The 70,160-nt window shown below is 50.0% G+C and overlaps 3 protein-coding genes and 1 pseudogene across 9 annotated transcripts in view; 2 read left to right on the forward strand and 2 right to left on the reverse strand.

Annotated features, from left to right (window-relative positions):
- Positions 1-8,826: 8,826 nt before the first annotated feature.
- LOC120582651 (uncharacterized) lies at positions 8,827-8,933 on the reverse strand (annotated as a pseudogene).
- Positions 8,934-9,530: 597 nt separating this feature from the next.
- CRBN (cereblon) lies at positions 9,531-28,084 on the forward strand. 3 transcript variants are annotated; one of them, XM_039837964.1, is made up of 11 exons: positions 9,531-9,663; positions 12,912-13,024; positions 13,538-13,740; positions 14,367-14,516; positions 18,346-18,505; positions 23,421-23,483; positions 24,505-24,589; positions 25,187-25,302; positions 25,704-25,768; positions 26,397-26,528; positions 27,337-28,084. In XM_039837964.1, the coding sequence occupies exons 1-11, from the start codon at positions 9,597-9,599 to the stop codon at positions 27,515-27,517; spliced, it is 1,335 nt and encodes a 444-aa protein (XP_039693898.1). In that variant the 5' UTR covers positions 9,531-9,596; the 3' UTR covers positions 27,518-28,084. The 3 variants fall into 3 exon arrangements, with proteins under 3 accessions (XP_039693898.1, XP_039693899.1, XP_039693897.1); XM_039837965.1 differs by having other exon boundaries at positions 9,565-9,663; positions 12,915-13,024; XM_039837963.1 differs by lacking the exon at positions 9,531-9,663 and adding an exon at positions 11,064-11,984.
- Positions 26,369-45,450, reverse strand: TRNT1 (tRNA nucleotidyl transferase 1). Of its 5 annotated transcripts, none has more exons than XR_005647572.1 (9): positions 45,375-45,450; positions 44,104-44,277; positions 39,342-39,535; positions 36,692-36,830; positions 33,421-33,547; positions 31,555-31,748; positions 30,502-30,755; positions 29,894-30,286; positions 26,369-27,141 (listed from the first exon to the last, which is right to left on the reverse strand). XR_005647572.1 is itself a non-coding variant. In XM_039837968.1 (8 exons), the coding sequence occupies exons 2-8, from the start codon at positions 44,249-44,251 to the stop codon at positions 30,038-30,040; spliced, it is 1,296 nt and encodes a 431-aa protein (XP_039693902.1). In that variant the 5' UTR covers positions 44,252-44,277; positions 45,375-45,450; the 3' UTR covers positions 29,592-30,037. The 5 variants fall into 5 exon arrangements, 3 of the variants coding, with proteins under 3 accessions (XP_039693902.1, XP_039693900.1, XP_039693901.1); XR_005647571.1 differs by lacking the exon at positions 26,369-27,141 and adding an exon at positions 29,592-29,750; XM_039837968.1 differs by lacking the exon at positions 26,369-27,141 and having other exon boundaries at positions 29,592-30,286; positions 33,430-33,547.
- Positions 45,451-56,351: 10,901 nt separating this feature from the next.
- IL5RA (interleukin 5 receptor subunit alpha) overlaps positions 56,352-70,160 on the forward strand; it is a 37,002-nt gene continuing 23,193 nt past the window's right edge. The window contains exons 1-2 of the mRNA XM_039836822.1: positions 56,352-56,462; positions 68,576-68,660. Of these exons, the coding sequence (XP_039692756.1) occupies positions 56,352-56,462; positions 68,576-68,660 (196 nt within the window). The remainder of the gene's footprint in view (positions 56,463-68,575; positions 68,661-70,160) is intronic.

Here is a 70,160-nt window from a genome sequence, read left to right on the forward strand (position 1 = left end):
ACCGCCAGCTGGTCTGTGGTCGAGCTTGACTGGTCACTACTATTTCTACCATGACGTGCTAGCTCTGCAATATCAACTCGCAACTTCTAGAAAATAGGAACTCAAATAACGTCGTCTTTGATGGAAAAAAAACAACAACAAAGCAGAAAATAGACTTGGATGGTGATGTCACTTACCCGGGAAATTCCTGACAATCCACTGAACGGTTCAGGTGAATTTGAAGGTAATTTTCCCATGAGGCACCATGTGGTTTAGACTGTAATTTGCTTTCAGAATTTATATTTATCCACTCGATAAATGAGTTCCAACGCCCTCTCTCCGCAAGGTAGCGTGTTAGAATTGTGAGGACAGTAACGAGACATTTTGTGCAAACCCCTAGAATTCACTCCACGTTTGCTTGAGTCAGACAGCGACTCAGTCCCAGAGACTGAACAGCGAGCCACACCTGCCTCACAGGGGATGGTTTCCCGCAGGCAGTGTCTGGCATCGCGGCCGCAGGTGGAGCAGCTCTGCGTTGTGTTTAGATCTGCAGGGGACTCCAGGAAAACAACGACGGAGCCAGCGCTCCAAGCACAGGTGACACACGGTAGAGGAGCTGGCAGTGTTTCAAACTAAATGCCCAGTATTTCAAATCTTTTTATTGACGGACAGCACATGTACACAGATCGAAACCCACAACTCAGTGCGTTAACACACAGCGAACGGGGTGATCTCACCCATGAAACCGTCACCCAGACCCAGAAACAGGGCGGACACCCCCATCGCCCTCCCAGGCGTCACCCCTTACACCAGCGCCAAGGGGGACGGAACTGAGCTTTCCACTGATTTCTGAACGTTCGTACAGACAGAATCACACAGTGTCTCTCGCCCCACGCCTGGTTCCTCTCGCTCAGCTGTGCTTCGCCAGAGTCCGCGTTCGGAGCAGCCGCGTTTGGTCCGCTCTGGTCTGTGGCCCGTCACACTGACAAACGCACTGCGGGTTCTTTACCCACAGTCTCTGGAGGAGATTCGTGTCCCTCCCGCAGCGTTCTGGACGTGCGTGACCTGGTGGGGGGCATGTAACTACTTCCTAATGGTGTCCACAGTGGTGGTGACCGGTTTGTGCCCGAGCCGGTGGCAGCAGGGAGCTCCGCGGCCCCACGTCACCCACACTGGGTGTTCTCGGCGTATTTAACATTGATCAGTCTAGGAGGTCTCTGGCTGGGGTTTTGATTTGCGGGTCCCTGAGTTGCCACGGTAGGTGACACACTCGTGCGGGCCGGGGTTCGGGTCCCTCTTTTGTGCAGGACACGTGCACACCTCTTGCTCACGTGTCTGTGGGATTGTCTGTGTTTCTAATTTGCACAAGTTCTTTGAGAGGTGGGATTATAGTCAAAGTAAGAATGTCTGCTCGTCAAAGTCACCACGAGAGTGTCCCATCAGGTTGCGTCCAGACGCATCGACCACCCCGGTCACTTGGGAAGAGAGCGTTTAATGCAAAGCCTAGCTAACCGGACACCAAGCCGTCGACTAGGCAGCTGACCGGCACAAGGGCTTGTGGAGCAGGAACCAGCTCCCTCCCCAGGGACCGAGGCAGGACGAGCGGAAGGCTGGCCCCGCACTCACACTCGGAGCTGAAAGCCGGTTGTCGGAGGAGGTGCTGGGGGCTCGGAGAGGGCTCCGTGCTGGGAGAACCGCAGACCGGGTGGGATGGGAACAGCCCCACCCGCTGCCTGCCGTGAAGAGTGGCCAGCGGGGAGCCCGGGGCAGGCAGGCAGCACGTGCGCCCCTCCCCCAGCCCCCTATCAGCAGCTGTCAAAGCCCCGTTACCCACACAGAGGGGCGAGGTCGGAGCCCAGGGCCTGTCGCTTCATACCCAGCAAACCGGAGTCAGGGAGGGAGACGGAGGACAGGGCCCGGGAACTGGTGACACTGAGCGGTCGACGGTGGCTAACCCCAGGAAGGCCTCCCCACGCTGTCACGTCCCACCTGCTGCGGCCCGTGAGATGAGAACTCTGCGTCCTCAGTCGAAAGAAGAGGAAATAAAAGCACCAGGGTCTAAGTAACCTGCCCAAGGTCACACAGCCGGGATGTGCCAGATAGAGCAGGTGACAAGTCAAAGCTAATTCATTTTTATCTTCATGCTCAAATTCAAAAATAAAGAGGATTTACTATAAAACAAACAAACAAACAAAAAACGATAACAGATTATGGTAAGTGAGACATGAAAATTCACGGCAGGGCCCCTGACTTAAGGGAACTTTTAGAGGAATCAATATTTTCTGGTCATATGAGCTCATAAAAATCTGGCAGATGGCGTCAACATCTTTTCTCCTTTACCTTCTGCACGGCCTTTATCTTCTCGTGATGGCTCTTTCAGAAATCCTTGTCACCACGGTGATAAACCGCAGATGGCATCGACGTGGCTTGTTTGAAATCACACTGACTGTCGCTTTAATTGTGTGCTTTGTTCTAACAGATGATAATTCTCCTGGGGCGAGAACGGTCCTTTGCCCGAGCTGCCCGCGAAGCTGGAACCAGTAGGAAAATTCTAGCTCATCCACCTCCTGCGTGTGGCTATTCGGGCGTGGTCGATGCACCTGCCAGCACGGCCACGTCCCTCACCTCCCTGTGGACGCTGCCTGGACCTGCTCGTCTGTCCGGGCTTTGGAGAAATCACGAGAATTCGTGTGCTCATCTGTTCTCAGGCAGAAGGGTCAGGTAGACTGAAACCCTGACTCGCTCTAGCAGACGAGCCAGGTGGCAGTGTGTGGACTCGGGGTGGCTGCTAAGACTCCGTGGGCAGCCTCCAGGTCCCGGGCGCTGGGGCAGCCACCGCCACTGCCGTCCTCACCCACCTCTCCCCGGTACAACCTGTCCTCCACCTTGCAGCCAGGTGCAACCCGACCACGTGACTCGCCGCTATGGGGAAGGTGAAGTTCTTAGCAAGCCCGGCTCCCCGCGGCCTCAGGGGGCCAAGTGCAGCTTCACTCCCGACCTGGGGTCCTCACACGGGCGGTTCCCGCTGCAGCCTCCCCTCCCCGACTCCTCACGCTTCGGGTACTGTTCTCTCTTTCCCGAAGGAAGCGCTTTGTCTTCCCTCGCGGACAGGTCAGGTCCTCCGGGCAGAGGCTCGTTGTCCCCTGGCCTTCTCTGCGTAGCATCCTTCTGCTTCGCCCACGTCTGGCCTGTTTCCCCACTGGACTGCAGTCTGGAGAGGGTGAGCCTGTCCCGATCACCACCACGTGTCCTCAACCCCGAAGCCAGTGCCGGAGCATGGTCACGGCGGGGTCACCGGCTCCCATCCCATGGTCACAGCGGAGACACTGGCTCCCACGGTCACAGTGGGGACGCTGGCTCCATGGTCATAGCGGGGTGGCTGGCTCCCACGGTCAAGTGGGGACGCCGGCCCCCGTGGTCACAGCGGGGATGCCATGGTGCCCCGCCCCCTGGGTCTGCTCGGAGCCCCCTCCGTGAAGGCCAGTGCGGTCAGCGATCTCGCACGGTCACTGTCACTCATCTGTCTGTCCGGATAGGCTGTGACCCGATCATCACTCTAATGGTCACAGCAGCACACGTGAGGTCGTGGGGGTCACTGTATGAGCAGTCGGGTTGGGAGTGAGAAGTGGGGGGCCCCCCTTGAAATCGCTGCCCTGCCGCTCAGCCCCACCGCCCCCCAGCCTGCCCTCCCGAACCTGAGTCTGCACTTCCTGCCCGGCTTCTGTCCCCTATCACTGCTGTGACAGACGACCACACGCTCAGTGGCTGAAAACGACACAGTCCAGCATCTTACAGTCCTGGAGGTCAGAAGTCCAAAACCAGCCTCAGGGCCAACGCCAAGGTGTGGGTGGGCCACGGCCGTCTGGGGTCCCGGGGGGCATCCCTGGCCTTGCCTCTCCCAGCTTCTAGGGCCCACTGTGTACACTGGCTGTGGTCCCCCTGCCCGGACCTCTGCTTGTTGTCACGCCTCCTCTGACGCTGGCTCTCCTGCTTGCTTCTCACAAGGACAAGGACTCCAGTGTCACACCGAGCCGCCTAGACACTCCCCGATAGTCCCCACCTCAAGATCCTCACTTTACACATCCGCCAAGTCCCTTCGGCCACCTAAGGGACACAGTCACAGGTTACGGGGATGAGGATGTTATTCCTCGAGGCCCTCCCAGCCCCCGTTGGGTCTCCCACCATTTCTGGAGGGGAGACGCCCTCTCAGGGCCGAGGCTCACAGCCCTGGCCCCGCTTTGAAAGACAGCTGGGTCCTCTCTGTAAGCCACCTCCCCGACAGCTCATGCCACGACCGGGTAGACACAGGCTCGACTTTTCTGACCGTCACCTTCTTCTCCGGCTTGAATTCAGTCCAAGAGTTGATTATGTTTCTTTGCCCCGGCCCTGCCCTGGGCTGCTCACCAATTATGCAGAAGGAAGCGAGGCGCGGTCCCCGCCCTCAGCGACACCCCGCAGAGCTGGGTGAGGGGACACACAGAAGTAACGTTTCAGAGTGAAGTGGCAAATGCCTTCGTCGCTTAGATCAGGAGGTTTCTGAGCGAGGGAGAAAACCCTTTTGTGGGGAAAGTGTTATTGCCCTTTGCGTTCATCGATTATATCGCTGCCCGGGGCGCCGGGCCAGACACTGTCGTCAGCGAGATTTATGCCCGAGCGTTCCAGAACAGAAAGGCCTTTGCCAGTCTGTTCTTCCGGGCCCAAGCCTGGCACAGACAGGGCTTGGGGGTGGGGCGGGCTGGCCGATCCCAGGAGGCCCTGCTTTTCCAGGGATGGGCCTGGCGTAAATTTAAAACTGTACAGTCAGTTTGCTTGATTGGAACGTGGCTGCCCAGCGTCTCCGGCCCTCGGGACACTGGGACGAAGGGTGGCACACGAGGGGCGTCTGGCGCTTTAGACCTTGTCACGATACAGCAGAGCCGACGCCCCTCCGCCAGTTCCGAGCGCCCCAGCTTTCTGGAGCCAGAGAAGACAGCACAGGAGCGAGCAGCGGCAGCGGAACCTTGGAAAATGCATCAGTAGACCAAGGCCACGGGCGACGTCAGCAAGCACGCCCCGGCATAACTCCTCAACTCTGACCGTTCCCGCCACACTTAGGGCAGGGATCCGAAACCAAGGCCAACCTGAGACAGGGACACGGCACCGTCCAGAATCGCGGGGGGCCCTCGTCCTCACGCTCGCACGTTCTCCGGAGCAGCGTCGGTGGCTGCTTCTGCAGAGACCAGAAAATCCGAGTCTTTAGCAAACTCTAACGATGCCCTAAATTTAGTTTGTGGAAACCAAGTAGCAGTGACCCATATTTTTGAACTGCATTAATAAACAGCCCTTAGCCATGCGTCAGAATGAAAACCCACGGGATTGTGTCTGCTGTCCCCAAAGAAAGACTTCCATTCTGAGATGCATTTCCAGCCCGCACCCCGAGAAATGTCACTGCAGGTGAAGCCAGCCCCCTCCGCACGCCGCTGGTTCCTCTCTGTCGTCTTCCTGGGTGGGGAGCTGAGGGGCGCGCACGGGACTGCAGGAAGCAAGACTCGGGGCTACGATCGGCAGTCAGTGGAGGCGTCTGGACGTGGTTCCAGGCCGCGTTGAGACAAGGACCGAGTGGACAGGACGGAGGTCGAGAAACACAGTGAGCTGAGGTCTGAGGCACCTGCAGTCACAGAATCGTAGATGACAGGCCTGTCGGGACCAAGGCGATCTCCCCCGAACCTCCCATTTCATAGGGAGGAAGCGACTCGTGACCCCAAGACGCAGACACAGACGCTAGCTCGCACTTCTGCAGACTGCTGAGGTTCAGTGCAAGCACGCGTGCAAAGCACGCTCGTCCATTTGGGATCAGGGTGAGTGTTTCACCGATGCTTGCTCACCTCTGAGTGACAGAGATGGCGCTGTCTTCTGACTCAGCGGAGTGCTCTGGCAGGCTGCCAGCGGGCAGAATGGTCACCATCGACGATGGCCACGGCAGGGGCGTGGGGCTGGGCCCCAGCTCCGGCGGTTCAGAGGGGTTTCGTGTGTTTCCGTTCGCGTGGTAGTGACAGCTCAGCACGTGACTCCACCTGGGAAAGTCACCCCGGACAGATGCCGCGTGGGCTCCCGCTGCCACTGACGTGTGTGTCTCATCTCAGCTGCTACCGTGGCCTCTTTGGGAAAAAAATACAAACATCGTTTGAGCAGTTGTCCGTGCCAGGCCCCGGCCTAGGCCCATGAGCGAACGCAACAGGCAGCGATCTCTGGCCTCCCAGCTGAGCTTACGTTCTTGGAGGGGTTGGCAAGTTTTAAAAGTAAGGCTCAGAGAGTTTTAGAAGTTGATAAGTGCTTTGAAGAAAAATAAAGCAGAGCCGGAGGATGGAGGCGATGGGGCTGGGCCGAGTCGCAATTTGATGTCGGGTGGGTGGTCTGGGAAGGGCTCCCTAAGGTTAAGGGCCTGGATGACGGAAGGGGGCGAGTAGGGCATCTTGTGGGGAAAGGGCATTCCAGGCAAAGGGAGCCCCCTGGGGTGGGTGGGCGTGGCCCCTGCTTGGCAGAGGATGCAGAGGAACGAGCCTGGGGGGTTAGGGTTACAGCCACGGTGCATCCCAGGGGCCTTGCTGGCCACCACCAGCGACTGGCTCGCAGCAGGGTGGGGCGCGGACAGGGCGCTCTGAGCGGGGAGTCCCATGATCTGACTCGTCCGTTACCGGCATCCCTCTGGCTGCTTTGTTGAGAAGACGTTGAGAAGATGCTGGAACAGCGAGGGGGGAACCAGGGATCCGGCCTCGAGGCTGTCACAGTGACCCAGAGACGAGAGCAGCAACCGGGCGGACCAAGGCAGCAGAAACTTTGCCCCACGGAGACACAGATGGCACGGAAGACGGGAGGGAGCCTGGCTCGTCTCTCCCCGCCGATTACCCCGTGTAGAAGCCAGAAGTGGACAGGGCGGCGACTTCGTGCTTTGCTCTCCTCTCATCTGGTACCATTAGAGTTCATTCTTGAGCCCGAAGGCCGCGGTCCATGAATCTGCACATTTCCTTCCTTCTGGTTTGCAGGCTCATCAGGCGAGAAGAAATGTAGGAACTTAGTCTGATCCCCATTTCAGGATAAAAACCACTGAATTAAAAATAAGTGGTGAAGGGTCACACTTTCCTTCTTGGTTTTAATAACCAGGGCGGAATCCGGGGAACCTGCCTGCCGAGACGGTTTTGTTCACTGGTCATTTGCTCTTGTCCCTGTCAGATGCTGGAGCGGTGGGTGACCGGGCAGATTCTGGACGGCTGATGGGAAGGAGGGAGCAGATGGCGCGTGTGAATGGCCGTGTGAATGGCCAGGAGGAGAAGCGGGTGGGCGGGGAGTGGCAGCTCCCCGGATGTAGCTTCGGTGACCCGGAGCGGAGCACGAAAGAGGAACGCAAGAACGGACGTTTTTCCAGCCACATCTGCCGACCCCGCCAGGCTCACAGATGTCCTTGTTTGTCTACAGGGCTCTTGGTTGACCCAGGGGGCAGATGACAATTCCGGTGCCACCTCTGGGGAGGCCCGCCAGAGGTCAGAGTCTCCTGGCGTAGGGGCCAGATGCTTGCTGTGTGAAGAACCGTGTGCTGCAGGTAAGCACACCTGATGCTCCCCAAACCACGGGGAGACGGGCGATGCCACCGTGCAAGACGTGTGCATCTGTCTCCTGTCTCTCTCACACGCGTACCAGCCATGTCCTTGTCATCTTGTCGTCTGTCCTGCATTTTCCTTCTGTCATTCTGCTGCAGACTCATCCTTCGACTGACTGGACGATGGCCTTAACCCCACTTTCCCACCCCAATAATGCGTTCCGAGCTGCTGTTAGGGGCCTGGTCGTAAAAGGCGACACTGTCACTAATGGTGCAGACATCACGTACTGGAACAAAGCTGGGACACTGTGTGGTCCTCTCACTCTGCAAACAGGTAAACTGAGGCTGGAGCCCGCAGACTTGACCGAGGCCATGGGGTGATTCAGGGACACAAGGCAGAATGACGCAGAGTGGGTTTAATGTAGGGAAGAGGCAAGAGAATTAAAATGTTAATCAAGCCACATCAGAAACTGCGGTGTGCTGATCAGGCCTGTGGCCAGACCCGGGGAGGGCGGGGGGCGGGGGTTGTGGAGACCTGCAGAACAAAGGGACATCTCTGCTGGGACTGCTGACAGCCATGCCCCACACCTGTGCAGGGGAGACAGGAACCAACGGAGTCACTCCCTGTGGCCACAGCACGGGGAACCTATGCCTCAGAGGCCGGGACCCTCCGGCAGGCCTTTCACTCTCTACATTCTCACCTTTCCACCTGCGTACTCGGCCCCTGCCTCGCTGTGCGTCATGTCAAAGGAAATGGGTTAACAGAGTCTTTTACACTATAGCTCCCAGGGACCAACGAACGGTTCATACACTGACTTCTCGGAACACTCCGGGTCCCTCTCACTGTCCCTGTCATTCCGTGCCTCTGAGAGGAGACCGCGCTCTGTATGTGGAGTGTCACCCCTTTTCTATAAACTCCCCCTTGGACTCTGCCCTTGGCGTGTGTGTGGAATGCTCTTCGCCAAAGGCCTGTCTTCTCTCAGTACGGGGCTGAGTCTCCCCTCAACTCAGGGACGTTTGTCCTGTCCTGCATTAGGCTCAGCAGCCTTGCTCATTGGAGTTTTTGGTTTTTACCTTTTTGGCAAATTTTCGGAACAGTTTTCTGCATTTCGGGTTCTTCACTCCCCAGAGCAATGCGGCTTCCTCCTCTCCCCTCCTCCTTCCCACCATCTTTTTTTTAAATTTTTTTTTTTAGGCGAGGCAACCCTTGGTTGACCTCACAGATTGCAGGGACCTTGTCAGTTTACAATCCCTTATATTTTTTTTATTTTTTAGGCCTACAGCATCTGGTCTTCCTAGGTGGTCTCCCCTCCAAGTACTAACCAGGCCCGACCCTGCTTAGCTTCGGATGGGGCTTGTCCAGGGTGGCATGGCTGTAGACTCCCTACTATCTCTCGATATTTCATTTCATTTCAAGATTGTTCAGTTGCTGGTTTTCAGTTGCTAAAAAAAAAAGAAGAAGAAAGAAATCACGTTGAAGGACACTAAGAAGCCTGCGTCCATCATCCGAAGCAAAACTCGGGGCGCCGCCGCGCCCCTAACGCGCTGCGTGCCTTTCCGCAGAGCTCGGTCTCTTCGCGCAGAGGGGCTGCTTCTGCTTCTGCTTCTGCTTCTGCTTCTGCTTCTGCGGGCGGAGTCGTAAGGACACCCGTTCACACTGCGGCCCTGTCGCGGCCTCTGTCCGCTCTGCGCCATCAGGCACGTGGCTCTCGTTAATGACACAAGCTGACTTCGGAAGGGAGATGGGGGCTGCGGAGAACTGGGAAGACCTCCGGCCGCCCCGACCGCGACGTGCACGTTCTCCTTCAGGGACGGGCGCCGCGCCCGGTCTCCGCGCCCCGGCCCCCCGCGCCCCGGTCCCCCGCGCCCCGGTCCTCCTCGCTCCCGCGCGCCCCGGTCCCCGCGCGCCCCGGTCTCCGCGCGCCGGGCGGGCGAAGGCGCGCGCTCTGCGCGTGCGCGGCGGGCGGGCCCGGGGGCGGGGCCCGCGGGGGCGCGGGCGGCGGCGGCCCCGCCCCGGCCCGGCATCCTCTGCGGGTAAACAGACATGGCGGGCGAGGGGGACCCGCAGGACGCCGCGCACGACATGGGCAACCACCTGCCGCTGCTGCCCGGTAACCGCCCCGGCGGCGGATGGGGGCCGCGCGGGCCGCGAGCGGCGCGGGGGGACCGGGACGGGCAGCGGGGGTGGGGCCGGGGGGCCGCGGGGCGCCGAGGCCGCGGGGCCGCCCGCCAGGCCCGGCCGAGCCCGAGCCGCCGCGCCCGTCTCGCCGCCGGGGCGCCCGTGCACGGGGCGCGGGGAGGGACCCCGTCTTCGCCGCCGCCGCGCGCCGGACGTGGACCCGGCGGCCGACACCGGGGCGCCGGGCCGCCCGGCAGCCGTTGCGGTCCCCGCGCCTCGTCCCTCCGGGAGCGTGACAGCGGGCGCGCATCCCGCACCCGCCGCGCCGCAGGCCGCGTCGCCGTCCCCACCCGACGGGCGCGGCGCCTCGCCAAGGTCGCGCGGTCGCGGTCGCGGAGCCGGCCCGCAGCCCGAGCCGCGTGTCAGCACGGCCGAGCCCCGAGGGACGGGGCCGGGCCGCGCGCCCACTGCCCGCTGCGCAGGTGACGGGCGTGGCGCACCGGCCGCCGCCCGGGAGCTTTACAGGACGCGGGGCCTCCGGCCGGAGAGCGCGGTGGGGCGGGGTGGGGACGTCCGGACGCCGGCCCCTGGGTCAGGGCGAGGAGCTTGCGGCTCTTGCCAGTGGGGTTGGGGAGCTTTTCTCTGAGATGCCAAGAAATGACCGTGGGCTTCAGGCGGTCGTCTAAGGAAAGCTAGGCTTGGGCGGGGGGGAGGTCACTGTCCCCGAGTGGCGCGGATTGGAGGCCGAGACCTTGTGCGTGTGCGCCGTGCGGGAGGCCCCAGTGTGCGCAGGTCATGGGGGTCACAGCCAGTGCTGGCTCCTGGAGCCTGGCCACGCGAACGGGTGGGAAGGTAGGAGCGTCGCCTGCGTCTGCGACCTGAGCTGTTTACTCTCGTGACATCCATCCCACTCTGTCCCCGCTATGGAGCGGGAGGGCTGCTGTTGTCCTCCGCGTGGTGCTCCTGCGGGACGGGAGTGTGGGACTTCACTCCCTTAGTTCCCAACGGTCAAGAGTGGGTTTGTCCGAAAAACTCAGGAGCGACAGGGCCCAGAGAGATTGTAGAGGCAATGATGATGCTTTTACGAATGACATACGAGTGTCATTTGTAAGGAAACATTGGCTGGTCCGTACACCCGTGTGGAGTGAGTTGTTTCCAAGAGTAAACCTTCTGAGTGCTGAGGAGATACCAGATTTAAGGTGCAGCGTGCCTTCGCTAAAGCAAACGACAGGTAAACAGCCACGTAGAGAAGTGCGTTTCCGCCGTATTTGCCAGAAAGGCTGCTGTGCAGAAGGAGATCACTGAGGCACCGGGCGTCGGAGCAGGCGGAGTGCATCGTGAAGGGCAGGGGTCCAGGCGGCCGGCGTGGAGGCGAAGCCGCTCTCCTACCTGCCAGGCCCAGCCACACGGCGGACTGTGAACTCGAGGACTTGGAAGATGGTTCTCATCACTTCAGACTTTTCTTTATCTCTTGGTGAAAACGTCTGTGTTCTTAGGGAAAAAAACGTATTTAAATGAAGTGTTAGACTGCTGAGCAGTGAATAAGTTGAAGTAATTACGTTGTTTTCTTTGAAAAGCTTCGGATCTAGGAATTCATAAGATTTGATAGAAAGGCCAGGGCAGTTGCCACGTTGAAAGACATTTGCATTTTCCCGTCAGGGACCGAGCTGGAGGTAGTTGGGTTCACGCCACGGTAAGCACAAGAGAGACGACTCTTTTGTGATGAGATTTTATGTAGTTAGAGGATTATTTGGGGCATTTAAAAATACATGAAATACTAGGTCAAAAGTGAGACTCGGTAAGTATGTGGTTTCTCCAGGCCAGGGATTCTTAGCCTCGGCGCTTGGACGTCTGGGCCAGAGGTGTCTTTGCTGTGGGGGACTGTGCTGGGGCAGGCGTAGCACCCCGGCCTCCACTCGCCATGTGCCCGCAGGACCCCCCTACTCGTGACAGCCAGCAACACCTCCAGACATTTCCTGATGTCCCGAGAGGCGAAAGCGCCACGCCGAGAACTGCTGGCCTGGGGAGGAATTCCCCTCAGCGGGTAGGAGGGGGACAGGCCACCACGCAGCAGAGTGGCTCCTGTGTGGGGTGCCTTTCCGACTCTCATGCCGTGGTTAGTGACATCGGGTTTTTAGAGTAGATCGGCTTAGCTTCCATAATTTAGACAGTCGCAGGCAGCTTTCCAAGACATTTCTCTTAAAGTACGATTCCAAAGCAAAATTTCTATGACAAATTACAAGCATTTCGTTTTTAAGTGGTGTAGTGACAGCCAGGGAAGTGACGTCACTGCTGCGGAACTCTTTCTGCCAGGTTGTAATGGTTCTTTTTCACTTTACATTAACGGCCCTCCCTTTCCTTCTTTCCTTCCTCCCTCCCTCCCTCCCTCTCTCCTTCCTTCCTTCTCCCCTCTCCTTCCCCCTTCCTCCTCTCTCCCTCCCTTCCTTTCTGTCCTCTGTAGGAATGTTTTAAAGTTGCGTTCGAAAGGACCTTAGTATCCCTCATGTTGTCACTTTTCAGATGAGGAAACGAGGTTTAACGGGCAGCAGGAGCTGTCCGAGGTGTCAGAATGAGCTACAGGGAGGGGCGGCCCCTCGCATGGAAGAGTTTAGAGTCTGCCTGTCGGTGCCCCTCGGGGAGGTGGCGTGGTTCCTCGCCCTCGGCCCCCCGTGGGGCTGTGCCCCGTGGGCCCCTTCCAGAGGGTGCGGTGTAGGGGGTTGGGGGAACAGCCGCTGCAGTGGGCAGCCTGACAGACACGGCTGCAGCCTGGGCCCCGCCGGCTTCAGCAGTGACGGTCACGGTGAAGTGTGCACCCCTGACCTCCTGCAGGTGGCCCTCCGCCCCTGGTCACCCTCCCCAAGACGCACAGTCACGGTCAAATCTTGAGAAAACCAGCAAACCCTGACTAGGGGAGAGAGCAGGACACCTGCCCGGTTCTCAGAGCCGCGAGGCCCACTGGGGACAAGGCCAAGGAGTCAGCTCGGTATCACGCGGGGCCCCGGGTGGGAAGCTGGAGCATAGAAGGGACATGTCCAGGTAAAGCGTGGAGTGGGGTGGCCAGCAGGGAGCCAAGGACGAGCACACGTACCAGGCCACGCGGGCACTCAGGGACGCTGCGTCCTGCACCTGCAGCTTCTCTGACTCTTACGTTGACCGGGTGAGGTGGGCAGAGGCGAGCACGGGGGGGGCCCAGCCGACATTGCCGCGCACGGTCCCCCCTTACGACGCTCTGCTTTGCAGCAGAGAGTGAGGAAGAAGATGCCATCGAAATGGAAGTCGAAGACCAGGATAGCAAAGAAGCCCAAAAACCAAACGTCATAAACTTCGACACCAGCCTGCCCACGTCACACACGGTGAGTAATGTGGCCGCAGCTCCACGGGCTAGGTACAGGCAACTGTAGGTAGAGTCCCTAAACTCCAGTGACCGATCTTAGCACGCACTGTATGTCGCCTCGTGCCAGAAACCGGGCGAGGACCTGGGCCCCTTGCCAACTGCACGTGCCGGACCGCGATTTTTAAGGCGTTGCGTACTAAATCCTGGTGCGGTTCTTTGAGGCATCGTCGCCCTTCCTGGCGTAGTCGTGTCGCTGCTGAAGTCTCTCCTGTTCCGTGTTAGGTGATTGGGGGTCATTTATCATACGAACATCCTTGTCCCGTGTAACATTTGGACTTACGGCTCTTTCTTAGTCAATCTAAAATACTTTGAACTAAAAAACACTCTTGAATCTATACGTGCGAGAGTCTTCGCAACACGCTCGGGGTCCAGGTTAGACCTGCACGCGGGACGCGGACACGGGGGCTGCATGCAGACAGGCGTCGGTGCCCCCCGGGCCCGTGAGCCGACGCGGCCGTGTGCTCGCCGACAGTACCTGGGCGCCGACATGGAGGAGTTCCACGGCAGGACGCTGCATGACGACGACAGCTGCCAGCTGATCCCCGTGCTGCCGCAGGTGGTGGTGGTCCTGATCCCCGGGCAGACCCTGCCGCTGCGGCTCTTCAGCCCCCAGGAGGTCAGCATGGTGCGCGGCCTGATCCAGAAGGACCGGACTTTCGCCGTCCTCGCGTACAGGTGCGGTCTGGGGCGGGCGGGCGGGCGGCCTTGGCCGTGGGGCGGGGGCTTCCGCCACCCCTGTCGGCTACCACCCAGACCAGCCGTCTGCCTCCCGCGCAGTTGGACTTTCTGGTAGGGACCGTGTTGAATCGTTGATATTTCATGAAACTCTTCTAGAGACTCGTTTTCGAGAACCGTATTTAAAGAGGAGGGCTTCCGCACTTTAAAGTGAGGAGAGGCTGCTGTCCCCTGTCAGCATCCCCTTGCAGAGCACGGGCAGGCAGGCGCTGGGAGACAGGCAGGCGGCCGGTGGAGTCCCCACTCCGAGGCAGGAAGCCAACAGGAAGTGTCCGCCCAGGGCAGGGCCGGCTGCCTCTGCTGAAGGGAGGGTGTTTGCTTCGGGAGACATTTCCGTCAGCCCTAGGTCACTTTCAGTGACTAGAATCCATTCTTTCTTTAAAAGTGCTCATTGTGCTTTATGACGGCTCCTTAGAGATGTAAATCCCCCACCTGATACTAAAATAAACAGATCATAATAACTTTGCAGTAAAGGTTGGTGACTACAAATTGTTTTCCCACACGTGCTGCTTTTGTCACCTGGGCATATGTAAACATTAAATGTTCGAAACCGGTTCCTTTTAAAGCAACGTCCAGGAAAGGGAAGCCCAGTTCGGGACGACGGCGGAGATCTACGCCTACCGGGAGGAGCAGGACTTCGGCAGCGAGATCGTGAAGGTGAAGGCGGTGGGCAGGCAGCGGTTCAAGGTCCTGGAGCTCAGGACGCAGTCGGACGGGTAAGGGGCACCGTCACCTCAGCCGCGCGAGCGTCTCAGCGCGGACGGGGCCCTCAGTCTCTTTGCTTCTGCTGACCTTGCGGCCTCGTGACTTTTCGCTAGTCGTCCTCCCGCTTTGGAGATTTAGCCGAGTGGTTTTCAGGTTTGCTCTGCATCCCCGGCACCTGGCAGGTTTTTAAAACTAAAGAAGCCTGAGCTCCAGCCTCGCCTCCCGTCCCTGGGAAGTGATTAGCCTGGGACGAGGCTGCAGCATCTTTTTTCGTGGTTTCTGGGCAATTCTGATGTCCCCCCAGGTTCAAGAACAGTGATTTAAACCCAGAGTGCAGTGTCACCAGGGTGTGGCTTGTTTGGGATTGAAGACCTTTCAGAGTAAAAAAGTGTGGGGAGGCCAGAGGCTCATGGGCTCTTCACCAGGACGGCTGTGGTGTCCGGCCTCGCTGGGTACCGCTGCTGCCCGAGCTGTGGAGACCTTGTGCATCTGGTGCCCACGTCCAGTGTGAATTTAGCACCCGTAAACGCGTGACGTACCATAAGTGATCAGTAGACACTGTGGGCTCTGTACCTTATAAAATACAGAAATTCTCTGTGCTATTTTGGTGGTTGCTTTAGCTCGGATCCCATAGTCAGAGGTTTGTCATAAGTTTAAGGAATACTAAACTCATTTTTAAAAATCCAGTGCACCTTACTTTATTCTCTTAAAAAGACAAGAAAAAAAACCTGTTTGTCCTGATACCGCATTCATCTCCCAAGGGAGCGGCCCTGCCCCCGGCACACAATGCCCCCTGTGAAGTCGCAGGCAGAGGCAGGCTCTCGGGTCCCGCGGCCACAGCCAGGGTCGGACGACTCGTCCAGCCTCCTGGTCGCTCTGGTCACGTCTTTTGAACACATGGCGATTCCGAGGATTTTTTTAAGATTTAAAAAAGAATGTGCGCTGCACGAGGGCGGGAACTTTTGTTATAGTGGGCGTTCATAAATATCATAAAAATGAAGACGTGGAAGGGCTGGGCAGCCCTTGGGGGCTGTGGCCAGCGCCCAGACTGCCAGCCTCACCCTCCCAATGCCTCTGGACACAGCACAGGGCGGGACCCTCGCTGTCCCAGGGTGCATGTCTGCGCCTCAGTGGGCGAGCCGCGCGGGGACGAGGCCGAGACGACTTTGTGCTCTGCGTTTCGGACCTCGATCGTCGCCTGGATGGAGGAAGGGTATCCCCCCAGGCCCCGCACGGGAGGCGGTAGCCGCTGTTCATGGCTGTGGGGTAGACCAGCGGGGCCACATTTAAAGCGCTTGCTGTCCTCAGGCTTAGGAAATACTTGTTCCTTGTGAGTACCGAGTTCCAGAACCTGGAACGGGAACCGACGTGGGGAGAAGCGCATCTGAGTCTGTCTTGGTGCTGGTGGCTTGCAACCCTGGACAGCCATGTTGAACACAAGGTGCCGGTAGCCTGTAGCTCTGCACACCGTCCAGGGATGTCTTCAGACTAGCAGCACGGGCGTCAAAGCTGGGGGGCTGGGCCGGGCTCGGAAAGGCCACGTCCCCGCCCTGCGCAGACCCCCAGGAGGCCGCCTCATGGAAGAGCCTCCGTGGGGTGAGGCTCCTCTGCTTCCTGCCCCCTGGTCCTGCAGCCACGTCACCAGAGCTGGTGGGACGCGGGAACCCCCCGAGTCGCTAGTGCCGCCCTCTCCTGTCTGAATGGGGAGGCCGAGTGTCTAGCCTGACGTCATCCACTGGTGAGTCGGGGCGCACCGTTCGAGGCCCCCCCTTGCAAACCACCGTGCTGAGTGCCCCGGGCACTCACTGGGAGGGCCAGCCACTAGCTCGATGCCAGTCGCCTATCCTTCACACAAACGACCCTGCACGCGTAAAAAGTCCCCTGCCACCTTCCGACCTTTTTACGGCGTCTTCTGTGCACGTGGAAGTATTTGAAAAGTTAATTTTAGAAATGGATTGTGCCGCTGAGTCACTGTGACTCTTCAGAACCCCCGTGGAAGGAGGAGGCTGTCTGTGCCCGGCCCAGAGTTGAAAGTTCTCCGACCTGTCATAATTGCGACCGACACCGTCAGGCACTTGCTTACAGCTGGAAGCCGTACCAGGGTCCACACGCGCACCGGGCGTGCACGTCGGCCACTTCACTGGGCAGAGCCAGCGGCTGGCTGTCCTGGCCGCCTGTCCTGCGTGGGCCACCTTTGCTGTGCCTCATCTGCCTGTCGTGTCTGCCTGCAGCACCGCTTCACAGAAGGCGTCTCAGGGCAGAATCCTTCCAGATTCGTAGACTAATTCCCTAGAACTGTCCGAACCACATCTGAAAGCGTTTTTTATGGCTCAATCTGATATTTATTGAAGCAATTTCATTTTATTGCTTTTTATGTCTATGGAAATGAATGTAACAGCAATCACATACGGTTGCCATGAACGGGTTGGAAGGAAACAGAACTGGTGTACGTTAAGAAGAAAGCTCAGCGGCCGGGAGGGCCCGCTGTCTGCCCCGGGCCCCGCGTGCGCTCACAGATCGCCAGGCAGCACCGCAGGCTGCGGCGTGATCGGGGCCAGCCCCCCAGCAGCGCTGCGTTCTGGAACTTCTGTCACTGCCCACCGTTGTCAGGGACAACCGTTCATAATTCCTGATTGCCTTAAAGGAGGATCCGTTTCTGGATGTCTGTAGAAAGCTGCAGACACTTTTGCTTTAAAAATACGATCACCACATGTTTGTGTTCATGAGTCAGGTGAAGAACGCCGAGATTTGGTGTGTTTTTAGAACATCTGAACGCAGCTCGAATGCTGGCATTTTTTAAGCGTTTTCCAAAGTCATGCGGACATCAGCCTGAGCTTGCAGGAGAGACATGGAGTTAGTGGAGTGAGTCTTCTGTGACCATTAAATTAAACCGAGGTATTTCCAGACAGTTATTTTTATAAATATCAAAATTTCACCTATTTTTGTTGGTCAAGACAGTGGTTAATGTTGAAAGACCACTTTAGAATTTTTAAATAAATAACGAAGCAGTGACTTTTAACATGCCATCGACTCCGTCAGGCTGACAGTGCTTCGTCCCAGCACGTGGCGTACTGACACCCACGTCTCAGGGCCGTCCACCGGGGGGTACGCGCCCCCCTCCCTGAGAAGACAGCTCACAGGTGCCACCCTCTCCTTGGCGCCAGTCCACGCAAAGATGTCTGCGGCCGTGACATCCTCAAGTAGCATTCTGGAGACTGACTTATCACGAGAGTGTAAATAATTTTTAAGTAAAAGATAACATGTATTTTGATTCTTTGCATGTTCAGGTTAAGTGTTTGAGAATGAGATGTCACGTAGAAGGTAAGGCTACGTGCAATTAATTGTATTTTACCTTGCTCACGTGAATGGGTTCTTGATTTTTCTCTTCCTCTGTCTTCCTCCACCTGCGGTCAGGGGGTTGTTGAGAATGGGAGGTGTAAGCGTCAGGCGTGTTGAGGCGGGGGGAAGGGAGGGGCGAGGAGCCGAGAGAGTCCAAGAGATTGAGAAATGTCAGGATGCGCGGTAGTATGTGGTTATATGCTGACTTTTTTAAATTTTCATTTATAGACTGTGTATTTATCTGAAATGTAAAACATCTCCCATTCCATTCCACAGTGAGATTGGAAATCTGCCCCTTAGGTTATGTTTGATTTTAACTTTGGTATGATTGATGAAATACGGTGGTGTTGAAAATTTCGTGGATCTTAACATCAGCATTTGCAGAATATGTTTAAAAAAGAAAACGTTGAAAATTGTAGTGTGTAAAATTAGCCTCATGCTTAGAAACTTAGTAGTTTGTTAGTTTATCTCGAAAGCGAACGCCCTGCCCGGCTGTTTCAGAATCCAGCAGGCCAAGGTGCAGATCCTCCCCGAGTGCGTGCTGCCGCCCACCATGTCCGCCGTGCAGCTGGAGTCCCTCAGCCGGCGCCAGCTCTTCCCCTCCAAGCCCGTCTCCCGGGAGGACCAGTGCTCTCACCGGTGGTGGCAGAAGTACCAGAAGGTGAGACACTAACGCTTCACGGGGGGCTCTTTCTAAGGACACAGACAGCTCGCGGGGACCTCCCCCGACACCTGTGGCCCCCGTCTCGGCCACAGCGGCAGCTTCTGTTAGTGTGGAAGCGGCTCGCCGAAGCAGGAGGTGTCCTCGCCGTTACGCCTGCCAGCTGCGGACTCATGGACGGCGTGCGGTTCTTAATTCCACACGATTCTCTCCCTGAACTCGAATCGCATCAGGTGTTTGGCCCCCGAGTCATAAACACATGACCTTAAAGGCGGGTTTGGGGCAGCACCTGAGCGCGCCCGCCTCCCCGCGGCTCCTGTGACAGGGGCTGCTCGCCGGCTCACCCAGCACGGCCACGGCGCAGACGGGGGGCCCGGGCGCTGGGGCAGGCACTTTGTCGGGCACGATCCTCACGCACCCCTTCGGCCAGGTCGCTCTCGTGGGAAAAGGCGGACAAGCCTGTCTTTGCTCACATGTGAGATGCATGAAATGTTGACACCTGTGATCTCTGCCTAAAGGAAGAGTTTGCTAGTTTTTAAACGTGGAATAAGTTGGCCAGCTGAGATTCGTCTAACGTGGGAAAATGCCCCCCCCGCCCCCAAGGCAGGGCTGGGGGAGGCAGAGCAGGGAGGCTGCGCCGTGGGCGTGACTCACGGGGACCCTCCCGGAGGAGGCCCGATGGTCTGAGGCCGCGCTCACCCAGCCCCAGGCAGGACCTGGGGACTCCCGCTCCCTGTTCTTGGGACTTGGTACTCCGTGTTCCAGCTGACAGCCGGTGACACGGCATGGTGTGTGCTTCGACTAGCGTGTCCGAGAAGAGCCTAGTGAGAAAGTTACAAGGCGACTGCCTGAAGATTCAAGCAGCCCCAAAACTAAGATCCTAACGGGCCTGACAGGCACAGCCTGAAGTTCATGGGCAGCCGTCGTGTAGCCGTGCGAGACATCCTCGGGCCCGAGCCAGACCCTGAGTGTCCAGCCCCCCTCGTTGATTTTAACAGGACAGTGGGAGGTTCGGAAGTGTGACTGTGAGTCCATACGGGAACCTGGGCTTCCGGGAGGGGTTTGGGGCTTCATCGTGGTTCAGTGCCGAGTCGTGCCGGGCACTGGGAGGCCCTGGGAGGCACTCGGAGGCCCTGGGGCAGTGCGCTGACAGACTTCGCGAGACGCTGCTGCACTGCCGTATTCCGACGGTCGTGGGTTTCAGTCGCTGGACGTTTTGGGGGGGCGGTGAGCATTTCGACTTTTCTAATAGTCCCTCCAAACCGCGGCGGGGTGTCAAACGTGGCGAAGCATGCAGAAATCGACATGACCGCTTTGCAAACTTCTAAGCGCAGGGCGACCGTGACTGTGCTGCTCTAAAGTCGTCCTGGCCGGACCTGGCCGTCTGATCACAGCCTTGGGGTCCAGGGTAAGAGTCTGCTTGGGGCAGCTCAGCCTGCTCCTGTCCACCGGTCAGGCCTTGGCAACGGGGTTCTCACGGGCCCTGCGTGGCGAGGACAGATGGTGTGGGGAGCCCAGGCCGGCGGCGCTTGTCGGGGCCCAGCCCCTCCAACCTCACCCTCGTCTCAGCGCCCAGTGTTCCTGCATTCTGGAACACTCGCCCACGGTCTTTGTGTTCTCAGGTGCCAGGGACGGGACGGAAGGGGCTGAGGACGAGAGAACGAGCACTCTCGGGGTGCACGCTGCTCCGGCCCCTGTGCCTTGCACACTGGTTAAAGGGTTCTCTGGGTTAAACTCCGAGTAGAGTTTGCTGGGCTCTGAAATGTGCATCTAGGTCACTAGGCCACGAGGGATTGGCAGCCGATCTATTCTGGACCCCAGGAGATCTACAGACCGCCCTACTTTGGGGAGACCACGTAGAGCCCGTCAGTCTAGGGCAGGCGGGTGGGGTGGCAGGTGGCACTGGCCTCACCGCCCCTGTAGCTGGACTATGACTGATCCTGGCGCCAGGTGACCCAGCAGCGCTTGAGTCTGCACAGGTCTGGGGCTCCATCCACTCCTCTCTGTGGTCGGTTCATGTGACCTGTACAGCCCGCAACCGGAAGCCGTGCATCCCGGGGGCTCGTGTCTGAAGGGGCCGGCGTGGTCAGGGTCACAGGAGGCTCGGGTGACCCTGAGCGCACTCAAGCCAGTCGCTGGCCCCCTGCCTTTGCAGCAGCAAAGGCACTGAGAGCCAGAGGGCCCCGCAGTGGGCTGCTCCTGGGACGTGGTCAGTTAACCTCGAACCCCACGTTTCTCTCAGCGTGTGCACTGAGAACGGAGCATCCTGGGAGGCTCCCGGCAGCCTCGTTCTGACAGGAGTGTCCTTGGCGAAGTCCCCGGTGATCACGGAGCGAGGCCGGTAGGCCCGCCTCGTTCTGTGGTCCCGCCTTTGAAGCTGATGCCCGCGCAGTCCCTCCCCCGGTGGCTCTCCTGGGGCGGTGCCCACACGGCGGGGGCGCCTCTGCCCACCTGCAGCCTGGCAGCCAGAGCCGAGTGTGGCGGGCAGGAAGGACGCGGTGGGGAAGCGTGCCAGCGCCACCTTCGGAGCTCAGCCTTCCACTGTTCCCGTGCTGGCTCCGGCTTAGCACCGGGGCCGGGAGGGCCCGAGCGCACGTCCCAGGGCGGCCTCCAAGGGGAGCAGGTTGGCCTGTCCGCTTCCTCATGTGAGGTCACGGGCTGCCGTGGACCGAACCCCGCTCTCGGCTGGTGGGGGTGGCCCTTCCGTCTCAGGCTTGGGAGCGGGTGTCCGTCTTTGGGAAGCTGCCATGTTCGCTCGTGTGACACCCTGTGGTTCAGAGCTGGTCCCCAGGGGTGGCACCTGCATACAGGTGGCGTCAGCTGCAGTTTGAGAAGCGGGTTGGCTGGACGACAGGCCACCGCGTTAGTCACCCTGACACGTCCAGAGTCCCTGCCTGAGCGGGCTGTTCCTGCTCGTGCTCTGGCCGTGTCACCAGGGCTTTGCAGACGATGTGACAAGTGAAGTACAGTATCGTGCTGGAGGCCGCACGTCTCTGTGACTGAGGCGTGACGCTGGGTGCCTGAAGGGACTGACACTCCTCCGTCGGCCGGAAGTGTCTGTCTCTGGTGAATGGGCTCCGGACATTTCCCTAGTTTGCCATCTTTGACTTTGTTTTTGGTGTGTTGTCACACAGGAGCATTTTTTTTTTAATGTAGTTGAATTTTTTTTAATACTTCCATATTCTAGAACCTAGAAATGACTTCTCTGTGCGAAAGAATTTTTTTTAAAAAATTTAAAAATGTAATCATTTTACTTTCGACCTCGTTGTCTCTAAGTGGAATCAGAACCTTTAAGCGCGGACCCACGTGGGGCCTCTCGGTGCGACGCCGACTCTCCTTTCCCCGGAGCCGCCCCCGGCCCGTCCTCTGCTGGTGTCAGCACGATGCTGTTTCCACTGCTGACGGTCCACGTGTCAGCAAACGCGTGGCCCGCAACCCCTCACGGCTCTTTTTTCAAAGTGGTTTGATTCTTACTGCTCATTCGCTTTTCCCTGTGAAGCTGACAGTCGTTCACGCCTCGTTCCAGAGTACCAGCAGCGGTGTCAAGGCGACGTTTGTTGTCTGTGTTTATACTGAAAACAAGCAGCGTCTTGAAGTCACGGGCTATGTGTGGTCGGGGACGTCCTCACAGCGCGGGCACCTGCGTCACTAGCTCGCGAGCCCCCAGAGCGGGCGGAGGCTGTCGTTCCGTGCCAGTCCCGGCGAGCAAGCAGGAGTCTGGTGAAGGGAGGAACAGACTGGTGGCCACTGAGGTACCTGGGCGGGTGGCATCGTTTACGCTGCTGATCGTGATAGGATCTCCTCCTGCAGCGGCCCCCTCTGTCACCATGCGTCACAGCTCTTCCAGTTACTGCCACTGCACTTCAGAAAACCATTTCAGTGGAGTCGCGTGTGTTTTGAACATTCTGCGTTGTCGGGAGGCAAAGCTGAAGCCACAGTTCTGAGGCGTAAGGGCGCGGCCGGTCTCCACAGGGGGCAGGCTCGTTTTCAAGGTCTTGCTGCTGCTTTCAGAGTGAACCCCGTCCCCAGTGTCCCACCTCACCGGACAGTCCGTCGCATCTCAGCACCTCATTGTGGGACTGTTCTGTTCGCTCTTAACAGAACTGCTGCGGATGCGTCATATTTTTGTGTCGTGTGTAATATTTCTCTCCAACGTTCTTGTTTTTACACTTTTATTTTTCCAGATGAACTTTAAAGTATGCTTCTAAATTCTTTTCTCATTGGTACTGCACTGAACGTATATTTTGAGGACACCATAAGTATTGAGTCTTTCCATCAAATACTGGAATTCTACAGGAATTTTAAGTACAATTCACATTTTTGTGTGTGGGCATGCTTCCATTCTGATCCTGATATACGACAGGAAGACATACGTCATGGTTTTCCCCCGTCCCTGAGCTTTATGAAATGGGGACCAGATCGTGAAGTGTCAGGTATAGATGATCATTTTATTTCTGGAACTGGCTCACTTATTGGCCTTCACGGCGATTCAGTGAAGAGCCATTTAAAGCTTTTACACAAAGACAGTCGGGTTATATTTTGAGGTTTTCACTGTAGATGCTGGACAAGTACTTATTAGTAGAAAGGCAGATAACGTGGTCAGTAAAAGTACATAGATAGTCGTGCTTCAGGCTCATCTTGTTTTTGCTAGGTTGTCCTCAGTACTGAAATTTTAATATCTGAACATTTTTAAAAGAATCAAAACTCTAGTTGCAATATACATTTGAAGGATATAAAAACATGATTGTCAAACTTAATAATCCTCTTTTATGGGATTATCTACAAAAGTTTTTATCTTTTTGAAATTAAAAGTGTTTTCCTGGACCAAAATGATTTCTCTTATGTGGCTCTTTCCACCATAAGAATCTTCATTGTGTGAGATCACTTTACTAGTGACTTTTTTTTCTGTTTTCAGAGAAAGTTTCATTGTGCAAATTTGACTTCATGGCCTCGCTGGCTGTATTCATTATATGACGCTGTAAGTAACTCACCTTGAACTTTTTGTTTCTTGGGCACGTGGGCAGGATTACGGACCATTAGAACAAAACAAAGGCATTCACACTCAGTGGTATTTCCCACCCAAGACCAACGCCATCCGTTACATTTAAGGAGAACAGGCAGGGATCAGACTGCAGGTAGACTTTGCCTTTAATGTACAAGATTTTGTTTTCCCAGTTTCTAAGCCTTTTAACTTCAGGATGAGATGTTGAGATATTTTAAGGCTCGTGAAGCATTTCAACTTTTGTTGGGTCAAGTGTTAGTGACACTTGGAAAGTTCCAGAACCCTTTAACAGTGTTTGATTTTTTTCTGAATGAGTCTGTTAACGTGTTATCTCCTGACCCCTAGGCAGGGTAGTGCACTGACGTGGCCACGAGCGTTTCTGCTCATTTGAACACTAAGCGTGGCCCCCTCATGCAGAACTCCCCGAGCAGCGGCCTGCTGGAACGATAGTGCAGAGAACCCGGGTCCTCAGACAGCTCCCCGGCGCCGGCTGTGGTTCAGGGCCCATTGCTTAAATGTCTGTAAAACGGGGCGGTGCTAGCTGCCGCACTCGGCACACAGCACACGTCACGCGTCTCCCTCTGTGAGTCGCCTGCCCCCGGGGCAAACTCAGAGGGCTCCGAGCACTCCCGCCAGCACCGTGCCGATGGGGACCACGGCTCACCCTGCCCCGCAGCTTTCCAGCCACTGCACATGCGTGGTGCAGTGTCGTCTGCGTGCGTTCTCACAGTGTGCAGGTGACGAGTGAGCTGTGCAGCGGGCAGGGCGAGTGCGGTTACAGGGGCCACCATGGACCAGGCTCCTGGAAGGGGGCGGAGAGGCCACTCCAGGTGGCTGAGAACCGGGGAGGGTGCCCGCAAGGCATAAAACGGACACGTTCAGACGTTAGCGCAGATTTTACTGCACGTGGTGACCTACACTGCTGCTGATGTTGAAGAGCTGACAGTAAACTGTAAACGGTCTCAACCTTATCATGGGTACTTTTATTTTAAACTAGGAAACTTTAATGAATAGAATCAAGAAACAGCTGCGTGAATGGGATGAAAATCTAAAAGATGATTCTCTTCCTGCAAATCCAATAGGTATGAAGTCAGTTTCCTTCCTGTGGCCTGTGACGTCACACAGAAAGAAATGATGTTTTCCGTTTAATGAGACCAAGAATTTTAGGTTTTTTTTTTTTAAACTAATATCTTTATTAGTTCTGAAAAGCACACATTTCCTTTGTTTTGAGCAGTTTTCTTTTTAAAGTATTTTTTAATTAAATCATAACCAACTTCTTAAGTGCTGCGAACACTCCAGTTTTAGGCAGATGCAGACTCCTTTCTGTTCGTTAAAGGTGCCTGAAGGTGACCCCAACTTACCTTATTTGCATGTGACCTCTGTATCCGTTATTTACGTGCCACTTAGCTATGTTTCTAGTCTCTTAGGAAGTAATTTGTGTGAAGCTTTTGTTTAATTTAAAAGAAGACATTTATAAAAACAAGTATAGGAAAAGAACTTGCATTTAAACCTCCAGAGAGCCTACACTTGATGGCTGGTGCATTTAGCAGTGTCTGTCACTGCGGGAACTGTGTCTTGGGGAACCGTGTCAGGACTGCAACAGGGCACTGTTGACTCATCAGTTATCTGACCGGTACCTGCTTCGTCAGTTTTGAACTTGAAAAACCCATGTCTTGCAGATTTTTCTTACCGAGTAGCTGCCTGTCTCCCTATTGACGACGCGTTAAGAATTCAGCTCCTTAAAATCGGCAGCGCCATCCAGCGGCTCCGCTGTGAACTGGACATCATGAACAAGGTGAGGAGGCGGCAGGTTTGTGGCAGCCTAGAGCAGGGCTGCACTGTCGGGGCGACGGGCCACCCCGGGGCCACCACGTAGACCTGCCGCTGGAAAACCAGGAGAGGACAAGGACAGTACGCATGTCACCTGGGGTCACAGACGAGCTTGAACTGCTCTGCGCTGTTCAGCTGTGAACCCCTTTCTCTGCTCAGCATCATCCCTGGGACGGCTGCGTGTCAGCCGCCTTCTCTGTCCCAGAGGGTCGCGTGTCGTGCGCGTGAGCGTGACAGGCCTCGGGTCGTGTTTTCTTGCTCTGCCTTTGAGGCTCCAGTTTTGAGTGTCGGGGAGGTAAAGGTGGCTTCGGGGGGCTCAGTGCATCACGTGACCGTGGCGCCCCACTAACCCCTTCCCTCTTCTAGTGCACGTCTCTCTGCTGTAAACAGTGCCAAGAAACAGAAATAACCACCAAAAATGAAATATTCAGGTGAGAGCTCCACTGTGTTTTTTGTAAAATTCCGGGTGCGTTTTCTCGGCGGCCTTCACAGAAGCGTCCTGCCTTAGTTACAATGTGGGGAGTTAGTTCATGGTCAGGTGAGACGTCCTCCTGATGGGGCGCTGACAGCAACGACAGGGAAAATGGGGCGGCCCTGCCCCCCACTTGCCGAAAACCCCAGCACACCTGCCTGGGGACTGGGGTCCGCCCAGGCCCGCCTCCAGCCTCGCGTTTCAGGCAAACGTGGGTTCCACCACAGAGGGCCTGGGACAGAGCAGGACATGCTGCTGCGTGTGGCCTGGTGCGGTAACGCAGCGGTGTTTGAGGGTGTTTCGTGACGAGGTCGTGGTTACAGACCGTGGAAGTGAGGAGGCTGCTGGCGCAGGGGAGGGCCGGCCGGGGCTTCTGGCCCTTCCTCCCAAGGGCGCCCTCCTGTCGGCCAGCTTGGGAGCCATCTGGACCGACAAGCCCCTTGCTAACCTGCCGAGGTTGACGGCATCTAAAACTGACTGAAGGGTTAAAAACAGTAGCTCCGTAATGCATCTCTTGGTCAGCTTTTTAAACATGTTTGAGGCTTTTTCCCCATTTTGACTCATTCTCTGTGCTGATTCTGTTGTAGTCTGTCCTTATGTGGGCCGATGGCGGCTTACGTGAATCCTCATGGCTACGTGCACGAGACACTGACCGTGTATAAGGCCTCCAACTTGAACCTGATAGGCCGGCCTTCCACAGAGCACAGCTGGTTTCCCGGGTAATGTGCCGCTGGTGACTTTGGTGTTTTTTGGTTTTTCCCTGATTTTGCAGAAACACATAGGTTCCTGAGCAGACAAGCAGTTAGAATTCTAATCAGAACCAGACAGTGAAATGAACAACGCCATTCACGTGGCCTTCATTTCACGAACGGCTGGAGACAGCTGTTTCTGCATCGTCTTGTTGAATGTAAAGTTAGGGAGAAAGAAGGTGAGCGTCCAGTTAAGGCACACGCACTGCGTTTCCTGTCAGCTCGCGGGGAGTCGTGGGGTCGCGACCCAGGAAGGCCGTGTGGGGAGCGCGCTCTGTGACCCGTGAGAGCGCTGTCCAGCTCCGCCTTCTTCGCGTTGCGTCCCCAGCCAGACTGTCGTCCAGAGCCGTTACCTGTCTCGCGTTCCAAATCCTGGGTCAGTCCCGTTTTTCTTGGAAAGCGGCAGACGGCAGGGATTAGCGAGTCCGCTCGCCGCTCTGGGCCTAGCACCACGTTGGCTGGATTGTCCACTCTTATTCAACACGCTGTTCAGGCCAGCCCTGTCTTCCTGGTGGTCCGGGGCGTCACAGCTCTCTCTTCCAGTTCCATGTTGCAACTCTCTTCATTATCCAATCTCCACATCCTTGCATAGTTAAGTGGGAAACATACAAATTAAAAAATCTTTTTATGGACTGTGTTTCAAGGAACCGTGTAGCTCAGAGTATTTGTTCTCGAGCCTTAGGATTTGGCCGTAGATCTGTCTTCCTAACAGGTTACGTTATAAGCTTGAGGCACAGAAATGTGATTCCTTAGCTGATACTTTCCCTTCATTTTGTAGGTTTGCCTGGACTGTTGCCCAGTGCAAGATCTGTGCAAGCCATATTGGATGGAAATTTACAGCCACCAAGAAAGATATGTCACCTCAAAAATTTTGGGGTTTGACGCGATCTGCTCTGTTGCCCACGATCCCAGACACCGAAGATGAGATAAGCCCAGACAAAGTAGTACTCTGCCTGTAAACACATACGGTTGGGGGTAAACTTATGTAGCAAGTTGGTATTCTAAAATCAGATCTGCTTTGGAAATTACTGCTTCTGATGCACACCTACGTAAAAAGCAACATTCCATGGAAGGTTGCAGCTTCTTAGCCAAACGGAATTTGAAGGTCTAAGCTGAAATGCACTGTGGAGGACAGAAAGCAGCCGACACTTGGTGGTCGGGAAGATGGACTGTAGCTTGTTGCCACCACCCCAGGGATCAGGCCGTCAAGACGTCTCTGAAAGACAGGGGACTGTTTCAGAAGTGTTTGGAATTCCCGTAACGCCAGGCTAGCCACTGGCCGTGACCTCCGGGGCGCACGTCCGCGCCAGAGCGCCAAGCGGCAGAAATTCCGCGAGCCGGGGCGCCCGGCACGAGTGCCCCTTCTGAGAGAGGCAAGGCGGTGTACGCGATTTAAAAGGGCTTTGCTCCTTTCAACTTAGTTCCCCTGAGATACTGGTTTGTAAATTTTGAAAATATTAAAAGAGTTAAAATATGCAATGCGAGCCCCAGAATAAAGTTTTCATTGTCTTCGTGTTTGTTAGTTTTTAAAAAACAAAGAGTTTTGTGTGTTTGCTCGGCGTGTGTTTGAACTGTATGTAACAGTGGTGGTTCTGCTCCAGTTCATTCTGAACCTAAACTACCGTGGGGCACAGATGCTAAAACGTTCCCCTCACACGGGCTAGAAGTGACTGTCCTTAGGCTCTCCTGTTGGTGTAAACTGAAGAGAACGTGTAAGTAAACTTTAAGAGCAAAACCAAATCAAACATGTTCTTTGTTTAAATAATGTAAAATATCCACTCAGAAGCAGATAATTTAGGTATAAGAAGTAATTTTTGAGTAAAGTTCTAGACAGACCGATGTGCCACCTGCCTCTTTGCTGATACGTTCGACTTTAACTCTCATTTTGCTAACCCTTCCCTGCTTTCCATAATTCAGTGGGAAAAGTTCAACTGATCGGGTAAAACACGAGGCTAAAACGGCCTGTTAAATTTCTTGTATCTCAGTTTATCAGTATTTTGTCTTTTACCAAACATGCAGTGGTTTTGACTGCCTAGACTGAAAACATCGGCCGAGTATCGTGCTGCATCTCTGTGTAAGGAGCGTACATAAAAGGAACGCGAGCACGCTGTCGGCTCTCGGCTCTCGGCCTGTGCCGCCGCCTCGTTCAGCACGCCGACTAATAGCTCCACTGCCACTGACATAAGGCGCCGAGATGGCTGCCGGGTTGTCACGTGGTCACAGGGACTAAAGCTCAGCGCCAGGGGCACGGCAGTCTCTACCCTCAAGTCTAGCACGTCTGCAGGGAGGGGACTGGCTTTTACGTGTGCCCCAAAGGATGTGATCTCAGAACGTTCCACGCTGCTTCCTGACTCTTGCAGATAAAACTCTAATATGAGAAAACATGCATATAATGCTATGTTAGTGTTTTATACATGACGAAACCAGACCTCCGAAACACCTCAATCTGCATAGAGAATAGTAGGAATTCTGTGCTGTTGGGTCCAAATACATATCCAGCAGTACTTAAAAATTTCAGTGAATACTTTTATGAAAAGGTTCATCACTGACCTGTGTGCGGCTGTTCTGAGGCTCCCCGTTACACTGACTTTTTCACAAGTCCCCTCGGCTGGGCTTGAATAGAAACACTGCTATTTGCCCACAGGGCACGGAGATGCTACGACTGGCCACACGGAGAGGAAGAGTGACTCCGCACGTCAGAATATGGCGAGGAGCACCGTGTGCTGTCCGCCCACGGCTCGCTAAAGAGCGAGTGCGGAGGCCTGCTCAGGGAGTCTGATGTACGCCATGGCCTCTTCCTTAGAGAAAGGCACCCGGGGTGCACCGGCAGGTAAGCACACCTTCCAGTTCCAAAGGGAGCGCTCAGGACAGGAACGCTGACGTGCGGGCCAGCCTCTGCCAGGCCCCGCTCGCCCGGTGAGGGCGGAGTAAGCTGTCACCTTCCTACGAAAACAAGTCTGGGGTGTGTGAATGCCAGCCACCTGGGACACATCTGGTCCCATTTTATACAGGATATCTTATGCAAATGTCAGCTATTTTCAAGTACACGTTTATTTAGGAATTCAGCTAAGAACTGACACTTATCTCAGGCAACTGTATAAAATAGCCCAGTTATTTCAATTGCAAACACCGCCAAGAAATACTCTTCAGAGTTTTGCGATACCGCTTTTTGAGATCGATGTTACTACTGCCCTAAAAAAATAAAGAAAAAGATGAAGCCAACTCCGCTTGTCTCAGCCAACAGCCCAAAAGAATACGGCTCAGCGATTTAAATCAGTAAGAGAAGGAGGACATCAGATTAGTGTCAGAAACAATTCTATTTCACAAAATTAAACCTTTATTTTCCTGAGGAGGTCCTCCACGCTGGCTTTCATTCCACCACACGGTCCAGTCCCTTCAACATCGCTCGGGGGAGAGAGGCGCACAGGCGTCTTACCGGGAACGCCCGCCCGGCCCTGCGGGGACCGGCCCGGGGGACCTCAGATCTTCCTTATGTGACTCAGAAGCTCGTCTTTTCCCATCTGGTAGCCGCTTTTCTTCCACTGTTCCCGCAACTGCTGCAGTAGAGCCCCGATTTCTTTGCCGGAGGAAATGCCCGCCTTCCTGATGTCGTGGCCACTCACAGGGAACGGAGGGATGGACCACTGCTGCATGTCCCTGAGGAGCCCGTGCTCGCCCTGGTACTTCAGCAGTTCGCACACACGCGTCGTGGCATCGGATTCCCTGCACTAAGGGCCAAAACCAAACGTTAGCAAAACCAAACCATCGCACGGGAGAAAGCTGGCTCGCGATCGCACCCTAAAATCTAAATAAATGCTCGATGTGAAATTTCCGTTTAAAATAAATGACGACCCCAGAACATACGGCAGGTCCCAGCATCAATAAACCGGCTTTCCTCTCAGTGAAGATGAATCACCTTCTGACAAGCCTGGTGTATACTTACGTCTATAACGAAGTCTTGATAAGGTTTCAATGGTTCTGCACTGTCCGTCGCTTTAATTAAATCTTTCCTGTTTTTAACTATAAACAAACCAAGGTTTTTCTCTTCTTTTGAAATCTTCAGCCTCACGTCCAACTTTGTGACATCGTCCTGCACTCTGAATAATGAGGCCAAGAGAGTCATTGGCTTGGGTGAGAACCCTTCAACATTTCTGCTGACTTTGTCGAATTCTTCTAAACTTGCGTTAGCCGGTAAGCCTGCAGGGAGAAAAGCGTTTCCGCCCCATTTTGCAGTGGCTACGTTCAATGAGAAACACATGCTGTACTGGTCTTGGGTCACAGAAACGCCCGTCACTAGGGCTCACTGCGGGCCCAGTCTGACACTCGACTACAGGGACCGCTGAAACACCGTCCCCGCCCATTTCGTCCCCAGCATCAAGGAGGGCCGTGGTTTCCACCGGGACAGAGGTGGCGGTAACGGTGGTATCAGACCACAAGAGACGCAATCCAATGGCAAACTGACTGCCCACCGCCGTGTGACCGCAGATCACCCACGCCCTCAATAACCCAGTCTTCATGTAAACAGACCCAAGTTTCCGGAAGCGAGCAGACGACACGATGCACTGTCCCGTCTGAACGCCGACTGCGACACTCGCGGAACGACCTGCACGTCGCCCCTCTGAGTGTCACACACCACGAGCTCCCGGCTCGCAGCCCCTCGTCGGACGGTGCTGTTATGTTCACAGCTCAGTTTTAGATTCAGAAACGACCAGGTAAGGAAAGAACCCACCTCAGCGAGCTGGTAAGTGGCAAAGCCTCATTCAAACTCCGGTCTGGCTCTAGGGCCACTTTGAACCACTACCCTCTGTGGTCTTTGAGATGTCCCCAACCCGTGACCAGACCGTCCTATCCTGTTCTCAAAGTTAATCTTATTTTTACATATTCCATTTCCTCTTTTAGAATTCTTCAAATAAGTAAGTCAAACGTTTTCTCCTATGACATTTTAAACCACCCGTTTCACTGCCAAAAACGCAAATACTTTCTCACTCGGCCTCACCTATGTAAGGAGCCACATCAAGGTCATAGATGAGGTGAATCAAATGATTGACGTGGTTGCCAACAAGCATTTTTTTCAGTTCTACCCAAATCCTCTCGCCCGATATTCCAGCCAAGCCTTTTGCATTTTCTGCAATTGCTTCCAAAGTCTCAGCATCGTGGTCCCCAGGCTTGTCTACGATTCTCCCATAAAACCTACAAAACAAAATCCTCACAGTGGACCGCCTCTACGCTGGCGTGCCACCCAGGAAAACCTGTCCTTCGTTCTCCTGGGACTGACCCACACAGCCGCTTCATCAGAAGCAACGTGGAATTAGTTGCTTCTCTTCTTCCCCAGATGAAAAAACCCCAGATCCACCGTAAGATAAGTAACCTTCTCAAAGCTGGCGAGAACCAGCACCCGCCTCGCTTTCACTTCCCGGCCACGACAGAGGTGCAGGGTGGCCGTGTGACCGGCGCACTTGGTACCTGCCCTGGCTGAAGCAGCCAGTGCCTCTGCAAAGGCGCCGCAGGGGACAGGAACGCCAGCCGGCGCGGCCCCAGCCCTCAGGGCCGGCCTGCCGCACGCATCGGTGCTGCCGGGAAGGGTGTCAAGCGTGACGAACTGAGCCGCTGACACGGGTGCATCCCCTGGGCTCCCAGGGCCGGAAGCCTCACAGGCCCCGTTCAGCTCATCGGCAGCTCAACGAGATGCCTGCGTGGCCATGGCTAACTCTCCGCCGTGTCCTGGCTTCTATAAAGAGATGCCACAGATACTCGCATTTACAGGACAAACATTCGTTGACAAAACATGCAGGATGTGACAATATGCTGAGTGATCCCAACCTGTGAAAAATTACTACTGCTGGGCATAAGGTGGCCCGCCGGCACAGCTTACAGAAAGGTTAGAGTCAGAGTTTAAGTCCTCGCTCCGCACAAAACCAGCCGCTGCAGCCGTCCACAATCACGTGGCCCACCTGGGAGCCCCCGCGACCACCCAGGGTGTCAGCCCCAGGGAGCTGGGGCCTCCGGCCGCCACGTGCACGAAGCGCCTGGTGCTCAGCCACCACGCAGCGAAGGGGCGGCACAGGAAATGCTCAGTCGAAAAAGAAGCTGGATGTTTTGGAAATGATGTATGGCTGACGCAGACAAAAGGTAATCAGCATGGCGTGGGTCTGTGCACGTTTGGGGATGGAAATGTGAAGTATCTAAGTAACATCTCACAGGTCACACAGCGGTCCCTCCCTCCTTATCCATGGGGACACATTCCAGGAGCCCCAGGGGATGCCCGGAACCATGGGCGGGACTGAACCCTGTGTGTACCGCTTTTCCCGTACGCACGCACGCGCACGCCTGCGATAAAGCTGACTTTATAAATTAGGCGCAGTAAGAGATTAACAACAAGTAAGGATAGAATAGCTATAACGACGACGACAACTGCAGTTGTGTGAACGTGGTCTCTCTCTCTCTCTCTGATCACCGATCTGATAAGCTAGATAGCCACCAAGTAACTAACAGGTGGGCGCATACACAGGTGCGGACACTGGACAAAGGGATGACTCGTGTCCCGGGCAGGACGCAGAGGACGACACAAGATGCCACCGCCTTACTCACACAGCGTGCAATTTAAAATTTATGAATTATTTCTGAAACTTCCATTTACTATTTTCAGGCGGTGACCGCCCCTGGGTAACTGGAACCCTGTGAAGTGACACCGTATGTGTGTACGGGGGGCGGGGGGACACTGTAGCTGGCTAAGTCTCTACCGGAGAAAGACACCTGGGATGGGACCGTTTTGCACACGGACCTGCTGTGCGTTTCGCATGGTCAGAATTGTGCTCTAGTAATAACGGTAAAAACTATATCATTAATTTTATAAAATTCTTACCTGAAATACCTTAAAATTCGAAGATAATCTTCTTGTATCCTCTGTTTGGCATGTCCGACAAATCTCACTTTCTTATTTTTTAAATCTTCGTAACCATTAAAGTAGTCAAACAAAGTACCATCAAAACCTATTCATTAGAAAAGAGGAAAGAAAAGCGACTATTAGCAAATAAGAACTGGAAAATAACGTGCACACACACAGTGGAGTAGTATGCAGCCAGAAAAGAGCGAAATCCTGCCCTCTGTGACAATGGATGCGCCCCGACGGCATTATGCTGAGTGAAATAGGTCAGACAGAGCAAGACAATACTGTAGGATCTCACTTATATGTGGAACCTGAACAACAACAAAACTGAGCTCACAGAACCAGAGAACACACTAGTGACTGCCAGGGGTAGGGGTGGGTGTAACGAGAGGAAGAGGTCAAAGGGTACGAACTTCCAGTTACAAAATACATAAGTTATGAGATGTACTGTACAGCATGGTGGCTGCAGTTAATAATACTCTACTGCATACTTGAACGTTACTAAGAGAGTAGATCTTAAAAGTTCTCATCACAAGGAAAAACACTTTTGTAACTGTGGTAACGAATGTCAATTAGACTTATTCTGATCATTCCACCACATATACAAATATCACATTATGTTGTATACCTGAAACTAATAACATTGTATATCAAACATGGCACAATAAAAAGTAAAAAAGAATCAGACTGGAAAAACAAGAATTAGATGACATAAGAAAATCAGCTAAAAACTCACAAACGGTAAAATTAAGCACGGTTAAGAGTTATAAAGTTAAAATACAGAAGTCAATAGCATTCATCTGTATTCACTATCGAATGGAAGATGTGATAGAGTAAGAGGCTGCATCTCCAACAGCAACTAAAAACGATAACATACTCAAGAATAAACTCAACAGGAAATATGCTAGTAAGAAGTGGGGCAGAGAGAACCAGATATCAAACAAGCAGATTTTAATGTAAGTCTCCTCAAACTTCAGGAATTGAAACTGGCGTGTGTCTCAGGAAATGTCTCAGTCCTAAGCAAACTGAGACAGAGGCCACCATCGGAACTAAGAAGGACAGCAGTGGAGCGGAGGCACAGGCACCGTTCAGCCATCCCCTGGGGGAGGCCGCGACCCTCCGGCACGTGTGGCATCGAAGAAGGAAACACTGCCTCGACTTAGGAAAAATAACCACCTGTTACTGCAGTCCTGTTTGAACGTGACTGTTCTTCGATGATCCCAAGGGCAACAATACTGGTCAGCTCAGGCTCCGCACTCCCCGCGGTGTTTTGGGGTATATGGTACTTTGACACGTGCGGCAAATTTAAAAGACCCCAGATTCAAACGAATAAAAAACGAAAAGGCAAAAAAAGCAAGTAAATAGGACTAAAATATAATTACAAAGTAACGTAAATAAATGGGGCACATCGGCTTCTTAGTGAAGAGACTGAACTCGCCCTGGTCAATGTGGAAGTACTAAGGGCTTTAGCAGAAAAGGTCAAAATTTGGAGAGGAAAAAACATGCGATTTGACAAAAGCAAACATAAGGACTTGAGAAACAACCAGAATGAGAAATGTCTCATCCAATAAAGCGTGAAAAAAGCCTGGACCAAAATAAAACAAAGGACTGCAAGTAGATCAGTGAGTGTCCCCTTGGTGTCCACTGTCTTGTCTGAATGCCACTCTTTTAAAATACGCTGACTGGAAATGAGAAAGATGAGTCGCTGAGACCAAGGCGGAGGGGAAGAACGAGCCCCTGGGCCAGGCTGCTGGAGCTGGAATCTGATTCCGCGATTTCCGAGCCGTGTGCCTCGGAGCGAGTCACCGAGTCACTGTGGGAGAACAGCAGCGCTGCCTCCCAGGGCCGATTACACGCGTGTGACGCGCTTAGACAGCGCTCGGCACGTGGCGAGGGTCAGCCAGCGTTTGAAAACTCTGGTGCCCATCAGACCGGCTCTGATGTTTATGCAACAGCATCTTGCAAAAGTACGTTAGTTTCTGCCTCTCAGTTAAGTTCGTGATGAGAAGCTGTGTCTGTCCGCAGGCTGTATGTCCACGCTGTGTGCATGGCCGTGAGGGGACAAGGCCCGGAGCCTGGCCAAGACGGGGCTCCTGCGGGTCGTGAGTCACCTGGCTCTGCAAGCTGCTCAGGCCACATTGCTTAGCATCTCTGAGTCAGTTTCCTCACGTGTCACATGGGTTTTACCCACATCATGAAGGTCATCTGCGAGTTAAGTGACATGGCGTACGTGCAGTGACCACTGCTGCGTCTCTACAAACGCGACCTGTTGTTGACGTCACTAGCGAGAGATCCCGCCCTGGCCCGCGGCCCCCTTCTCCATCCCGCCAAGCTGATCCTGACTTCACCCTACACTGTCACTGTCGCCGCGGCCCGTTAGGGTACCAGATGCTGCATCTCTCACTAATGCAGCGTCTTAAATGTAAGGGACTCTTCCAAAACATAAAGTACAAAAAATAATGATTCCATCATGGACCAAAACACTAACCTAACTCGCATCTGCTCCTGTCAGGATTCTCACTGCATCCACTGGCAGAACAACTGAGCTGGGACAATAAACAGACTTCCTCCTGCCAGCCTGCCCCATCCAAGATGGCGGCTCCCAGATGCCATGCGGGACAGGGGCTGGCCCTGCACGGGCTCAGCAACCGAAAGGGGCGGGTGGCACACGCCAGCGTCCGCAGGGCGCCAAGCAGAGGGTGGCCTGCACCATGAAGGACGGCAGAGAGGAAGAGGCATGCATCTGTGTGTGTGCACCTGCATGTACATGTGCACACGCATGCACGCACACATGTGCGCGTGTTTGTGTGTGCATATGTGCCTGTGTTGTGTGCGCGCATGTGTGTACCTGTGTGTACCTGTGTGTGCATGCATGTGTGCACATGTGCGCACATGTGCATGTGTGTGTGTGCCCTCTCCTTACCGAAATGTCACCGCGTTCGCACGTGATCCGTAAGCTACAACTGACTGCGTGTCCACGGCCCGGCCCTGTTGGAAGGCCCAGCTCACCGCCTCCCGCAGCCCTCACGACAACCCTAGAGGCGCCTAACGTCCAGGCCCTCGCGGCACAGCCGGCAAGCGACACGCCCGCACCTGAACCCGGGCTCCCCGCTCCAGAGCCGCCCTGTCCCGCCGCCCTGTCTCTCAGAAGAAACCTACACAAACGCTCGGGTTGCACGTTTCGAGTGTCACTTGAAAAGAAGGCGCTCAGGCCGATTCGAAACCTCATTTTCTCTCCACGTCTTACCTAGAAACATAGAATTTATAGTGAGGTCTCTGCGCTCCGCGTCCTTCTGCCAGTCGGTGGTGAATTCCACCTCGGCGTGCCTTCCGTCCGTCAGGACGTCGATCCGCAGCGTAGTGATTTCAAAATTCTCTTCGTGAAGCTGTAATTAAACACGTTTTGTAAAAGTTAGGTTTTAGTATTACTGGATGGATTGAAAATAATACGTGAGACCTGACAGCTCGGTATACCTGCTTTCTTTTGAAAGTCAACCCGTGCACACACACCCTGGCACAGAACGACACCCACGATGTTCAAAGATAGACCCGAAAAATATTTTAAAAAATAATAAACTCATCCTGATCAGAAGAGATGAGGCTGACAGTGGTGTGGCGGAAGGGAAGAGCCCTTAAAATGGCATAATCCGGTTCTTCCATGTGGAATCAGGCTTCCCTTCGAAACAGTTTTCGATAGCATCAGTTTGCAAAGCGCTGCAGACCCACCGGCAGAATACGCACTGCCAAGCAAAGGACAGAGAGGAAGAAACAGCTGGCGGCCCCTGCAGCTCCTTCACCGGTCCCCACTGACGATGCTACCAGCATAAAGCGCTGCAGGTCAGGGTCGCACGGCTTCGTGACAGTGACGAGGGGGCGGAGCCGTGGAAAACAAGTAGGATCTGTACGCACAGACGCATACAGGAAGGGAGAGGAAGGATGGCCGCAGGCGCAGTGGGGACAGGAGGCGGGTGTGAGGCGGGTGCTGACGGGCACATGCAGGCGCGCGGGGCGGACGGCAGAGGGCGCTGCACGTCGAGAGAGAAGGAGTCTGCAACCTCTGCGCAGGAGCCGGCAGCCTCGGGCCATCACCAGGAGCCTGCCCTAGGGTCCCTCCGACCTCGCACGTGCTGTTCTAGAAACGAGCTAGCCCTCGCCACGGAGCTCCAGAGCTCGGGGACCTGAGGCGCAATTCTCTCTAAAGGAAAGCAGCAGGAAGAGGGTGTGAAGTATGAGGACTGAGACCCCCAGAAGCCTCCCTCCCCCCGAGAGCCAGAGAGTGACCCCTAGGGAGGCTGACCTGAAACAGTCACGACTGCTCAGCCTCACGGGGACAGAGGAAGGACCGCGGGAGTGACGCGCCACCATGAGAGCAAGGCCGAGTGACCAAAGCCCAGCATGACTCCCGTCCCTCTGCCACTCGGTTTTTATATGCTAATCCCCGGTTTATCCGAACCCGGACAACGCCGGAGGGTTCCTGAGTTCTCCTAATGAAAAGGCCACTGATGTGGACACTGGTGGCCCCACAGCCAGCTGGCTGGCACTGCCACACGAAACGACAGCAAAGCTCCCCAGTCATCTCCCAAACACGGGCGGATCACCCGAATACAGGGAGAGCCAATGAACACCCCACTTACACGAAGCCGAAGGAGAGACAGAAAAAGCTCAGAGGAAAGAAACACACTGTCAAAGTAACTCTAATCAATATCCCGAGGGAAATAAGACAAAACAGTGCATCTGGTGCAAGAACAGGAGCTTTCAGGAGAACCACCCTAGAAGAGACCTCTAGGAAATTCAAAAGACAGCAAACCTTGCAAATACAATGGACTGATGACCAAATTAAGGCAATCTCGTGGAAAGTAAAATAAAAGACATGAGAACGTAAAACAGAGGAGACAAAAGCTAAAACCGGATCAGTCCCCATGGTCCACCCTCCGACGCCACAGGCGTTTGCAGAGAGGACGCTCAGCAGAGGGGATGAACCCAGGAGAGGGGGGGCAGGAGGGCCACTGAGGCCCCCCGCGCGGGAGAGAGACCGCAAACCCAAAGCGAGGCGGTCATCTGAGAAAAAGGTCGGGAAGGCTTCAGAAGGGGAAGCAGCGGGCTGCGGAGGAGACCCCGCCCGGCGCTGCCTCCCTGTGGCATCGCCCAAAGGCAGACACCGTGGCTCCCGCCTGACGCCACCGCCGGCAGCACTCAGAGCCGGGCGGGGACCAGACAAAACAACCACGGACGGGGCAGGTGGCCCGGGCTCCAGAAGATGAAAATGCGGCGGGAGCACAAGCGCACCCGCGTGGCCCACGGGACACGCAGCACCGGGAAGGGGCCTGGGAAGCTGCCCCAGGGGGCCCGGGGAGGGCTCCCGACAGGGTCTTGAACCCAGAAGTGCTCAGTCTGCGGAGAGGGACAGACGGCGTGACAGCGCAGGACGCACCGGCATGCGGACAGCGATGTCCCTGGAAAACGCTACTAACCGCAGGAAACGCAGTCATCCCAGGCCACCGGGTCTGGCTGCGGAGGACACAGCCCCGGTACACCCTGAGTGTTCCCACAGCCTGACCCGTGGAGCGAAGGCACCAGGAGCCCAGGGGAGGGGGTCTCCGGCTTGCCGTGGGGGGCTGTGGTCGGAAGGGAAGCCAGCAGACGCCACCTTAGGCTGGGAGACTAACAGCCACGGCTGAACACCGCGGCACGGACAGGCCTCCGGGGACATGGGGGCAGCAGGTAAGTAGCACAAATGAGCCGAGTGAGGAGGAGGGAAGGGGTGGGGTCTCCGAGGACAGAGGAGACGTCCACTCAGCCATCACGATTCGCTGTACTCAACTCGGAAGGAATGCGTACGTGTCTGGAAGGACACCGGAGGTGCCACCGCGGCCACCGCGGCCGGCCGTCGCCCTCACCCGCGCAGTGATGGTCCCGTGCTTCTCGCCCTTGTTGTTGATCATGCGCACGCCGGCAGACTGAAACATGCCCTTCATCTGGCTGGGGGTGGCGGTGGTGGCGAAGTCCACGTCCTGCGGCTTGACCCCGCTCAGCAGGTCCCGCACCGCCCCTCCTGCGATGCGCAGCTCGTGGTTCTCCCTGACGAACAACTCTGCGGCGACAAAGAGCAGATGTTTCAACGCGTTGCTCGCGAGCGGCGCGGAAGCGCGAGGCCTTTCGCTCTGGGAGAGACAGCAGAGGTCACTGAACTGAGCGCGTTCACGAGAAAACCGGCAGAAAACCGGGAGAACGAGGCCCACGGACACCAAGTGACGTGCCCGGCGGGGACGTGCGGTTTTCCCATGCTGACCCAACTTAACTCCGAAGCTCGCCCTGCCTCGCAGTCGTCCGCATACGTCTGAGTTACTAGCAGCGGGCAAAGGGAACAGGCTTTCCTCCCCCGGCTGTCTGTGAGCACCTCGGAGACGTGCCGTGTTCTCGATCACACCGCTCTGTGCCCCGGAGTCGAGGCGGTTCGTTCACGCGTGCAACTCCGAGAGCAGCAAACACGCGGCGACCGCAGCACTTAGAACCCCCCGCGAAGTGAGCTGCCTGTCACGTACACCGGAAACTGAGACAGGGTTGTATGCCAGCTATGTTTTAATAAAAATCTTAAAAGAAAAAAGAGAGAACCAGAAGGACCGCCATGATATTTCAGATGCGACCTTCGTTCCTCCCTGGTGCAGCGTCTCTGATCCTCCTCCAGCCCTGGGCCTCAGGGCACCCTGACTCCTGTCCCCGCCCCGAGTCCAGCCCCATGCCGGGGGTAGGGGTCTGACACGCAGCTCGATGGATGGCGCTGCCTCCGGTGGCCACCCAGCACTGTCCCCAGGCTCCATGGCCTGGCTGTCTCACCTCACTGACCCCGCACATCTCACACGCACCTGACTCTCCCGTACATCCCCTCTGCAACTCTATTCACGAAGGCCACATCGCCCAAGCCCCTGCCCTACTCACCTACCCAGCAGGGCAGCTGCTGTCCACCGTCTTGGCGCAGAGCCACACTAAGAAAGACATTTCGCGTAGCGCTCACTCACACGCGTGTGTGCACGTGCATGTGTGTGTGGGGCAAACGTTTCATGAACTAAGACCCCTAGCACACACCACACAATCAAATCTATTCCATTCTGTCCTCTTTCCCGCTACCTTTTGAAGACTAGTCATGGCCGCTAAATTCTGACTCTATGGTCCACTAAGGGGTCACCCCCCACGGCAGGAAAAACGCTGACCAGCTCGCCTTGACTCGTCTCTCGTGACAGAGTTTAGGAAGCCTCGCCAGACTGAGTGAGCTTATTCTGGCGTGGCTGCCCTTATGCGCGCCAGTCACCCGAGAATCGCCTGCTCACGTGCCAGAGTGTCCCCGCTTCCCGGGGTCGAACACCGACCTCGCTCGTCTCCACACACACTTGGCTCATCAAGGAACCGAGCTGCGATGTTCTAGCTTAGTTAAGAACAGGGGGCTTCTCTGCGAGGGCATTTTTTTTAAAAGGTTTTCTTCCTTCAAATTAAAACAGCATCTAAGAAATTGTTTTGGATGCAAAACAATGGGCACATTTTACTTTCATGCGAACCTGCCTTCACAGGATGAAGAAGGCGAGACCGAACACGTGGATGACCGCTGAAATAAAACGGTAAGGCCAAAGACACCGGATAAATTAACTGGAAAAGAGATCCAGAACTCTACGTAACCCATTCGTCACTTTGATTAGTTCTATGGAAATCTATAACTATTTCCAAAAATCTCACAATTCTAATATTTTAATACAATTGAGAAAGGCATACACATGTGCATGCATGGAATGGGAGTCCTAAAAACTATAAGAACGGCATGAAGATATACTGACCTAAGACTATAGGGATTAAGCTTAAAGACTCCTTTTTTCTTCAATTACGGACACGATTGTCTAGAAACAGGGATAAATTCCACATTCTAACAATTTTTGTAGAGTACAAACATACTCAGTGAAAATGACACCTACTACCACTAAATTTAATTGTAAATTTAATCCTAAGACTCAAAAAGGCAGAATCTCATTCTAAAACTGCTAATCTGCTCCATCTGCCACCTGTTGTTCTCATCGGCAATCCAAAAGACTAACATTTACATGTCAGAAACTTTGATAACTGTCTCCAATCTTTTATGTTAATTTTCAGTCCAAATCTTTTATGTTAATTTTCAGTCCAATTTTCATTAACTTCTTTACAAATCTGAATTCTGAGTGTTGGAGGGTGGGGGACGGGGGTGAGCGGGGGTGTTAACGGGCAGATGGTACATGGCATGACTGTGACCACCAGAAAACAAACATTGCTCTTTCGTATTTCCAGGAGCGGCCAGCTGTTCCCACTGTCCCTCTGCTAACATGACAACTTTGTGACATGACATACACTGAGCACTATCACCCGGCGGTGAGTACAGACCACAACCAAGTGGCCAAAGAAGCCTGGCTCACCCACTGACTGTGTAACTTAGGCAAAAATGCTACGTTTGGAAGTTCAGTCTCCTATGTAGAATGGGGATTTAACCCTATACGCCCCTAGCACTAAATGGTTGTCCCCAAGCAAAATGAAAAGTTAATTACATGAAATAAACTGACAAATAATAAAATGCTGTGTGAGCAGAACGTGGTACCCTAACGCCCAGATGCCTGCAGACTGAAAACAATTCTACAGGCGGCAGCGCGCTCTTACGACCTGAGAAGTGGCACAGCGTTAAACTGCAGAGCAGCGCCATACGACAGCAATCGCTTTTCCCTTCGTGTATTTTTGTGCGTTGTTTTCATACAGAACATTGTATTTTACTAAGATGCTCAAGTTTAAAAAGTAGCAAAGACCAACTAAAAGCGATTATTAGATTTTCTAACTGTCAAGCACTTCATTAAAAGATCTCATTTTTGCCACTTCCCCTGCAGCCTAGAAAAAGCCGACTTCAGAATAGGTCCTCGCTCCCTTCTGCCAGTCTTCTGAGGCGACACCTTGGGCAAGTACTGCCTCTGACACGCCACCCTGCGCAGGTTCCAACTTCCCCAGGATGTCACCTCTCAAGATAGAGGAGATTCAGCTCTTGAAGTCAGGTTAGTAAGCCAAACGCAATTGTTAAAACGAAAGATGTTCAAGAATCTATAATAATCAATATCTAGAGCCTTGTTTCCAAAAGAAAAATGCAGAAGGATGTGAGCCAGGCCACCAGAGTTAGGTAGCGACATCGATCACGTGGCGCCTTTTTCTCCACGAGGCCTCTTGCAGTTGAAGAGGGGAGGACTGGGAGGTGGGAAAGGCACAGGAAGAAGGAACGGGCTTGAATTCAAGTCAAAGCTGGAGCCGCTAGTCCCGTGCTGTGCAAACAGCAGCCACATGTGGTTACGGAGCACTTGAACTGCGGCGAGTCTGCACTGAGATGGTCTGTGCATGCTCAGTACCAGATTTCAGAGGCTTACGAGGATGTGAAATAGCTAACGATTTTTACGTAAATCTGATATTAAAAGGGTATCATAGATACAGTGGATTAAATGAGATGTAATTAAAAATAACGAAATTAATTTCACCCGTTTGTTATTACCTTTCTAATGTGGTTGCTAGAAGTACACACTGCATATGTGACTCAGATTAAATTTCTATTAGACAGTGAGTTTCTATTATTTTTTACACTAATTAACAAACAGTGAAGCATCAACTTAGGCCCTCTACTTCAAGACCAGGTGAAGAACCTATAAGAATCAACTAGTTCTGGACTGTTTACCTCTGACAGGTACCTAAAAAATCATCTAATTCAAGAACAGGAAAGCAGCTTTAGGAATCAGCTAATACAAGCAGAGTCATTTTAAAGCAGCGATTCCTCTACCTTCTATGCATCAGAATTAAAGAAGCGGAGTTCTCATAAAAGTTTACAGATGCCCACCCTCCTCAGAGACTCCAGTCAGGGGGTCAGGGCTGGGTCCCTAGCATCTGTATGTTTTAAAAGCTCCCAGGTGAGGCTGGTGGACAGCGGGGTTGCAAAGCACCGTGCAGGCCATGTTTCCGCAAACACACACCTTAACATAGTTCTGAGGCGCCACTAAACACCACAGGCTTTGAAATGCAAGCTGTGTGGATGCTCCAGCAAGAGTGGTAGCTGATATTGAGGACGACATAAGAAGGACAGAACTGGCAAGCAAGATAGAGCTGCTGTCGTCAGCACTTAGCTAAATCCACTTCCTGTGAGCCTCCCAGGTAAGTTCTGCACGTGCACTAATGGAGGCGACACGTTTCCTTCAGGTCTCGCGAGACGCACTTATCCCCAGGAAGGAAACACTGCTTAGTGGTTTCCAGCTGGGCTCTGAGCTCAGACTGAGCAAGTCCAGAGCCCAGGTCCCAGGTGTTAGTTACATGAGGGCTGGTGAAGCATTCACACTCCTATGGCTGACTCCTCATTCACGAGACAAGAGAAAACACACCTCCTCGTTCAGTTAGCAGGCCCAGAACTGCACCGCATGTAAGCACTCGGCACAGCACGGAAGAGCCAGGCTTTTAACTGCGGGCATTTCTTGCCTCTTGTGATTCAGCTGCAGTGTTGGATTACCCACACCGGGCCATTCTTTCAACAGCTAAAAAACCACCACCAAAGACCTCGAATGTTGGTTAAGAAACGTTAACGCTTTGCGTCTCCACTTGCTTCCAAAGCAAGAAAAGGCCCGAGACTCTCACCTGTCAGACCCTTCAGTCCTTCTGTGAAAAGCGACTGGAATTCTGCAGACTGCAACTTCATCGTAAAGAGGTTCTGCTTCAGGAGGTACGGTCTACACCTACCACAGCTCAGTAATGGCCAGCGCCAGGGGTATAGGCACCTCAGCATCTGTGGAGAATGTCACCAGCCACAGTCTAGGAGAGAAATGTGCATGCACAACGATGAAATTTAAAAGTGATGGGAAATAAAGGGATACGCTGTCATTTTATTTATTGACTGAAAGTCGTCTCCTGCCCAGGTGGAAAACTGACAAGTGACAACCGGTGGGATGATTACAAGTAGGCCAGTGCTGGTGGCTCTCAGGTGAAGCACAGGCTGCTGTGCTGGCAGACTGCGCTTCACTGTCACAAGACTCTCCGGAGAGGCGGGTTTCAGTTAAAGCGTCCGGGCCACAGGGCTGTCAAGGCCAGTGGTTCCAGAAAATGTCACAGACTGGCAGGAACACTTGTCTCCTCCAGAACGTGTCAGTTACGTGTTTATCACGCTCCCATCCCGCCGACCTGACGTTTCTGGCCCCGGGGTATTTCCGAGGTGCTGCGAAACAGGTACTTAACTCCTGGCCCTGGGGTATTTGCGAGGTGCTGCGAAACAGGTACTTAACTCCTGGCCCTGGGGTATTTCCGAGGTGCTGTGAAACAGGTACTTAACTCCGCGGGGCTTTGCCGCCGCCCTCTGCTCACTGGTTTCCCACATCCAGCTGCCTCCTGAGTGCCCCCCACACCAGGCCCTCGGATCTCCATCATCACTCTGCTCCACGCCAGGTGGCCTCCGCGAGGCGGCAGGAGCAGCCCTCAAGTGGCCGCAACGGAAGCCGCCCGAGACCCACTGCTTTCCTTGGAACGCGGGTCTCAGGGCAGCGTTCCCCACCCGGGGACCAGTGCCCGTGGGGAGGACAGCGCTCGGCTCCCTTCCGCCTGCGCCTCAGCTCGGAAAACCCCGCCGGGCCCGGGCCCTGATGTGGCGTGTGCCCGCCCCCCACACCACGTGCCGGACCGAAAGGCTCAGCGAGATCCCGCGGGCCCCGCCGCGAGGGAGGGAAGGTGGCGGGAACCCGGATGACTCAGCCCGCGCTCAGCCGGTACCGGGCCGGACGCGGCCCGCAGCCTCCCGCCGCTCTCCGTTCCGGGTGCGGAGGGGCCTGTCACCGTGCCCCTTCCCCCGGCCCGCCTTTCACCCCTCCCACCCCCACCCCCGCGGCGCGCGCCCGCTCGCCCCTCGGCCGCCCGCTCACCCGCCCGTCGCGGCCGTCACCACTTCCGGACGGCGGCCTCCGTGACGTCACCAAAGCGCGCCTCTCGACAGCGAATGGGAAGCGGCAGCGGGCCGTGGGCGGGGCCCGGGAGAGCTTTCCTGGTCCCGCCCACCTCCCTGGCCCCTCCCACCTCGGAGGCCCGCGCCGGCCAGCCAGCCTCCTGCGGCAACCGCGAGACCCGGGCCTGCTTGTCTTAATTACGACTCACCTCTAGCTTGCCCTGAGGTGGTCAGGCGCTCTTCTGCGTTGCATAGCTGTGTGACCTTGGACGGGTGACACTGTCTTCTGTAAAATAAGACCGTAGAAACCTGTCAGGGGAATGCCATATTACTCCCTAGCACGGAGGAAGTGTTCAGTAAATGCTACCTTATTATTTTTACCTGCTCCCCGCTTCGCACTTGACGCGTTACTATTCTGTACCTTAATCACTGCAGAGGAAGAACGCAATTTGTAAAACACTCAGAATCGGAGACGCAGCGTCAAGACCAAGCAGTGTGTTCAAGACACCTTCATTCTAAATTTAAGCTCACCAGTCCGTTGAAATTACTGGGCATTTTAAGTTCACACCTGGTTTGTGTAACCATTGCCTTCCTTGGTCTGGAGGCTTCTGCAGCTGAACTTGCATTTGATTCAGTTCTTTCCCTTTTCCCAGGGCAGTGGAGAGTGGAAAAGATGGCAAAGGAGTGGGAGTCCTTTAATGGGAAACTTCCAAGGAATTTTACCACTTATCTTAAATAAATAAAATCTGCATCTTACAATGTCTGCATCTTAATGTTCTTTTAGAGCGTAGTCTTTTCAATGTAACTTTAAATTCTTCATTTTCCTTAAAAAATGGGGTCTCTGTGGCTTCCAGTGATCAGAACGCTTACCTTCAGGGGTGTTGAGTACCCCACTTTGATAAGCACAGGACTAGCTTTCCCAGTTGCCACTCAGAGACACAGTACTGATTCGATCCAACTTCTTAACACAGTAATGAATCTATCCTAACTAGACTGACCCAAGGAAAAAAAACAGCCTTTAATGTAAAGGAGCATATCACTACAGGCATTAGCAGATTAATAGCAAGTAGTATGGACAATTTCGCACCAACCACCTTGACATCGTAGATGAAATGGACAGATTCTCTGAAAAATACAATTTACAGATCTGAAACAGGAAGAAATTTTAAAATCCGAATAGCGCTTTACTATTCAAGGAATTGAATTTTGTTCAACAGAGATAATTCCAGGCCCAGATGGTTTCAGTGGTCAAATTTATTAACCACTTAAGGAAGAAATAACACCAATCTTGAACAACTTTTGTTCAGAAAATAGGAAAGGGAACATATTTCTTCTTGTTTGAGGTCAGCATAGCACTGATTACAACCCTGAAATAAATATTATCCAAAAAAAAAAATATATATGGATCAATATTTACACAAACATAAAAACGAATATCTTTAGTAAAATATTAGTAAATTGAATCCAGCAAGTTGGATTAACCAAGTTGACTTCATCCCAAGAATTCAAGTTGGATTTAACGTTTGAAAACCAATCAATGTTACTGGCCATATTAATAGACCATAAAAGGAAAACCAAATGATCATCCCAGTAGATGCCAAAAAAGCACTTAAAATTCAATACCCATTCATGATTAATAAAAAAAAAAAACTCTCATAAAGATTAGAAGACTTCTTCAATTTAGTAAAGAGCATCTATGAAAAAATGTACAGCTAATATAGTCAATGGTAAAATATTGACCACTTTTCCCTTAATATTAGTGATAAGGATGCGCAGCCTCAGCCCTTCTTTTCAACATTTTACTATCGTTCATAACCATTAACATAGGCAAGAAAAAGAAAGCAATTGGGAAGAAAGCAAAACTGTCTTTGTTTGCAGATGACATAATGGTTTACATAGAAATTGTAGGAACCAGCAAAACAACTATTAGAACTAATAAGTGAATTCAATAAGGTCTAAGGATTCAAGATTAATATGTAAAAATCAGTTGTATTTTTATATAGTAGCAGCAAATAGTTATAAATTTTAATAGCTAAAATTATACATAGATATATAGATACATATTATAATGTAGAAATAAATGTAACAAAAGAAGCCATATGGTTGGCAAACATATGTAAAGATATATTTAAAGACATCCAACATCATCAGTCAGTAGGGATATATAAATTAAAACTTCAGTGAGACACCATTACATACCTATTAGAATGTTGTAATCAAAATCCTGGTGCTGGCACAGATGTGGAGAAAAGGGAACCCTCATACATTGTCGGTGGGATTGTAAATTAGTGTAGCTACTATGGAAAACAATACGGAGGTTCCTCAAAAAATTTAAAACAGAGCTATCATATAATCCAGCAATTCCACTTCTGGGTATTTAGCCAAAGATAACAAAAACACTAATTCAAAAAGATATATGCACCCCGTGTTCACTGCAGCATCATATTCAGTAGCCAAGACATGGAGACAACCTAAATGTCTATGGATAGGTGAACGGATAGAGATATGGTATATAGGCGCATATGCATACACAATGAAATATTATTCGACGATTAAAAAGGATGAAATCATGCCATTTGCAGCAACATGGATGGAGACCTGGAGGGTATTATGCTAAGTGAAATAAGTCAGACTAAGAAAGACAAATACCACGTGATCTTCTTTATATGTGGAGTTAAAAAAAACAAACACAACACTAAATAAATAAATAAACAAAACAGAACCCTGCCCACTGATATGGAGAACGAGCTGATAGTTACCACGAGGAAGGGGGTGGGGGTGGGAAAAAAAAAAAAACCTGGCCATATATCACGTCCTGGCAACGACGGGGACCAGCTGGAATTTTCATCCGTCGCTGGTGAGAGGACAAACTGTTTCAGTCGCTTTGGAAAACAGCTTGGCAATTTCTGATAGTTATTTTATTTTTCAATTTAGAGTTGACATTCAATAATATTTTATACTAGTTTCAGGTGTACAGCATAATAGTGGTTAGACATTTATATAATTTATGACGTGATGCCCCCAATTAATCTAGTACCCACCTGGCACTATACATAGTTATTACAATATTATTACAATATTTCCCGTGCTGCGCTTCATGTCCTGGTGACTATATTGTCACTACCAATTTGTAGTTCTAAGTCCCTTCACCTTTTTCACCCGCCCCCAACTCCCTCCCATCTGGTAGTTATACACTTACCATACGACCCAACAATACTACTCTTAGGTATTTACCTGAGAGAAATAAAAACATGTTCACACTAAAAATGTATGTGAATGGTTTTGGTAGCTTTATCGATAACCATCCAAGCCTGGAAATAAGCCACATCCTGAAAAAGGCAAAACTAGACAGACAGAACACATCAGTCTTTGTCAGGAACTGGAGATGGGGGACGGGGTTTACTACGAAGGGGCCAGGGAGGGTTTGAGGTGTGATGGAATGCTTCTGTATCTTGATAATGGTGGTGATTTATATGACTCTGTGTGCGTGTGTGTGTGCGTGTGTGTGTCAAAACACATAGAACGGCACACTAAAAAGGGTATATTTTCCTGCATGCATGTAAATTACACCCTAATAAACCTGACTAAAATAGTCTTTCTATATAGTAGCCAAAAAACAACTAGAATATGAAATTTTAAAAGCATATTTTAAAAGGCTCTCAAGGAATGCTTATTCAAACGAGTTCATGTACATATCAGGTTCGGATGAGGGGCTCCGAGGCCATTAAACTAAATAAAGTAGGAGAGGACCATGTGGCTAGAATGCCAAACCCCCGCCCTCACCTGGGTCCGCTGGTGAGGACCACCAAAGCAACCCAGGAGTCCTTTTTGGCTACTATATAGAAAGACTATTTTAGTCAGGTTTATTAGGGTGTAATTTACATGCATGCAGGAAAATATACCCTTTTTAGTGTGCTGTTCTATGTGTTTTGACACACATAAGGTATTTCCCGTTACCTCTTAACACGGACCCATCCTAAGGGAAATACAACTTTACCTGCAACAGACTTCACGACACAGAAATCCTACAGGGAGTAAGTACCCTCTCTGCAGAGCACATGCCCAAAGGGAAATACCAGAATGGAGGGTACTGTTCAGGTCGGACACGTTTCCGTCGCTATGGAAACACCACAGCCATGAGTATTATTCTGCAGTTAGAAGGCCACCTATTATTAAAAAAGGAAAGTCAAGAAAATGAAATCAATCCGGTTTAGAAATATATGTCAACATTTACGGTATATGCCAACTTTAGGTCTTAATGGTTGTCAGTGAAGGTGTGAAAACCCATTAACGCTGCTTGGACGTACTTCAGTGCTGGTTCCCCCAAGAGGAGACAGATTTCCTCTGTCTTCACAGCAAATAAGATCTTCGTAGATATCCATCTAGTGGTCAAAATGTGGCTCCCACAAGTGCTCGGCTGGCTTCGTTCATCTAAGTTTTGGTCATATTCCTTTGAAACAGATTCTTATCTGCCAACCAGAGAGAAAATAATGGTGTATGTTTAGCAGTTGTGAATGTAACACCGTTTCATTCACTCATTCATTCATTCATTCATTCACTCATTGAATATTTGCTTAGTGTCTACTACGTGCCGATGGTATCAGACTACCCAACAGTTCATATTGTGCTTAGAACGGTGCCAGGCACTTTATTAACTCGTTAATCCTCACGAGCATCCAATGAGGTATTTTTCCAAAGAGGAAACTGAGGCACGGAGAGGTTAATCTGTCTAAGGTCACATGGGTAGTAAGCAGCACAAGCAGAATCCCAACCCAGACGTGCTGACTCAGAACCGGTACTGTACTCTGCTAAAGCTGGAGAAGAGGCAGGGGCGATGTCACTCGGGGCTGGGCGTGTCCCATGCCGACCTTGGGCTTTTATGTTGATGGTAATGCGAGGCATTGTTTCTCAGCGGGGATCAGTCTGGCTGGCCTGGAGACTGCTGGAGGTCTTGCTGTGTGCATTTATCACCTCTCAGTTCTGGAGGTCCGGGTCCAAAATGGGACCGCAGGGCTGACGCCTTACGCGGGCACCGGGGAATCTGTTCTTTTGACTCGTCCATCTTCCAGAGGCTTCTTTCCTCCCTTTTCAAAGTCGGCTGCGTGACATCTTTGCTCTCTGACCTGCCGGCTGGCCGCCTTCTCATGAAGACCTTTGCGATTCCGTCGGCTCCCTGGATCACCCAGGATCCACTCGCTGCCCGCGGAAAGGTCCCCACTTGAATGACATCCACGACATCAGGGGACACGTTCACAGGCTTGCAAATTGGGGGGCCATCATTCAGCCAGTCGCTAGCCCCGAGCATGTGCTTTAATGATTGGGGGATGGGAAAACACAGGCCCACCAAGGATTATGTCCTTCCAAAACAATCGACTGGTCATCCTGGGACGGTGACCGCGTTGACCGTAAGGCTGAACCCTAACTCCATTTTCTTTCTTTTCTGAGTTGTAAGCAGACGGTTTGATTTTGGTAACAGCAGAGTGACACCCCACTTTGGGTCTGAGCTCTGCACCCCACCTGCCAGCACTCACTTTCAGAGCCTTTGACAGAAGCAGATATACTAAGTCCTTAGTATATCTGCTCCCAAGAGCATCTGCATTTTAAAATAGGATGGAGAAGGGGGAATATGCTTCACATAAAGATATGAATTTCTAATGACAGCCTGTGGGGGCTTTCTCCTTGGGGAAAATATCTGAGGTGATATTTTGAGAAGTCAGACAAAAACATAATTATGACCTAATTTTAATATTCCAAAGTTTTAGAGTGGTGGTGGCTGTCTCCTCGAACCCCTCACCCACCCCATTTTTTGTTCTTTATGAGTGATTCTGAGGAATTTGTTTAAAAGAACTAGTTCTGTTTCAAGAATGTGTACTTTCTTCGAAACAACCAAAAAAGTACCTGTTTGAAGAAAAAGTCCTTCACTCGTTTTGTTCTCATAAAAGTTTAATAGAAGCCAACTAAAGTTTAAGATCTCCCACAGGACAAATAAAGATATTTCTCAGCAAATGTAGAATCCCAGTCTTCATTGGTACTGGGGGATTTTACACACAGATGCAATTTTATTTTACATTTAAAAGAGGTAAGTAAATAGACAAATCAGTTTTAGCTCCTCTGAAATTTCATTCGGGGTCATTAATTTTAAAAGATGGGCCTCGATAATAACGGAGGCCCAAGAGTAAAGACAGAACGATCACCTTCAAAACTCTGGCCCATCAGCGGCCTCAGCTCAGAGTCCCGCAGCGTCCTCCACTGCACGTCTAGGCCTCGCCTCCAGATGAGGCTCGTGTGGAATTTGCTCCTGCATCAACACGACACCCTCTTCGTCCTTAAAACTGGATCCTCCAATGGGTTCTGACAAAACCACAGTACGTGACATGAAGACCTGTCCTCACGTCTCGTGGCAGAGACAGAGATATAAACGCAGTGTTTGGTGTAGGATAAAAATAAAATGAAGACACGTATACACCGCAGTTGAATGAGAGAGACAGAGAAAGAGAGAAAGACAGAAATTCCCATAGGAGAGAATCGAGTTTTTCAAGACAAATCTACCCCCCACACCAAATAAGATATTTATTCCCAGCGAGGTAGTTATCTTGTTTCTTTTGAAATCATTATGGCAAGTATAATGTTTTGCCGTCCTAGGCAAAGCGACTTGGAGGAGCATCACAAAGAAGCTGTGCTAAATGAATTCCCTGAGCCTCAGTTTACTCATCTGTAGATTTATGAGGCTACGATATGATAATGTGTATAAAGCAGCTGACAGTCCCAAACACCCAGCGGGTTCTCTCCTGACTAAGATGGAACTCTCATTTACATTAATCATGTAAGTCTAGTCGTATAGTTAGTTTGCTCATTTTCTTCTATGTTCCGGCTGATTTCCTGTATCTGGCTTTGAAAGCAAAGAACTGGTCTCTGTGAAAACAATTTACAATACATACTTATATCAAATCATCGTGTCATATACCTTAAACTTATACAAAGTTATGTGTCCATTAGATCTCAATAAAACTGGGAAAAATTAAAACAAAAGCAAGAGTTAAAAAAAGAATTGGTCACTGAGTAAAGAACTGAAAACCTTAATTAAGCTACAGAGATTTGTTACTGCGTGCAACCTGCTTTCGATTTCAGTTATGGACAGTAAGCCCAGGATGGACGTTACACTGGAACTGTTCTAACACTACCTGGGATTCTATTGAAATCCTCTTGAAGCTTCTTTCTATTTTTCCATAAGTCTTATTGAGATGTCATTCACATCTCATAAAGCTCACCTACTTGAAGTGTGTAACCGCGGTATTTAGTTCACTCACGGAGTTTGTAGTCGTGACCACAACCCTCTTCGGATGACTTCTTTACGCCCAAAGAACCTTCTGCCCCATTAACAGTCACTTTTCATTTTGTCCAAACTCCCCCCATCCAGCCCTCGGCAATCACACATCGGCTTTCTGTCCCTATAGATTTGCCTCTTCTAAACATCCCATATGGGTGGAGTTGTACCATCTGTGGTGTCTTGGGAACCGGCTTCTCTCCCTTAGCGTTATGTTTTCCAGGTTCATCCATGTACAGCGGATAACAGCACTTCATCCCTTTTCGTTGCTGAGTAGTATTCCGCTGCGTGCATTTCACTTTCTGAGGCACTATGAGACTGTTTTCCAAAGCGGCCGCCCCGTCCTGCATCCCCACCAGCAGTCTCTGAGGATCCGCGTTCTCTGCACCCTCGCCCTCACCAGAGCTGTCTGTCCTGGTGACTTAAGCCATCCTCGTGGATATGAAGAGTTCGCTCATGGTTTCGATTTGCATTTTTCTGATGGACCCTTATGGTGAGCAGCTTTCAAGTACATTTTGGCTATTAGTACATCTAATTTGGGGACGTACATAATTCATATCCTTCACTCATCTTTAATTGTGTGATTTGTTTTCTTTTTATTGTTGAGTTTTTTGTAAGCTTTCTTCTCATTTCTTTTCTTTTGGATACAAGCCCCTCACCAGATACATAATTTGCAAATATTTTCTCTCATTCTGTGGGTTGTCTTTTCACTACGATGGTGTTTTTTTAGCGAAACTTTAATCTTGCTGAAGTCCAATGTATCTATTTTTTTCTTTCATTGCTTGTGCTTTCGTGTCATATTTAAGGAACCACGCCTAATCCAAGGTCACAAACGTTTATGTCTGTGTCGTTCTCTAAAATTTTTATAGTTTTAGCTCTTACCGTTAGGTCTTTCGTTCTTTTGAATGTTGATATGCACCATTTGTTGAAAAGACTGATCCTTTCCACATTGAATTGTCTTGGCACTCTTGACAAAAAATCGATTCCCCATAAATGTGAAAGGTTATTTCTGGATTCTCCATTTTATTCCATTGAGCTCTATGTCTCTGATATTTTTAAAAAATAAATTTGATTCCTGCATATGTATAGAAGGAAGCATAAGGAGAAAATTAAAGAAAGCATTAATTTCAGTGTGGTGTAATGAACTCCTGCTCCCTGAGACCGTACCCACCCGCGCCCCGCCCCACCTTATCGTGGTGGGTGGGTGTGCCGTGGGCCGGGTTCATTTGACTAGGCCGAGCCACACAATTTGCTCTGACTCTTGGGGTGTCGGTGACTGTGCCACAAATGAGCTTGTACAGATGACCTTGTGTTCTTGTACTTTCGCAATTACATGAAAACAAAACAAAACAAACAAACGGAACTGCCCTGCATAGCCGCTGGTTCCAAATGAATGACAGATGATGCTTGGAAAGACTCTGAACCCACTCTGTGACCTGGAGCTCAGCCAAGTTCAGCCAGACCTCAGTCGACACTCAGACGCTTGAGCAAGGAATAAACGCTTATCATCGTTTATCCACTGCGGTGTTTGCAGGCGGTTTTTCTGTAGCAATAGCTAACTAATACGCCTGCTGCTGAGCAGCAGCCACACCTCTCAGTTTGGTCATCTGATAAGAAATGAGATTATAAAAAAAATTATACATCCATATTTGGACGCCCGGTTTTACTTAACATTTTTTCCATAATACCCCGTGTTTTCAAGTTATTGTTAAACACTCCTTTTAGTACCCACATATTTCAACCTTTATACATTTCTCTTAACCATTCCAATATTATTTTTACTATTCAAGTAAAAACGCAATGAATTTTACTCTCCCTCTCTCATATAAACTTTGCTCTACATTTCGCATGATTTCCACAAAAAGGAAACCTAGAAGTAAGGAGCTTTAATGAGCTTCTTTATCCAGAGTTCAAGGTGGATCCATTGAATCTCACCTTTCATGTTATTATACCTCATATTTTCACCTGTATGATTCAGTCAAACCCACATTGTTTTACCTCTCAAGTCAAAATTGATTTTACTTTATAAAAAAACAGTTTTGTGAATTCTGCCAGCACGTTCCAAAACTGTCTTTGGACATTTATAATTTATTCTAAAGAAGAAAATTCTCACCACAAAAAATATACTACGCAAGGCCCTGCCTCTCATTTGTATGGCAATAGGGGCGTGGAGAAAAAATGTGAGCGCCCTCTTTTTAAACAACTCTTAGCCTCATTGGTAAAGGATATTGTAGCCGGAAAGATGGCAGCCAGATCGAATTTTCTTTGTATCCATCACAGCACCTGGCACGGTGCACAGTGCGTTTGATAAATACGTGTTGAGTAAATGAATGTAAGAAGTACAGAGAATGTTAAAGGAGCTTTTCAGGCCAGAAATTACTGTCCTCGCGGTGATTAATAAATGTTTTTAAGGCTTCTGCAATGACAGATACACTACATCCGACTGAGATGCATAGGACTTTAAAGAGCAGGCCCGATGGCTGCTACACTATCTAAAATCTTCCTGGATCCTTCTTAGCAAATAAATGGATCTTTGGCCCTTCTTTTACTTTCTCTGTCCCCAAGGAAAAATCACAGTTTTCAGATCACCTAATAACAGTCGATCCAGTTTCATTTTGGCAACTGCTTAATAGTTACTCTGGGGACCCCAGGACACGCACCAAGCCTTCTGGAAGTCCCGTTCCGGGTGCTCGGGGTTTGTCATCTTGCAAACAGAACCCCTGATGTCACCTGGCCACTTACCCTCTGTGTCTGCTCTAAGGGGACCTGGGCCTCTCTGCCCCCACTTCTCCTGCTCTGGATTTTAGGGACCGTCATCACCCCGCTGAGCCTAGAGGTCTCCCGCCTCAGGTTCTTGATGCATTCGGGTCCATTCTTATCTAGTTGGAGCCTTGGGCACTTTTTTTTTTTTAAAGTTTGCTTTGCTAGTCAGTCCCCTTGAAATTCCCCAGACAAAAATGGAACCAAGGACAGGAAAACCCAACGAGGTTTACTTAAATTGAAACGCACTGAGGACAGCTGAGATGTGACCTTGGGAACTGGGAGATGACACAGGGGACGTCTCCCGGTGTACAGCAGACCAACACAGCCACGGTCACAACTTGTGTAGGACGACTCCAGGCTGCACCCTCCAGCGTCCATCATGCCCAGATTCCCCCACCCCCACCCAGGGACACGCGTCGTCGCGAGGGCGCGGAATCTGCCAACGCAGCAAGGACAGGCTCAGGCCTGCCCTCCACACTGAGCCTGGCTGCCAACGGCGGGCGTGCAGGCCGGCACATTCCTGGTGGCCCTTTCTGTGTCCAGTCCGGTGCCTGGCCCCGCAGAGGTGACAGAGGCACAACAACCACTCCAGAGAGTCCCGCTGAATGAAGGCCGCAGAGAAAACTGAACTGCCCCGCGTTCGAGCTCCGGCAGGCAGGGGCCAGTGATGGCTCCCACTGGGGAGCAAAGAAGAACAGAGACAAAGAGCGAGAGCCGGGGCCCTGGGCGGCGGCGTCGGCCCTGGGAGCTGGAGGGAGGCCACCCCGCTCTGTCTCTTCCAGAGGCCCCCGGGCATTTGCTCGGAGAAGCCCTGCTTCATCCGTCGTGAAAGAAGCTCCCCGCCTGCACGTTCTCCCCGTGACAGCTGCGATGATGAAACAGCCTAGAAGAACCGCCTCTAAGTCAAAAGCTGCCCCCGAGATAAGACTCATTCTCGGTGTCCTGCAGCTGCTTCTGACAGCCCGGCCACCACGCTCCTCAGTAAGTGGGGACCTTTCTTCTGTGACCGGGCCCTCCGCTCCGCCCCCTCATCACTTCATTATATGGGGGGAGGGGGTTGATAAAAGCGAGAAGTAATGATGGTGAATCTATGGCAAACTTTTAAAGAAAAGGGGGAAATAAAACCCCATCTAACTCTATTATTAGCAGGGACGGGACTAATAACGTGTGTGTAGGTCACGTCGATGCTGAGGGGCGGCGCTCCGTCCCTGTGTCGTGGCTCAGTAGCTGAGGTGTCCGAATCCACGCAAGGTGAGTCACATGAAAATGAAAATAACCCCTGTAGCTTTGCTGACGCTAACGTGACAGACTTGTTCCTCTCCCTTGCAGATACGTTAGGGATTAAAATGAGAATGTATGTTCTGCTAAGATTTCTTAGAGAATATGTGGGTTTAGAAAATAGGGTACAGGATATAATAAAATATCTTGGTGAGGACGTTTCGGAGTTCATTAAGAGAGCTACAATTTAAGAAACAACCCCCCCGAAACAGAGGTGTTGGCGCTGTATCTAACTGACGGCGTTCTGCTTTTTATTTCTCTTGGACGATCTGGGAGTTCAAGATTGTTTGGTTTTATATGAAGTGTACAAGAACTTGCTGAAAGATGTCACTTGGTTTTATGTTCACCAATTTCATTATTTACCAAAAGCAAGGTAAACATATTTCCAAGTATACGGAGGAAATAGATAGACTGAAAAAGTATGAGGGACAGAGAAAGAAGGAGAGAGAGAGAAATCAAAATCTCTTAACACTCCATGAGTCCAAAATTCATAAACCCATGAAAAGACATTGCTTTCATAGCCATATTGATTAATGTATTTGATACCCAATTTAAGAAATTATCACGTCGAAAATTTCATTATCTGGTACAATTTCTATTTTGTGGGAAATGTTATACCCTGTTTCATCGTTATTAAAAAACATATTAACATATGTAGCTACGTGATAAAAGTTTACGTTTCAACGCTTTCTATAAAGTTTTAGACATCGAATCACCTCATTTGTTTTCATTACTTGAAAGACTGCTTAGGGAAATTTTCAGGCAAGGACCGAAGATATCACACCTCCCCTCGAACGGACCCGGCTCGTCACCCGCTCCCGGCCTGTCGTGAGCTGATCTAACTTGTCCCGAGGCCGGTGTCACCCTATGTAGCTTGACGTGCTAAGCATTGTGTATTAATTTGCCTCTATTCCATACGGGCTCGGGCACTTGAACACTCGTCCTGTGTCTGACACTGTGCTAAGTGCTGGGCTGCAGCCCCAAGCTCAGATACGGTGCACGAGATGCTGGCCTCTCCCACTGAGTTCAGCCATCGGAAACACCATAGACAGGTATGCCCAGGAACGGGGGTGAGGGGGGAGTCGAGCATCGATGTGGGATGACAATTGGCCGATAGATATTTAACCACCGGGAGATATTTAACTCCTTCTTTGTTCCATTCCAAATCCTCAGGGAGGCAGCATCATGTCCACCTCGGCTAGTGTTCAGGTCGGTGTCGACAGTTGGAATCCATGAGTTATATTTGAGGACTATTTCAGAAAGTTAATTAGAAGTCTAGCAATAGCAAAAAACATGTGTGCGTTCCACATGGCCCTTATTACTCATTTACATTTTCAGGCGTGTGCACAGTTTTCCATATGGGGGTGATGCGATAGACCTAGATAAACATTTGAATTCTATACCTCGATTTATTTATTTATTCTTCAATCTCCCGAAGAGATAGATTTTATTGCTGATTCCACTATACAGGAAAAAAGAAAAGAAAAAAAAAAGAGGAAGTAAAAGTAAACTCTTTACTTTCAAGGGCCTAATGGAGCATGAATCCTCTTAGGTGCTTTGCAATTTCTGTGTACTGAGGCCGAGTCTGCAGTTAGGTGTCACCGCAGCTGACTCAAAAGGGCTCTAAAAACAGGGTTACAAATACAGCTCTGGTTATAAAATAAATGCCCCAGGCAGAAAAATAAGTCGAAAGGACAGAAAGAGGAGGGAAATATTTATAAGTCTGAACTTCAGTAGAATTTGACCAATTCTCAGGAACACTGGGGAAATCCGTTGCCAATCATCAAGACTTTACCCGACTTTCTAGAAATGTCTGCAGGGTACGAGCTCTGCCCCTATCTTCTCCCAAGTTTCAAAAAACATATATAACACCTACCTGAGAAGCCAGGTTCTCAGAGGGCAGTCGAGGAATTTTAGGCCGACTCACTGAAATGTCCCACGAACTAGTAGCTCACGAACTAGTAACTAGAACTCGAGTGTGTATTTCTGGCGAACTTAGGTAGGCAGACTGCGTTTGTTTCATTCTGCTTAATTTGAATCTCATTTTAACAATTTAATGGTTTTCTGCTGGATTTTAGTTGGTAGCCAGGAGAAAAATGAGCTAGACAGATTGTCGATTTTTTTTAAAGCTAGCGAAGTATCTCTATTACTGCAAAGTAAAATATTGCCCAGTTGACATCTACCTAACAGCATATGTTTGGAATAAAGAGATGCCCAAAGAAATTTGGGTTGTTTTTCCAGTAGGTGTGATTGCTATAACTGGGACCAAAAATATTAAGGGGTCATGGGCAAACACTGAACGTGCTTTGAGGGGACAGAGAATGAACAGAATTATAGAAGATATACACTCGATTGCTAAAACCCAGTAATATCCAGCCTTGTGTGGAATTTATCTGGCTTATAGAAAGTTATCATTCTTCTTAATATTTAGACTCCTATTTGAATATCTTGAGTTGTCTATAGGACAACAAATTTCCTTTCAAATGTATTCTTTTTTTTTTAAATACAAAACATCACAATGGTATATGGAAAAAAAGTATGTGGCTGTTTTATGGCAAAATAAATTAATCATCAAAATTTTCGAATGATCAAATTTGGAAAATAATTCTATTTTCAGCAGCTGAAAAACCAGAATATGTGAAAAATTCTAGGGGAGAGTGCTTGGTTATGTGAAATATTCAATTATCTCCCCCACTGAAATAGTAAACAGTTTCATTACTTACTTCAACAATTTAGTTGCAAATGATATTTATTTATTATTTTCGTGAGTGTGGTTGGAATGTACTACTTACTTTGCCAGTCAGTAAAAGTCACCAGGGAATATGCATTTTGTGTTTTTTTCTGACCTAGGATTCTTCCCATTAATAAAAATTAGTGCAAAGATAGAGCATATATAATATCATTTCAGGAAATGCTGACAATTTAAAAAGCATCACCTTCTTAACCTGAAGAGGTAGCTGTGTTTGTTGTTGCTTGTTAAGGATTTTTTGGTATCTTTGCTTCTCAGGCTTAGTAAATACTAACTCTTCCCTTTAATTTATTAAAAATATCACTTGTTGAAAAATTTTAAAAGATTAGAAAATCTGCTTTTATTGTCAGTCATTCTTGCTTTAAAAATTCTTGTTCTACATGGTATGGAATCATTAGAGAGAAAGAAACAAGATTATTTTTTATCAAAACTGACGTAATTCTGATTAGCAATACTTACGTTTATTTGAAAAAGGAAAAGAATAGATTTTCGGTCAAGAGGGCAGAGTAGGAAAATGCTCTGCTTGCCTCCTCTCTCGACCACATCAAAATTACAACTAAATTATGGAACAATCAACCTGGAGAACCACCTGAGGTCTAGCTGAACAGAACTCTTATAACTAAGGATGTAAAGAAGAGGCCACCTCCGACTGGTAGGAGGAGGGCGTAGACGTAGAACGGGCTGGTCCCACACCCACGCATGATGACTGAGAATTGACAGGGATAGCTAGATTGCAGAGGTCCCCCTGGAGGAGCGAGGGGTCCTAGCCCACACCTGAATCCCCAGCCCGGAGTTCCAGTTCCGAGAAGGGGAGCCCCTACAACTCCCGGCTATGAATATCTGTGAGGATTCCATCTGTCCAGGGGAGATGGAAGGTGGTGGGAAACTGAAGCATCCTCTTAAAGGGCCAGCACACAGACTCACTCGCTGGCAGGCATTCACCCTGGGCTTCGGTAGGGGGACACTGGCTCAGGGGCATCTGAGACATACAGGGAGAAACTGAGTTATGTGGCTTTAGGGTGAGGGCTGGAAGGACAGCTGCTATTGTCCCTTCATTGATCCCCCAGACAGGGCCAAGTCCGAATCTGATTGGCCGGGTGAGCTCTGCTTGCTCTACTCCATGACTCCCTGAGGCCCCACCCCGCCCACCTCATGCACTGCCCAAAGTTCTTGCAGCAGCGATGGCAGAGGTTGGCCTTGGCCCACACTGCGGTCTTTCTGAAAAACTCTCAAACATCTGCAGGCCCCAGGCAGGCAGCAGCTGGCCTTGGTATGCCCTGTGCCAATTACTGAGTGGCCCCAGGCCCGGCACTGGTGCCAACCCTGAATCTGCATTAACCAGGTGAATGCCACTCACCCATGCCGGTGACTCCCTAAGAACTCCACCTCACCCGACTCCTGTACCACCAGAGGCTCTGTCAGCAGTGAGCCTTACAGACAGCTGGCAGCCGGCAGTAGGCCTCAGGGGAACCCTGTGCCTTGGCTAGGAGGACCCAAGTCTGGTACTTGTGGCGACCAGCCTCGGTTCACAGCATGGCTTCTCCCATGCACCTGCAGAGCCAGCGTAGGCAGCAGCAAGCGTGGATCACTTTGTAGCTCCTACCAGGTGACCCCGAGCTGGTCACCTGCTGACCTAGGTCTACATGGGAGCCCCTCCCATGAGGCTCCAGAACCAGCACACCTAGTGGCCAGCTCCAGACCACAAAAGAGCGCCACCCAATTAGCACCACAAGCGACAAACTCAAAGGGTGGTCTCAGCAGGCACCAGATTCTACTGGGGTGAATCTCACTCCTCGTGGGCAACCGCCATACAGCAGCTCCTATATTGTGGTTGTGGCCAGTCCTCACAGCCAATTAGCTTGAAGGTCGATCTCACCTACTGACGTGCCAACAGCAATCAAGACTTATTTACAACAGGAGGGCACACACAACCCACACAAAGAACACTCGTGGAGCACCTGGTGCGGGTGACCCGGGAGAATGTGCCACCGGGCCACACAGGGCACCTACTGCACAAAGCCACCTGACTAAGACTGGGAAATGTAGCACACCTACCTAATACACAGAAACGAATGCAGAGAGGCAGCCAAAAATAAAACAAACAAACAAACAAACAAACAACAACAACAACAACAAAGAAACATGTTCTAAATGAAAGAACAGGAGAAAACACTAGAAAAGGAACTAAATGAAATAGTGACGAGCAATCTATCGGATACAGAGTTCAAAACACTGGTTATAAGGAGGCTCAAGGAACTTAGTGAGAACTTCAGCAAATAGATAGTGAGCGTAAAGAGGGCAGAGAAACCTTACGTCAGAAGTGAAGAATACAATAAGTGAAATGAAGAATACACTAGAAGGAATCTCTGACGACTGAATCAGAGACTTGGAAGACAAGGTAGCAGAAAACACCCAATCCAAACAGCAAAAAGAAAAAAAAGTTTAAAATGAGGATAGTTTAAGGGACCTCTGGGGCATCCTCAAACATAGCAACACCATAGAGGTGCCAGAAGGAGTAGAAGGAAAGCAAGGAATTGTGAATCTATTTGAAAAAATAATGACCGAAAACTTCCCTCATCTGGTGAAGGAAATAGACATACAACCCAGGAAGCACAGACAGTGCCAAACAAGATGAACCCAAAAAGGCCCGCACTGAGACAAGTCATAATTAAAATGGCAAAGGGTAAAGATAAAGAGAGAATCTTGAAAGCAGCACGAAAAAGGCGGTTACCTACAAGGGAACTCCCGTAAGAGTGTCAGCTTATTTCTCAACAGAAACTATAGGCCAAAGGGGATTGGCACAAAATATTCAAAGTAATTAAAAAAAAAAAAAAACAACAAGGACCTACAAACAAGGTTATTCTGCATAGCAAGGCTATTATTTAACATTGAAGGAGCGATAAAGAGATTCAATAGACCAGAAAAAGCTAAAGGAGTTCATCACCACCAGCCAGCATCACATGAAATGTTAAGCAGACTTCTTTAAGAAGAAGAAAGAAAAAAAAGAACGTGACAGTTGATAATAAAACGGCAATACCTACATATCTAACAATAATCACTTTAAATGTAAGTGGATTAAATGCTCCAACCAAAAGACACAGGGTAGCCAAATGGATAAGAAAACAAGACTCATATGTATGTAGTCTACAAGAGACCCACTCCAGATCGAAAGACAGGCTAAACATAAAGGGATGGAAAAAATATTTCATGCAAATGGAAATTTAAAAAAATCTTATACCAGACAAAATGGACTTTAAAACAAGGGCTATAAGAAGAGACAAAGAAGGACATTTCATAATGATAAAAGGGTCAACCAGCAAGAGGATATAACCCTTACAAATATTTATGTACTCAACCTCGGAGCACTTAAAATGCAAAGCAAATATTAACAGACATAGACAAAGAGACTGATGGTAATGGTCACAGGAGGGAACTTTAATACCCATTGACCCCAATGGACAGATCTTCCAGATAGAAAATCGACAAGGAAACAGCGTCTTAAATGACACAATAGACCAGATGCTTTTAATCGATATTTTTAGGGCATTTCACCCCAAAGTAGCAGATTATATATTCTTCTCAAGTATTTTCCAGGCTAGATCCCATATTAGGCCGCAATAAATTTTAAAAGTGCCAATAAATTTTAAAAGACTGAAATTCTATCAAACATCTTCTCCCAGGACAATGCTATAAAACTGAAAATCAGTTTCAAGAACAAAAACCCTGAAAAACATACAAACACATGGAGGTTAAATAACACACTACTAAACAATGAACGAGCTCAAGGAAGAAATCAAAAGATACCTTGAGACAAATGCAAATAAAAACACAATGACCTAAAATCAATGGGACATGGCGAAAGCAGTCCTAAGAGGAAAATTCATAACAATATGAAACGAGAAACAATATGAAACAAACAACAAGAAGAAACATCTCAAATAAACAATCTAATCTTACACCTAAAAGAACTAGAAAAAGAAGTAACAAAGCCCAAAGTGAGTAGAAAGAAGGAAATAATAAAGATCAGATGAGAAATAAACAAAATGGAGTCTAAAACATACAAAAATCAGTGGAAACAAGAGCTGGTTCTTTGAAAAGATGAACAAAATTGAGAAACACTTAACCAGATTCATCAGGAGAAAAAGAGAGAAGACCCAAATAGATAAAATCCAAAATGAAAGAGTAAAAGTGACAACTGACACCACAGAAATAAAAAGGATTTTTATTTCTTGAACAATTATATGCCAACAAATTGGACAATTTAGAAGAAATGGATAAATTCCTAAAAATATACAATCTTCCAAGACTGAATCAAGAAGAAACAAAAAATATGAACAGACCAATTACTACTAACGAAATAGAATCAGTATCAAAAACTCTCAACGAATAAAAGTCCTGGACTGGATGGCTTCACAGGTGAATTTCAACAAACAGTCAAAGATGAATTAACACCTGTCTTTCTCAAACTATTCCAAAAAATTCAAGAGGAGGAAAAGTTCCCAAGCTCACTTTACGAGGCCAACATTACTCTGATTCTAAAACCAGAGACACCACAAAAAAAGAAAATTATAGGCTAATAGTCCTGATGAACATAGACGCAAAAATCCTCAACAAAATATTAGCAAACTGAATTCAGCAATCCATTAAAAAGATCATACAATATAGTGAAGCGGGATTTATTCCTGGTATGCAAGATTATTTTGACATCCATAAATCAATTAATGTGATATACGACATAAAACAAAAGATAAAAACCATATGGTCGTATCAATAGACGCAGGAAAAGCATTTGACAAAATACAGCATCCATTTATGATAGAAACTCTCAGCAAAATGGGAATAGAGGATTATACCTCGAAATAATAAAGATCATATATGACAAACCCATAGCTAGCATCTACTCAACAGTGAAAAGCTAAAAGCATTTTCCTTAAGATCAGAAACAGGACAAGGATGTCCACTTTTTATAACTTCTATTCAATATAGTACCGGAAATCCTACAAGAAAAAGAAATAAAAGGCATCCAAATTGGAAAGGAAGGAGTTAAACTGTTATTATTTGCAGATGACATGATACTATATATAGTGACATGATATATAGTATTTATATAGTATCATGTCATCTGCTAATAATAACAGTTTTTAGAGAACCCTAAAGATTTCACCAAAAAAAATTATAACCAATGAATGAATTCAGTAAAGTAGCAAGATACAAAATTAGTATTCACAAATCAGTTGCATTTTTATGCACAAACAACAAACTTTCAGAAAGAGAAATTAAGAAAACAATCTCACTTATGATTGCCTCGAAACAATACCTAGGAATAAACTTAAACACGGAAGTAAAAGATCTGTACTTATAAATTTATAAGACAGTGCAAGAAGAAATTGAAGATATAAATAAATGGAAGCATATACCATGCTGCTCATGGATAGGAAGAATTAACATCATTAGAATGTTCATACTAGCCAATCTATAGATTTAATGCAATCCTTATCAAAATACCAACGTCATTTTCACAGAACTGGAAGAAATAATCCCGAGATTTCTATGGAACCACAAAATACCCCAAATAGCCAAAGCAATCTTGAGAAAGAAGAATAAAGTTGGAGGTATCATGTTCCCTGACATCAAACTATGCTACAAGACTATATTAATCAAAACAGCCTGGGATTGACATAAAAATAAACATGAAATCGGATAAAGAGCCCAGAGATAAACCCGTGCCTATATGGTCAATTAATCTATGACAAAGGAACCAGAAATGGACAATGGAGGAAAGAGCGTCTATTCAAGGAAGTGTCGGGAAAATTGGACCGATACATGCGAAAATGAAACGAGACCGCCTTCTTACTCCATATACAAAAATAAACTCAAAATGGATTAAAGATTTAAATGTAAGACCCCAAACCATAAATCTCCCAGGAGAAAACAGAGGCAGCAAACTCTGACACTACTCTTAATAATATTTTTTTTCTGATCTCCTTGGGCCGGGGAAACAAAAGAAAAAAACAAAAACAAAAACAAATAAGACTATATCAAACTAAAACGTTTTTTTCACAGCAAAGGAAACCATCGACAAAATGAAAAGACGGCCTCCTGATTGAGAGAGATGTTTGCCAATGATATATCTGATAAGGGGTTCGTATCCAAATTTTATAAAGTACTAATACGACTTGACACCAAAACAAAACCAAACAATCCAATAAAATAAAACGGGCTGAGGACCTGAATAGACATTTCACCAAAAAGGACATACAGATGGCCAACAGACGTATGAAAAGATGCTCAACAATATGAATCATCAGAGAAATGCAAATTAAATCCACACGAGATATCATCTCGCACCTGTAAGGATGGCATCGTCAATAAATCAACAAATAAGTGTTGGCAGGGATATGGAGAAAAGGGAGCCCTCGTGCATTGTTGGTGGAATTGCAAATTGATACAGCCGCTATGGAAAACGATATGAAGATTCCTCAAAAAATTAAAAAAAGAACTACCATATGACCCGGCAATTCCATTTTGAGGTATTTATTCGAAGAAATCCAAAACACTAATTAGAGAAGATCTATGCATCCCTATGTTCACTGCAGTGCTGTTTACACCGGCCAAGATACGAAAACAACCTAAGTGCCCATCGACGGATGATCGACTAAGAAGAGGTGGTACAATGGAATATTACTTGGCCATAAAAAGAATGAAATCTTACCATTGCCACAAAATGGATGGACCTAGAGGGTATTGTGCTAAGCGAAATAAGTCAGACAGAGAAAAACAAATACCGTATGATTTCACTTATATGTGCAATCTAAAAGACGAAATAAATGAACAAACAAAACAGAAACAGACTCATAGATGAAGAGAACGAACTGATGGTTGCCAGATGGGAGGGGGGTTGGAGGGCTGGGTGAAAAAGGTGATGGGATTAAGAAGTACAAATTGGCAGTTACAAAATAGTCACAGGGATGTAGAGTACAGCGTAGGGAATATAGCGAATAATATTATAATAACTATAGAGTGCCAGATGGCCACTAATCAGAAGATCACTTCATAAATCATATAAATGCTAACCACTATGCCGGTTTCCTGAAATTAACGTCAAATAATATTGAATGTCAACTGTAATTGAAAAATAAAAATTAATTGGAAAAAACTTGAAAACTAAATATGCTTCAGTCAAATTCTTTATTTACATAGATATTGCAAAGCCCTTCTTACTGCAAGGCCTTGGAAGATCCCATCTCCAGGGAAAGTATCTCGTCGTCACTTGTTCACTCACCGTTTACTTCGAAAACAATCTCATCTTTCACATCTTATTCTATGTCTAAATTACGCAACGCTTATAAATATCCCGAAATCAAATGCTGATATTGGTGTTTTGCCCAGTCTGAGTCATTTGCTGAAAGGACATTGCTAATGAGAAATATGAAAAAACGGAACTGAATCACTACACGCTGTTCTTTCTTTTATGTTGGGACATTTTAATAGTTTCCTCAGTAAATTAAGTAGTGATAGTGAGAAATTAAGGAGCAAGTTAGTTAATTAGTAAATTCAGACGTGAATTCTGGTATCTCTTGGACGTGTCCATTTAGCCAAGATCTACCTTCTGTGGTTCTACCAGGAATATATTTGGAAAATACCGAACCATTAAAATAAAATTTTAAACTGGAAATGGTAAGTCATTTAAATGAGTACAGAATATTGCTTTTACTGCTGGAAGAAATGAGATCGGGTCTAAGGTCCGTTATTTACTGCCTGTTTCATCTCTGACAAATGATTTTACCTTTCAGACTCTTTTTCTCCTTTGCGGATCGGATAAGAACCACACACCAAAGCAGCGTGTGTGTGTGTGTGTGTGTGTGTGTGTGTGTGCACGCGCACGTATGTGTGTGTGTGGGGTGGGGCTCAGGAGAGATCACCGGAAGAGCTGCTCTGTGAGGCCAGGCAGCACACAGCAGGTGGAAGCCATGCCTATAATTTGTCCTTTAAAGTTAAGTTCATATGTATCTACATGCCCGATCCCGTCTGATCTCGGAAGCTAAGCAGGGTCGGGCCTGGTTAGTACCCGGATGGGAGACCACCTAGGAAGACCAGGTGCTGTAGGGGTAAAATTAAATAAATAAATACATAAATAAATAAGTAAATAAATAAGTCAGTCAAGTTCATATGAAAAGTGCCTTTCAACATTTTCTGAGGAAACACTCAAGGTTTCTGACTTAAGGTCCCAGTAAAGGTCCTGGACTTTCTTCTTTGACTTCTAAAACCGGACGCAGGAATGGCTTGACTACTTTTTCACACTGTCACACGGAGTGGTGGAAATCGCCCTGCTCCAAATCCATTTCCAGTGCCGCATTGTTTCGAGTAGGGAGAGATACGTTTTTATTTTCTCCAGGTCTGTATCTGTTTTCGAGTCCTCTTCTGGCCTGCTCCCATTTGGGTTCGTGTGGGTTCATCGGGCCTCATTGGGCCTCTCCAAAGTTCAAAGTGTCACTTTTTTCTAGGTTTGTGATAAGAAGTTTCTCTTTCCCACCTTAAATTGTTTTAGATTTAAGCTTCCCGTCATGTGGGTTCGTATTGAAATGCTCATTCATGAAAATGGTAATGGTGTTAATTTTCCATCTCATTAACTGAGCCTAGAACTTTTACTGTTCAGACGGCTGGTCTGTCTTGGCCACCCGCTGACCACCGGTGCTCTCTCCCATTGACTCTCGTCTCTAGTTCTGTCCTTGCTGTGTCTGCCAGAAGAAACACATTACCCCCACGCGTGTGTGTGTGTGTGTGCGCGCGCGTGTGTGTATCCTATAGGAGTCGATTCAGAAGGATTTTTGCTTCTACCATGCCCCGCACATACTGTTACTGGAAGTTTTAGATAGGACTACAATTATTGACTGACATTTCTCTCTGCCTCTTAGATAAGATTTGTTCCTATTTGTATTTCTAGCACATAACAGGTCACCCATAAATGTTGGTCAAATGGCAAAATGATTATATTCTACTTTATAAAATAGCTCTCAGTTTTTCTCTAAAATGGCTACTTGGACCCTCATCTTTCTGTCTTCTGCAGAATTTGATCGTCATGGTGCTTGCATTTCTGATTCTTTTTGGGGCCACAGTGATACTGCCAGCAGACTTACTTTCTGATGAAAAACGTAAGTGCCATCTATTACGTTCAATGATCTTTCTTTAAAAATATAAGCATATTACAAAAACAATAGCATTATTTTCTCCTAAATAATCCCTCAATTAGGAAATTATGTGTGGATTTTAGAAAAGGGATAGAATATCCTTATCAGAATACAAACTCTTTAAATACACTATATTTTAAGAAAGTAAGGTTGGCTGAAGTGCAAATTTTATGCTACTGCGCGAAATTCTATGGCAGGACTGGGTGTATGGGCTCCAGAGAATAAAGCTGGAGGCCATGTCCACTCTGAGAATACCTCTTCATGCGAAGGGATGGCTAGCGGCCTCACGACCAAAGAATAAAAATCTCCTACTATGTTTGCTCAGAAATTTGTTGATCTTTGGAGTTGGCGCAATGACAGAATCTAAGAAAACCATCACATGGCCTCTGCCTAGTTTTGTCTAAGAGAAATTCCTATGATAATGACGTTGTTTTATATCTGCACCGTCCAGTGTAGTAGCCACTAGCCATCGGTGACTAACTGAGCACTTGAAATGTGCCTCATGCAACTAGAACAATGAAGGTTTTATTTTAAGTCATTTAAATTTAAATAGCCACGTGAGGCCAGCGGTGACCACGATGGACAGTGCATGATAGACAGAGCCCTGGGAGTCCGTATCTGCAGGCGTGGATGGAGGTGGGGGTCCTGGAAGGTGGGGGGTCCTGAAGGGTGGGGTCCCGGAAGGCCATTAAACATTCTGGATCCATGGAAACATCCTGACCACGTAGTAAGTGAATCGGAGGAGGTTTCACGATTGTGATACAATGTTATCTCAATTTTAGAAAAAAATGTAAAAAGTTTTTATTAATGTATGCCCGGGAATAAAGGATCATCAACGTTTCACATGTTAAGACCATTTATAATAGTAGGGTTGCGGGTAATTTTTCTTTCTTTCATTTTTTTTTTTTTTTGCTCATCTGTGCTTTCTAACATTCCTGAAATGCACAGACCTTGTTTTTGTAAATGAAATAAAAGCTTTTATTTTGAAAGCAAAGTTAGAAAGTGGTTCATTAAGAAAAAAAAACACCAAAAAACCTTTTTTTCCTCCAGAAATGTCTAAGTAGTTTTACTGACAAATTTGTTTTGATTTTAAATCACAAAAAGAAATAAATCCATTTTATATCATGAGCCGGTACGCATACAGATACATAAGTACATTTATATAATGGAAGAAGAGGTTCATGAAACAGAATTTATTCTTACTATATTTGATGCACAAAGCAGTACTTATTATATTCGATGTCTTTCCTATTCTATTTTTTCCACGTCATTAAAAAAATTTCTAGCCACGAACTGATAAATTATCTCAGCCAATTAGTGGATAATAACCCTCGGTTTAAAAACTACAGTTATAATAGATAATGATACAGTACAATATCCCTTTTTCAATTAAAAAGGTAAACGCCTGGGCAAAGTAAAAAATACCACACACACACACACACACAATGAAGTAGAAGCAGTCTT

Source organism: Pteropus medius, unplaced genomic scaffold (assembly GCF_902729225.1).
Source record: "Pteropus medius unplaced genomic scaffold, Ma_sr-lr_union100, whole genome shotgun sequence".
In the NCBI taxonomy this organism is placed as follows: domain Eukaryota; kingdom Metazoa; phylum Chordata; class Mammalia; order Chiroptera; family Pteropodidae; genus Pteropus; species Pteropus medius.

Excerpts from the sequence above, each read along its gene's own strand:
- TRNT1 (XM_039837966.1), bottom strand. The coding sequence starts at position 44,251 with ATGCTGAGGTGCCTATACCCCTGGCGCTGGCCATTACTGAGCTGTGGT. Across the intron at positions 36,831-39,341 it reads ACGGGACCATCACTGCGCGG|CTTCACGAAGAGAATTTTGA; the intron begins GTGAGGGCGACG and ends GTTTAATTACAG. Across the intron at positions 33,548-36,691 it reads TATAAATTCTATGTTTCTAG|GTTTTGATGGTACTTTGTTT; the intron begins GTAAGACGTGGA and ends TCTAATGAATAG.
- CRBN (XM_039837963.1), top strand. The coding sequence starts at position 11,900 with ATGACAAATTACAAGCATTTCGTTTTTAAGTGGTGTAGTGACAGCCAG. Across the intron at positions 13,025-13,537 it reads GCCTGCCCACGTCACACACG|TACCTGGGCGCCGACATGGA; the intron begins GTGAGTAATGTG and ends GCTCGCCGACAG. Across the intron at positions 14,517-18,345 it reads CTCAGGACGCAGTCGGACGG|AATCCAGCAGGCCAAGGTGC; the intron begins GTAAGGGGCACC and ends CGGCTGTTTCAG.